Genomic DNA, 71,192 nt, shown 5'->3' with positions numbered 1-71,192 from the left:
CGTAATTAACAGCCTGCAAATCAGTTGCGTTCAAAAGGCCGGGGCTAACGGTCGGTGGCTACCTGCTTCTAGTATTCGACTCCAGATAATCCTTCATTCCTGTTAATTTCTCTTTAGTACTACTCGGTTGTAAATCTTCCTAAGTGAGATTAAATGAGTTAAAGCATTTATCTGGAGCCTGCTGTTAAAGTTGTAAAGGTAATGCAGGAGCAGACTAGCACCGCACGTCAGGTTGATTATGATTACATCACCAACCAGCAACTGAGGCTGAGATGCTAAATGGAGATCGATTGAGGCCAGTGAGCTGCTGCTGGTTTAGGGGGTAAAAAATATCTCAGAGGCAGGAAGTCTTACCGTTCCCAGCTGGGACGGGGCAGAAGAACTCGAAGCCGGCCTGCTCCCACTGAGGGGAGAGGGCCCTCTTCCTGCCCTTCCTCCTCTGGAAGCGCCGCGCGAGGAGGAGGAGGGAGACGGCACCGAGGGCGGTGGCGGCCACCAGCTTCTTGGTGCCTGTGCTGACGCTCACCTGCAGGACAGGTGGAGGGAGGAAAGAGACAGACGGGTTAAGAGTTTATGCATTTTACAAAGAAGATTTACAGTACCGTTATGTATAATCAGATCCTTTTTCCCCTAATCTTGAATTTGCACTCACCCAGTATTGAATCTCTAACAAATTCACATAGAGGTTCACTCAGTACGGACTTTTACTGTTAGACAATTTGTTTATATTTAAAGCAGAAGTAAGCGGAATATTTGTGTTAATATAAGTCTTAAATAGTTCTATCTTCCGACAGCAATCACTTACATAGAGTGTTTGGACCGAAACACGGGTCTGTCAGTCACTCTGCTCTGCTCTGAGCCGAGGAGAAAACTTTTCTCGTATCCTACAAGTTTTATCCAATGAGGAGAGAGAACGGCATAAAGGGGCAGTCCTCTCTGTGTGCAGCCAAGGGATGTGCGTGAATGTGGTGACGCAGGGACGAGGACCAATAGATCCATGACGAGGGCGGGGGCTGCTAACTCCATCGGCTGACAAGACGTTATGGTGCGTTCAAGGCAACTCGTAACTCGTGTTTTTCCGACCTGTGAAGTCGTACCAGTTCGATCTGGTACGACTTCACGGGTCGGAAGTTACGAGTGGCCGTTATAGTGACTTTCACAGGTAAAACAGGTCGGAAAAACACGAGTGGGTTGCCTGGAACGCTACAAAGTCGTAAGTTGTGACTTGAAGCTGTAACTTACGGTTTCAAAAGCCTGCCTGGAACGCAGCATTAGCCAAAACGACCGGATCGCTTACTTCTGCTTTAAATGCATTACTCATTATTGTTTTTTTTAATAACTTTACCTGCTAATTATCCTACCTGCTTCTTAGTTTTCTTTTGACTCTGTCAGAAATCTTGTGAGGACCCGGTCGTGGCCAGTTTATGGTGAAATGTTGTTCTTTTTAGTTCAGGATTAACGGCACTAACGGATTCCCTGTGTCGATTTCACTTTATTACACATCACTTAATTTATGGACATTAATTTTTGGATTTCTTGGGGCGGTGTGTGGCGCAGTGGTTAAAGCGGCCGCCCCATGTAGAGGCTACAGTCCTCAACGCAGACGTCCCCGGTCCTATCTATCTCACTATGAGCTATCAAATAAAGGCAAAAAAGCCAAAAAATATATATACTTGAATGTTTGGATTTCTTTGTATGTGTGCATGAGTTGGATTGCTGCCGACATCTGGTGAAAATGTAATGTCAATAGCTCGATTGGAAATATATTTTCTGAGAAAAATGTTGACGCATTCAATACTTTTTTCCCCGCTGTGTGTATGAAAGTGAAACAAGTTCCAATATTATCAGATCCTTTTTCCCCTAATCTTGAATTTGGACTCACTCAGTATTGAATCTCTAACAAATTCACATAGAGGTTCACTCAGTACGGACTTTTAAACACTTTTAGACAATTTGTTTATATTTCAAGTATTAATACAAATAACTCGAACTCAATAGCTAAATAACCCTAATCCAAACCCATCACAGTCAAATGAGCAAAAATCCATCCTGAAACAATTAAACAGAGTTAAAATCTCTGCACTACAGATTACATCTTTCTGGGTCATGTTTTCTTTGGTGCTGTTACTGCTCATACTCCAACAGACATGACTGAAATGAAGTGAAATTAGATCCAGAGACACGACTGTTAGATATACGGCTGATAATGTGATATATAAAGCTGTTAAAATCAGGTTCTGACGTCAGCCAATCAGAATCAAGAAGCTGGAACGTCTCTCTAAAACTGGACTTTTGCAACCCTACAGGGAGAAATCAATCAAACCTCAAAAGGAAGATTTGTTCAGGATTGACAAAAAGATTTAGAGTCGCCCACACTGACGAGTGGTTGACAGACAAGATGTATTGTATGGATGACACATTCAACATACATGTTGTTACTGTTCATCAAAGGCAGACAAGAAACTTTTGTGTATGAAGTTCATATCAGATTGTTTTTTATGGGTTATTCCCTGTATCCAGTAGGTGGCGCTATGAGTGAGACTTCATTCAAACAGCTGCCTTGATGTCAGAAGTCAGTGTGGGACTGTCCGTCACACCACATGTGAAGTTTCAGGCAGATTTGGACCATGTATGTTTGAATTATTAAAACTTCCTGTTCAGCAAAATCTCACAGTGTTCACAACAAATCATCATCAAGGTCTTTAGCGTTTTCTGAGCAAAGAAGAGGACGGTCGTTAGCTGAAATGGATAAAAACAAACTAATAAAAACAGAGAAAGCCTGAGGCACGGTAAGACTGTCGGATCAGTGATACAGTATCCAACATCCTTCAAATTCTGCATAAAGATTATTTAAACTGCAGTGACAGAATGACGACCAAACAGCACAAGAGCTGGAATTATGAAAATAAAATAAAAAATTTAATAAGGAAAACATTAAAAACAGCACTTAAAGAATACACTTCCTGCTTGGTTTGAGTTCAGCTGAGGATACGCAACTGAGAATAATATAGTGAACAGCGATTACATAACAGACAGAGAACCAGCTACCAGGCTGTCATCTGAATTTTAAGGAATCAATTTCAGATAGCGTGCATAGCTGCCGTCCGTCTATAGATAGCAACAGTGAATGGCGCTGAGATTATCCACACACACACACACACAGGCCCCGCTGCTGCACATCCACCAACAAATGAAGATTACATAAACGCTCTGTTTGAAGCAGCCATGACAACAGCCATAATACTGATGCTTTTTTTTTTTTTTTTGTGGAGAAGCTGGAAGAAGGGGGGGATTAAATGCTGCAACCGGCCTGCAGTGATCCTGCTCTGACCAGACTCTGCATGAAACCAGATCCACTACGTGACTCTTCTCATGTACGACTCATAAACACATTAACATGAGGGGTCGCTGAGGGGGGAAATAACCTGTTACAGCCTGTGCAGGATACACAGAGTAATGAGAGAAATGAAAGAACCTGAACCATGAAGGTCTGCTGCAGTAATTCAGGAGATTTTTTTAATTTAATTTTGTGCATAATTTGAGATGTACTGTCTGGTACTTGATGTTTATTTATTGGCTTTCCAAGCTGTGCTGCTGGCTGCCACCTTTCCATCACACACACCACCTTTAACTAAACTACTAAACTGCTCTGGCAGGTAGTGTAGTAGTACTTCACATCCAAACAGATCAGACACAGGTTAATCTGATCGGCTTTGAGGAAACACTATGAATGGAGCTGTGCCAGACTCAATCAGATCAGACCGCGGAGCAACTTGTGCTCCCAAGACACATGTCTGATAGGAAAAACAAAAGAATTAACTAATGAAAAAACAGGTTAAAAATAAAAAAGTGGGTTTTTTTTATGACTAGTAGCACCGGAAAGTTTTGACGAGCAGGTCCAGGTATTTGGTGTTCGTGCTCGACCAGCATGCGCATGAGGACGACCATGAGCTCGGGGGTGAAGGGCTAAAGTTTCCACATCAAACACTCCCCAAGTTAAGAAATAACCAAAGGTCCATTTCAATAAATCAGGCTTTAGTGAAGTCATGTAACTTCTGTTTACACACCCAAAGTGACAGTTTGAGCCTGTGCTCCAGTTCAAAGCTATAAAATACAATTCGCTAATATGGAAGTAAATCTACAAATGTTAACATTTGTATGTAATGGTCTGGAGACAGTGTGGATGTTTTAATGCACATTATTCGCATATTCTTAGAACCTCACAAAATGATCATCCACATGTTAATGATATAAAAAGGTCCATGCAAATATGACAGACTTGCTTCGTCATTATAAAGTTTGTGCAAGGGGAGTTATATTTTTCCTTTTTTCCATTGCTATTGTTTGAATTGTTAACACTATTTTATTGTACTCAAAAACAGTTGTTTTGTTCTTTAAACAGTAAATTCTTACAACCCACACTAGGATACAAAGAAGCCATTTAGATAAAATATTACTAATGATGATTAACAATTCTATCAAGATGAAAAACACCCACATATTTCATTCCTACTATCTGTTTAGGCAGCCAGCATTATGACATTATAATTCGCTAATATGGAAGTAAGTCTACAAATGTTCATATTTGTATGTACAGTAATGGTCTGGAGACAGTGTGGATGTTTAAATGCACATTATTTGCATATTCTTAGAACCTCACAAAATGATCGTCTATATGTTTATGATATAAAAAGGTCCATGCAAATATGACAGACTTGCTTCGTCATTAAAATATATAAATAAAGTTTGTGCAGGGGAGTTATATTTTTCCTTTTTTCCATGGCTATTGTTTGAGTTGTTTTGGTCTTCAAACAGTAAATTCTTACAACCCACACTAGGATACAAAGAAGCCATTTAGATAAAATATTACTAATGATGATTAACAAATCTATCAAGATGAAAAACACCCACATACAGTATTTCATTCCTACTATCTGTTTCGGCGGCCAGCATTATGACAAATCCGATATTGATATCAACAGAGCAGACAGTTGCAAGACAGTCAACAACCTCCCCTGTCAAAGCCCAGGGACGGACGGCAGTGAACTGTTGAGAGAGACACACCTGCCACTTTCAAACATGTCCTCACCTGTGCCAGGGAGCCATAGACGGACAGCGGTAAGTTAACCATGCGCAGGGCGGCGGCCTGAACAGACAGCTGGGAGTTGGCAAGGGTCTCATGTGTCATTGTGGCGGTCTATCCATGACTTGGCAACTTCCTTTATCCTCTTCACCCGTTCTGCTGCTGCTGGAACTGAACAGGAGGGACAGGACAGGACAGGAGTGAGTGAGTGACAGACATGCAAAGGGTTTAACCTTGGAGGCTCAGGAGGGGATAGAATGACGTTATTACATAAAGCCTCTGACATACAGTATCTGCTGCTCGCTGCGAGGCTCGGCCAATCTGTGGAGCTTAGCAACCGCGTAGTTGTTAAAATGTTTTAGGGACAAAAAAACGAAAAATCCTGATTACATAAAATGCTTCAATCCCAATTATTACTTGCATGAGAACTGACAAATATGTGGGTGAGTCACTGAGCTACAGGACAGGCAACACAGTACACACCCTCTAATAATAACACACTTTCAAACCAAACTTAATGTTGCATACCTGCCTGGACAAAGTGGCACTTGGAGGCTTTGTCTTCCTGCAAACACAGCGCTGCCTTCTCTAAACACAACTCCACACAGTGCACAACCACATCATCTACTAGAGTAAGCTGCTGCTGCGGCTGTGTGTGTCCACCTGACACAGGAATGCATGCAACATCCAATTATGTTTGCACAAGAGACGCATGTGGCTCATCACATGGATGATTATCTCCTTCAGAGCTGAGTCCTTCGCCTGATAAAACGTTGTATCTTTAGTCATTTATCATGGCTCATGAGGGAAAAGTTACGTTTTTATGTCTTTTGAAATACCTTTACTGTGACTAAATAATATTGATATGCTACTGAGGAAACAATAACACTGAAGAGGTGGGGAATACATTTGTTCTATTTATCAATGTCTGCATTAAACCACCGGCAATCTGGGCTTAGTAAGAGTAACTAACTCAAACTATGAGAGTGAAAAATATGAGTAAAATGGGAATTAAAGATGCAAAGTATGACTACATTTTAACTTAACCACCATAACTTTTCATTTGAGACTTAAAGAATTATAGTCAGTATCTACTGCATCTTTTTTCTGAGGGAGCACTACTGCAACATTGTTTAATTGATTAGTCCATCGATTATTACAAAATAAAAAATGTCCATAACCAGCGAGTCATTATAGTCCAGTTAATATCAGGAAAAAGAAGTCAAATACACTTCAGTTTCTGTGTTTTTCACTACAACAAAGACAAATAACTGAAATAACTCTTTCAAACCTGCACAACATGTTTCCTACATATACTAGTCAACATAAATATTTGATGTTATCTTTTGTTTCTATAAGTTTAACATTCAATTTAACATATTTGCTTATAATAATTATAATAATATATGAATGTTTTTGGTGTCTGCTAACAGGTCATTATTACTAGGGTTTAACACTTTGCTATTACAGTACGGCTGTTTCTGACTGAGAATCTATAAGTATAAGTTTAACATTTAATTTCACCTATTTGCTTGTATATTATAATAATAATAATAATAATATATCAATGTTTTTGGTGTCTGCTGAGTTACTAGTTTAATACTTGTCATTGAATGATTTAATCTGTTTGGGACTGAGATGACCAAACTTCATTCATACTTTGCACCAGTGATGCACCATCATAATAACAAGCAATTCAGGACCAAAATGGCTGAAATACTCTTCAGTTTCTGTGTTTTTCACGACAACAAAAGCCAAATAACTGAAATAACTCTTTAAAACCTGCATGACATGTTTCCTACAGAGCATAGTCAACACTTAGGCTACACCAAAATATTTCATGTTATCTTTTGTTTCTATAAGTTTAACATTCAATTTAATATATTTGCATTTATAATTAATGTTGTTGGTGTCTGCTAACAGGTCATTATTACTAGTGTTTAACACTTTGCCATTAAAGCTGTTTCTGATTGAGATTCTATAGGTTTAACATTTAATTTCACCTATTTGCTTGCATATAATGATAATAATAATAATAATAATATATCAATGTTTTTGGTGTCTGCTGATAATTACTAGTTTAATACTTTGTCATTAAATCTGTTTGGGACTGAGATGACCAAACTTCATTCATACTTTGCACCAGTGATGCACCATCATAATAACAAGCAATTCAGGACCAAAATGGCTGAAATGAGTAAAAACGAAATGAAAATAAATAAAAAAACAGTTCCCTTTCTCTGAACCAGTGTGTCAGGTTGGTTTTTATTACTGTAGCACATGGTAAGAAACTGTCAGAGCTCTCTCAGCTGTTACTGGCCTGACTGAACTGAGCAGCTAGAGGCTAACTTACCTAAGGAGGCTAATAACGCGGCTAGCAGCGTTAGCCTTGTTTCTTATAATAACATGTCATAACAAATAAACACGTCAGTTTCCGTGGCTGTCTTCTGACCGAATAAGACTAACGTTTCGTATCGGTAATATCTTTATTCTTATCTTATTTACCTCGGCGGCAGCTCCCGGTGGTTCCCCGGCTCCTCCAGCTGACCTCGGCGGCGGCAGAGTGAAGGACTCGGGCCACAGCACAGAGCACAGGCGACCATGTGGTTCGATTTTCAAAATAAAAGCACGCTTCTCGTCTACCTCAGTGGAGTTGCTGCTCCCCCGCGTGGCTTTCTCAATTACTACAAATACACTCACCTTGGATTTTAAATTATTTATTTATTTATTTATTTATTTACATACAAATAAATACTTATTTAAACCCACTTTTACAGACTTGACCCATCAATCAGCCAATCATATCTATTACATCCGGTTTGCCTGTTCACCTGCTGGCTTTAATTAATTAACATCCCTTGTTCTCTTTTAGTTTTTTAGTATGTTTTTTATTTGAACTTGTCTTACGAGTATTTTAAACTATTTATTGCACTCCCTGCACTTTTTCTTTTTCTCTCTTTTCTTTTCTCTCTTTGATATGTGGGCCAGTGTTACGACTGTAATGTATGTAGCCTATGGTGTATGTATGTTTTTTTTTTTTGCAAGTACAAAGCAGCTGTAATATTATGCCCATGACAAATTTCCCTCCAGGGACAAATAAAAGTTTATTTGATTTGATTTGATTTGATGCCATCCTCTTCTTTCATCATCTATTTTATCTCACAGGTTTACTCAGATGCTCTTTGTTTTACTTTACACCTTCTTCTGTTTTAACTCTTTTATCCCATCTTTCCTTATCTTATTGTTTCCCATCTTATCTATTTTTTAAAATCATGTATACCACCTTTTTTATTTATTTATATCTAATCAAATGCATCCTGCATTTTAATTTGAGTCATCCTGGTCTCAATTTGTTGTTGGGTTCTCCTATTGCCCGTGTTGCTGTAAACTATTCACTGCGTTCAAACCCAGAGCTTAATGTGATGATCAATAATAAATTAATTAAACATGTGAAAGAGGTAAAATTATTAGGAATCATCATAGATCGTACATTATCATGGGACATGCATATTAAGAGGATAATAACCAAAATTGGAAACATTCTTTCAATGATTAGGAGATGCTCTAAATATCTAACAACACAAATTACTAAACAAGTCATTCAAGCACTGGTTTTGTCACATATGGATTATTGTACAGTTGTTTGGTCCAATACCTCACTAGCCAACATCAGAAAACTGCAACTTATACAAAATAAAGCAGCACGTGTTGCACTTATTTGTGGAATAAGGTCGAATATTTGTCAAATGCATGATGCCAGTCTTGGTTGGCTGGATGTCAAGCACAGATTGTCATATTTGTTGATGGTTTTTCTTAGAAATATAATAACAACTAAAATGCCATACATTTTGTATAGAAAATTATCTTTTAGTTCAAACATACATAATTATTCAACTCGACATGCTGCTGGAGGTTATTTTATTTTACCCAGGGCACTCTCTCAAGGTACAGTATTATATAGAGCAATGAAGGAGTGGTGATGATTAATCCAGGTGTGTCTGTCACAATGGTCAGACACACCTGGATTAATCAGTTTGTCCAATAATGTAAGACAGGAAATGAAGGACCTGCCTTAAATTCAGGAAGTGCTGGAGCTGTGCATAGAGCCCATTGAACTTGTTGCTGTATTTCTTGGGTGGTCCATCTCTTATTAATAATAATCTTTATTATGGACTCGAAAAAGTGGTCCACTCTCATACACATACACACTTAACATGCAAGACAAAACCAAGTAGACAGACAACCAAACAATTAATATAAAATACAGTAATTTGTCATTGTTAGTTTAAAAGAAACGGTGCAAATTATTGTGCCAGTGCTTGCGAAGCCTGGATGTGAGCCGATATCCCATCATGGGGCAGGTTAAGGCCTTGATAACACAGTTATCAGATAGGTCCAAACGACACATGAAATTGAACATCAGCTTACGCAACAATGCCGGACAAGTTGGTACATTAGAAGATACAAATAACTGGCTGGCACTGTGCCACCTAGGAACACGTAGCAACAACCTCATGGCGTCATTATAAGCCACCTTTAGCCTCTGCATACTTTTCACTCTGTAGGAAGACCAGAGATGAGCTGTATACAGGGGGGTGACATAGGCCCTGAACAGAGCACATTTGACATCAACAGAACACACAGAAAATTTTCTTAACAGCATATTGGCCTGTGCATATATTTTACAGCACTGACGACGGATGTCACTGTCATCTCTGAGATCATCAGAAAAGACATGGCCAAGATATTTTAGTTCCTTCGTCATTTCTAAGGTACCATCAGAGAGATAAAAAGTAGGAAAGGACGATTTCCTGTCCTCCCTAGATCTCACTACCATGGCCTTACTTTTTTTAACATTATAGTTAATGTCAAATTCTCTGCCATATTGTGTACATATTCTTAGCATTTGTTGTAATCCTGCAGTATATGGACAGAGTACAACAAGGTCATCAGCATACATGAGATGGTTGACAACTTGGTTTCCCACAATACAGCCTGTTTTACATTCATTCAATTGTTTTGACAAATCATCAATATAAACATTAAAAAGAAAAGGAGATAAAATGCCTCCTTGCCGGACCCCATTACTCACATGAAAAGGAGCAGAGACAGCATCATCCCACTTGACCTGAAATGATTGCTGAGCATACCAGTATATGAGAACTCTAACAATATATTTAGGAACATTTCTCTCAAGCAATTTAACAAATAGTTTGGCATGATTAATCCTATCGAATGCCTTAGAGGCGTCAATAAAACAAAGAAACACAGAGGAGTTTTGACTTTGGTACTTAGCAACTATCTCTTTTAATGCAAAAATGCATAGGTCAGTACTATGTTTTCTCTTGAACCCAAATTGATTGTCAGTAGTTAATACATACATTTCTATCCTATTTAAAATGATCCTTTCCAGCACCTTAGACAGTATACTGGCAAGGGCAATAGGCCTGTAATTGTCCATGCTGTTTAGCCTTCCAGCCTTCTCCTTAAGAACAGGGACCAGTAAGACAGACAGGATGGAATCAGGAAGAACTCCATGCACCAGGAGGCCAGTGAAGCACAGGGCTAACAATGGGGAGAGCCTGTAACTGGCATGCTTGAGATGTTCTGCAGCAATACCATCTGTACCACTTGCTTTGTTGTTATCAAGCATCTTAATGGCATCTGATACCTCACCAGGTCTTACTGTGACATGAGAGTCCAAATCAACAATATTAACAGCAGCAACGTTACTCTTAACACAGTTAAAGAGCTTGGAATAATGCTTGCACCATAACTTTGCAATGTTATCTGAGCCACAGACACCTTCAATGTCATATGGCAAAGAAGTTTTATGATTATTCATCACTTTAATTGCATTCCAAAAGTCTACATGGTTATTATTTTGTAGCTTCCTGGCAAGCAAGTCAGCTCTGATAGTGTTCTCGTTGGTCTTAATATGGCGGAGAGCATATTTATATCTAGCATTAGTTTGTTTCTTATACTCAAACACATCACCCTGTCTGGGCCTTCCTGCATTAGACCAGAGTTTAAAGGCTTCCCTTGCTGTGGCATGATGTTCAGCCACATACTCGTTCCACCCGGGTTTGATGTTAAACGCCTTCTTATGCCCACAGAGAGGCCCAGCAGAGGCGTGTAAAGCCTTGATTATGTTATCATATAAGTCACAGAGGTCAGCAGCATGACTCATTATGGCATTTGTGACTTTTTGTCTCTTGTTTTGTGAAGCACTTTGTAAACTTGTGTTTTTAAAGATGCTAAATTATTATTATTATTATCATTATTATGTATTGGTTTATTTAGCAGGGATAGTGCACATCAATAAACATTGCTGCGCCAGAGTTAGCCAAAAAGGCTTGTCTGTGCAAATTCTCATTCATTCTCATTCTCACTTTTTAAGTTTTCCTCAGATATCCATTCATATCATACAAGACATTCAAAGGACTATCAACCCTCGCGGACCCTGAGGTCCTCCGGCACCGGCCTTTTATCCATACCAAAACCCAGAACCAAAACCCATGGTGAGGCGGCATTTAGCTATTATGGCCCCCACCTGTGGAACAGCCTGCCGGAGAGCCTCAGGGCCGCAGAGACAGTTGATATTTTTAAGGGAAGGTTAAAAACACACCTTTTTAGTCAGGCTTTTAACTAGATTTAAAATTCTTCTTATGGTTCTATCTTATTTTTCTGCTTCTATCTTGCTTTTAAAGATGTTATTAACCTTAAATAATTTTACTTGTTTTACTTATTTTATTTATTATCTTACATATTTTTATCTTTTTAAACTGTTTATTCTATTAACTAATTTTTTCAATGTTTTTATCCTATCTTATGTTTTTAGTTTTAGCTTTAACTCCAGTGTTTCCTCAGGGGGGTCCTCCACGCTGGGAGCTGTGTCTGGGCTGCTGCTGGGGGCGCTGTCCCTGGGTCCCTTCGGCTCCGCTGGCTGTGGTCTGTCGGGGTCTGGGGGCCTGGGCGCTGGTGCCCCCTGTGGCACGGCCTGCCACTCCTCCCAGTGTGGACGGCCCTAAAGATAGCGCTTCCTCAATCCTCAGTGTCATGCCATGTCTCCCTAGTGTCAGTAGTGAGAGAGAGTGTGTGTGTGTGTGTGTGTGTGTGTGTGTGTGTGTGTGTGTGTGTGTGTGTGTGTGTGTGTGTAGGTGTGTGTGTGTGTGTGTGTGTGCAGTATGGGGTGTGGGAGGGAGGGGTTTTTACTTGTAATTTGTTTTTCTGTTTCTATTTTTCTGTGTGTAAAGCACTTTGTGTTGCATTCCCATGTATGAAAGGTGCTCTATAAATAAAGATTGATTGATTGATTGATTGATCTTCCCTATTGTCAGACATTTTTTTTTAGCAGTTTGTTTGCATGAAAAAAGGACAGGAAAAAACCCCACCAAAAACCAAGAATTACATTGAGGTCTTCAAGGTACTTGGCAGGTCGGTTGCTCCAAACATTGTGGACTATGTACTACAATTGTAATGTGGATTTATTCTGTCTCAGAGTCTTCTGGCTCCTCATGAAGCCCCAGACTGACTCCATGATGTTGAGACTATGGTGGAGTCTCCTCATCACAACTCTGACTGGATGTTTGGGATTTGTAGCCCTGCTGCTGCTGCTGCTGCAAAAAAAAATGTAGGATCAATCAGACACATCCCCAATCGTCTGTGTGATTTATAAGAATCGAAACAAAGTAGTTAGCCGTAATGATTACAGAAGTATATCACTTTTTTTTTTAATGCATAACCAAATGATCTCTATGCATACGTGTTCCAAGTTATCCACATGGTTTCTTGGAAGTACTGGACAAATTTCAACCCAAACCAGTGAAAAATAAGATGTTAATTGAATTTAGCCTGAGGGCCAGACTTCAAAATTGATAACCAAAGAAGTGTTTGAAGTGGAGCTGTAGAATTCACAAGCTGTCTCGTGAATTTTAAAAAGCCAAAATCCACGAGGTCCTGGGTGAGTTGTTATGGCATGACCATACTGTTTTTTTTTGTTTATTTCTCTGAAACTTTGATTATTTAAGAGGTCAAGTCAAATTAATCTCTGATATATTCAATAAATATTCTTTATATTTTTTTATGTAACTTGCCATACATCTAGACAATGTATATATGTGATGGTTCATTATACATTTAATCATCACTCTTGTCAAATGGATCACATTTCTGTTTGGGTTCAGTCTGGATTTTTCACTGAGGGTGGGGCCATAGACTGTAAAGGGGCATACATGTAATTTTTAAGATGTTCTAACCTGGAAATTGAACTTTATGTATTTAAACACACTTTTTTTTTTTAATCTAAAGAATATTATATTATACATATAGTCGAAAGACAAATTTAGGCTGTTTTATACTAGTCCTGTTTTATATTGCCCCTTTGATTACGCCTGACTTGTCACGTAGCCTAACAAGACTTTCCTTTCTGTCGCTGACAACGTATAGGCTATGTAAGAAACAAAAACCAAAATAAACCAGATAGTTCGCACCAGCATTCAATTCTATACAGATATATAAATTGTTAAAAGTATAAAAGCTTTTCACAATAAAAATCTGCTGTAATGTTTACAGTCGGACGGGATAGGGGCGTTTAAATGACTTTTTTATTTTTATTTTTTAAACCGGAAGTGGGCGGAGCCAGCTGTAACGTTAGCAACCACGCTGAGCGGCAGGGAGGAGGGTTATCGTTCATGTGAAGGATTGCTCTTTGAATTATGTCTCTAAAAACAGACTAAAACCTACTCTCTCGCACTCAGAGTTCAAGTGGATCCGCTGGGGAAGCGTTTTTTCTTCACCATCGCGCCGGTAAGAGCCGATGATAACATTTATATTTGCTGCTAACTCACTGTGGCATCGACGGGTGATCGGGTAATATCTACAGGAACATTAGCATGCTAACGTTAGCTAGCATGCCTATATGACGAGATGGTTATCATCATTAGCGAACTACACCTGACTCAAATGTTATCTGTTATATGTAGATAAGCCAAAAGCACGATACGCTTGTATGTGTGCTATTGTTATTACCAGTGTTGCAGGTTGCTCGTTGCTCGAGACTAAAAAGATTAACAAGATAACCGCGGGTTGTGAGCTAACAAGCTAATGCTAGTGGAGCTGTGACGCTGCTGTCAGAGCCTCGCCTGGTTTTGACACTGACAGCTCAGTGGACAAGGCCAGAGAGCCTCACACATCTGTAACATGCTCCGTCTTTTGTCCACCACAGACTAAGGTGGTCGCTATTTAGCTGTTAAACCTGTTGGAAGTTATTATTTTTTGCATTTTACAGCGATATTTTAACCTTTTATACGCGTCAAACAAACAAACAAACATCATCTGCAAGGTAACATTTCGTTTCAGTATAATGGCTAATCATGAGCTGTTTGCTAACCTGTGCTAACAGGTCACTTAAATTGACCTTTTTATTGTTACTTCGTTGCTTTAAATTAAACTATAATAACATGGGAATTGGCTGTCAAAGTGGGCTTCATGTGCACTGCCTGCTTTGGGTCAACGCCCCACCCTGACTGTACCTCCTCTTTGTTTAGATTCAAAATCCCCTGCTTTATTATTGCAGCATACATAGGCTATAAGCAATATATATTTATTCATTTGAGTAGACTTTAATATTTTTTTTATTATAATCTTCAACCATTCAAATAATTTCCAACCATTTCATACAAAATCAACCTCTTTCTTACACATTTTCAATCGATTTACACCTATTTCTTCAGCTATGTTAGTGCTGATTTATCAGTTTTCCTTACTGTCAGGTTAAAGCTGCACATTTCAACTCTCTGTTACATTTAAACATGCAGGATTTCTAAATTTTCTTCTACCTTTTAAACATTTCTTCTACTTTACGCCCTTTTAAAGGCATTAATCTCTCAGTTTACAAGTTATATGTTTCAGCTTTAGCGTCACCCTTTTTCAACTTGGCTTCAGCAGTTTCTTCACCTAACTCAGCATTGTTTCAACAATTTCTTCTGCTCATTCAGCATTGCTTCAGCAATGGCGTTCAGCTTTCAACATTCACACGCATTTTCTTCAGGAAAATGCTCTTTCTAGTTTAGATTTAAAACCCCCTGCTTTATTATTGCAGCATTGTATCGGTTGTGCAGACAGGGTAAGGATGAGGATGGTTTGCGATGATGAAACAACTGAGGACAGTTATCTTTTTCTAGCAATAGCTTTGCGTATAGTAAGTCGCTTCAGGCTTGAGAGTGAAACCACCGGTTAATTTGATTATCCTGGTGCGTACTACTGCCTGTTAGGATGGATGAGGAGTGTTAACTCAGGCACACAGAGTTTGTTGACCTTTTGAACGGATACCTCCAAAGTTCAGGGCAATTACAGGAGCCTATAAAACAAATAGAGTTGTAGTTGACCTTGAGTCTTTTATCAGTTTGTTTATGCATGTGCTCACAGATAGCAGTGATTGGATGAGGAAACGGGCATATTGACACTGCAAGGCTCGGCCCTCTTCCTGTCTTCCTATGACCTGTTGTTGGGATACTGAATGTGCAACTGCTTCTTCTTCCTCTTTACATTGTGGAGCTATATCTGGAGCAGAAGAAAAATCCCCACCATAACAATATAAAAGCACAGGGCGATATTTTTAACCTCTGTGTGTTGTCTGACCAACTATTGAAATTCCCTAATATTCACAGCATAATTTAAGAACAGGAACTTTGCATATGAATGTATCGATCATCTATCAGTGCGTTATAACTGCAAACAAGTGTCACCTCTGGCCCTGTGAGTATAAATACATCAGGTGGTGGTGTGATGTCCTGTTTGCCACTGTCATGCATCTGCTATTGTCAGGTTTCGGCTGTCCTGTCCTAGAGATGTTTGTCGGCAGGCCAGAGCTGCGGTTTAGAGAAAGTCGGTGTACGCTGCCGCTGTGACACTCAGTGAAAGTGGTTCTTACCGTGTAGTTGTGGTTTAAATGTGCTGCATCACGTGCGGCGCTGTAGCTTAGAGAGCTGCGAGCCGGGATCTGCTGTCATCATGCCGCTGACACCCGAACACTCCTCAAAAGTCAGCGTGCAACCTTCAACAAGAGGCACACTTAGCATCCTTGCCACGGGCAAAGTGGGCACACATTATTAGATCATCTATTTATTTATTTTTGTGTGTGACAGACACACTGAGGTCTGAGGAGGCCTTGCAGCTACAGGCGGTTGCTCATAATGACAAAATGTGTGTTATTACACACTTTACATCAAGAGTTTATCTTCCTGACTCTTGCAATACATCTCTACTTGTGGGTCAATGCTTTGTACTATTATTTGTGTCATGCAGTAGTAGAGTAAATGCGTGCTTTGTCTCTGTCAGGTGCACCTGCTCCCCTGAGAGGAAGTGTCTTAAAACCATTCGTACAAACCGTGTTATGTAATTTGTAGCCTGAGAGAGAAATGTTTCCCATTCACGCTAAGACAGCTGTTTGTTTTATGATGCAACAGTTCCTCAAATACTGCTCACTTAATAGACAGAGCCCGACCAAGCCCCATGTCCCCTCTGTTACTGTACCAGCAAATCCCCAGCTCCTCCTCAGGGCCGGAGGAGACAGTGTGTGAGCCTTGTTTGTTTAGTTGAGGAGACAGGACGCCGGCCTGCGCTCTCAAGAAATCTGATTATAGGAAGCAGCAGTGGTTTCTTGTAATCCCAATGAATGTACAGAGTTTATACAACTCGCTGCCGAGCTGCCCTTCTTCTTTTTCATACACACTGAAAAATAGAAGCAGAACAGGAGTCCGTTACGTCTGTACAGAATTAGAAAGTATCAGTCTTACAGAACGTAAAGCGATCTGAGGTGATGTTTTTTTCTAAAATGATGATTAAGGGATATTTTGGGAGATATTCTACACTGTCAGTGTGACACACAAAGCTGGCTGAGTGGTAATATTTACCTTGTGATCAGATCCTTTATCTCTTCCTGTGAATAATAATCAATACTTACAGCCTGGTAATGTAGCTTAACTAATTGAGCCTCGCTGTAGAAAGTGGACATATCACTCTTGGACAGCACTGCAGAGACCTGGGTTCAAAGTTCAGGAATGTAATTTTATTTTCTAAGGTAAAGGTAATTGAAGGAGAATAAAAACTGACTTGCAAAAATGTGTTTATGGGCTGTTGTGGATGAAACTGGACAGTGCTGCTCTACTTTTTTTCCCTCCGAAGTATAAATGGGCTACCAACCAAAGCTAATTAGTGCATTAGTAACCCAGTTTTGTATTTTTAATACCACAACATTTCCATCACCCGCCTTCTCTCCTGACTGAGCGACTGTAAGAGGATGAATACAGTTTGTGTTGGACCCTGCAGCGTTTGCTGCTCTGCTGGATTTAACATTGTGAACAGCAGTAATGGGGAAGGAGAGCGGCCATAAAATGTTATGCTCTGTAACATCACTGGTTTGACTTGGTTTTACTTTCGTTTTGTTGTGTTTATTGTCATATGTTTTCATAGTTTCTTGTTCTTCTAACAAAATCAACACAGTAGCTGCGTCTCCATTGCAGAAAATCTCGAAAAAGTACTGTTCCTATTTGCAGGTGTTTCCATTGAAAGGTGTTTTGCGAATGAGCCGTTAAGTCTAGTCTTGCATCTGTAACAGAAGAAGGAACTATTGTTTGGTTATTCACACAGACATGTTATTGTGTGACACCACCTGAGTTATCATACAGAGTTGAATGATTGGACCTCACATGCCAAAGTTTTATTATGGGACGACTCAAAACAGACGGAAGAGAGAGGGAGAGCGAAGGGACACAGAAAACCATTAGCCTACCAACGGGATCATACCTGATCAGACCTGGAGTGACGTGTAAATGCGAAAAAAGTGTTTCCATTACACTTTTGTGGTACACTGTCTTATATCGTCAGTCACGTCTGAAAAACCACCTCATGAAAGCGTAAAAATGTTTTGGCGATATATGAGAGGTTTTTCAAAATGTAGGCGACGTGTTTCTATTACCAGCTTTTAATTGGATATTTAGGTTTTACGCATTTCCAGGGGTAATGGAAACGCACCTAGTGTTTACATGTTTCAGTTTCACTGCTCTGTTGTGAAACCATTGCTTGCATGTTTGTTAAAGGCTTGTACATGTTTCTGATACCAGGATTTGGTGTTTACATTCATAACACACAGCCAGAACAGTAGCAGGAATGTAGAGGCAGATATTTTCCTCCACACAAACAGAGGTGTCTTCTTTTTGTACGCTGCTGCTGCTGCTGTCAGTGATAATTTTATATGTGTGACCCACATTTGAGAGGTCATTTCCATGTAGGCCTTCCTTTTACTACTTGCTGTAAATCAGGACCATGAAGACGGACGGATACAGAGGCACTGGCCGAGTTTTGAGCTTCGTCAGCGAGCAGATTTTTCGTCACATTGGCGTCGTTTGCAGAAGATTTCGTGTAGTTTATGTTTATTGTCATTGCATGAGCATATACAACAAAATTTAATTTAGCAGTCTCTCTCCTGCAGCAGCAAAGAACATTTAGAAAAGTAAAAAAAAACACATAAAGTGCAAGAAGTCAAAAAACAATTAAATTAAATATCAACATATCAAGACATGCACTACATCAGTGGTTCTCAACCTTTTGTATATCAAGGACCCCTAAATTGAGACAAATTAGACCCTGGACCCCCATTGGACCAAATTTAGAAGTAAAGACCAGAAATACACAAATATTTGTTCTGAGACTGAAGAACATTACTTTTTTATACATTTAAATTAGGGCAAATGGTGTGAATTTTTGGAAATATTATGGTCCAAAAAAATGGTCCAATTTCTCCAAAAACATTTAAACATTTCTAGGAAGAAGTGGTAAAAATTCTCGAAAAAAAGAGGTAAAATTTCTCATAAAAAATGTTCAAAATAAAAATAAAAAAGTAAAAATTTCTAGAAAAGAGCGGTAAAATTTCTAAAACAAAAAAGTAAAAAAAAAAACTTCTAGAAAAAAGTGGTAAAGTTTCAAGAAAAAATTGGGGACCCCCTTCAAATCTCTCAAGGACCCCTAGGGGTCCCCGGACCCCACGTTGAGAACCACTGCACTACATAATATACAGTAAAAGATTTGCTCCAACCTGTTCTACGCCTAATGGACTGTGAAGCTAAATATTTCTATTCAAGTCAACACTTAAACCCTGTATGTCCTCGTCGTTCGTTCGTTACTCATACAATTGCTCGTTCCGTGAGTTGTTGACAGCTGTGGCGTGATGTGCTGCTTGGCGTGACAGCGGCTGATGATAATAAGAGGAATCTGTCAGTCGTGTTGCGTGGCGCTGACTCATGTTACTATAGGCTTTACCTGACTGCTACGTACGCTGTCCCTTCGCCTGCTTGTGTGTCAAGTGTCAGACGCGGGGGTTTGATAAGCTTTTAAAAGAGGAAGTCACCTGACACAAAATAAATCTCATCACCTGTTAAAACGTTTTGTCTCCTCCCCTCTCCCCTCTCCCCCCTCCCCCCCATGGCCTTTTCCCTCTCAGACCTGTGGCTGAGCGATGCCGCTGGTGTCCAGCTGTGACTGCCCCCACCTTGACTGTGTGGGGGAAATCACCAAGGAGGAACTCATTCAGAAATCCCATGTGAGTGACCCTAACCCTCCTGATCCTGTCCGTTTGCCCTGCTCATAACTCACTCACTCACTCACTCACCACCCCCTTTATAATCCCATAATACCTCAACTTAACTTGAACGTGACTCTCACCTGAGTATCTTTATGTTTTTCTAGGGCCAGTGCCAAGACTGCAAAGTTGGAGGACCAAATTTGTGGGCGTGTTTGGAGGTGAGTCAGAGCTGTCTGCAACTCCATAAAAATCTAAAAAAGAAACATCTCCTTGACAGTTTGAAATACTACCGCATAACACTTAACACTTCTCACCAGAGGTATGTGATTATTTGGTGTCTGCGTTTTCCCTCCAGAATGGCTGTGCGTACGTAGGATGTGGAGAATCTCACACCGACCACAGCACCGTCCACTCGCAGGTAAGACACCTCGAGGCTGCACCGACGGCCTCTCAGCTGTTAGATGATAATAGACGCATAGAGAGGAAGGAGACAGGGGTGTTATTCAGTATGTTTACATGACTCAAATGATTGCCTTAATCCGACTGTAACTGGACAACTGAAGTGCATGTTAACGCGTTAGTCCGACTAATATCGGAGTTCTCCAAATCTGACTAAAACACCCAGATAATGCGACTGGAAATTGATTTTCTTCTGCATGTAAACGCCTTAATTGGACTGAAACCAGACAATGCATGTGCGCATGCTTCACAACAGTAGAGACGGCACAAAGTGTGGCAGAGAAGCCGGCCAAAAAGAAAAAGAAAAAGAACAAAGAAGCGCCCGTTCTGATGCGTCACCGCCAATTCAGTGCATTTCACGTGCAACCAGCAAGAATATGTGTTTTATTTAATGAAGGAAAAAAAAGAAGTCTAAGGTCCGACATGACCTGAGTCATATACTTTCAGCCTGGACCGGTGCATCCGGTCGGCAACTGTAGTTGAGGACTCTAAGTTATTTATTTTCCAGTTATTTAGTGACAGAAAAGCCAATTGAAAAGTGGTCCCATGTTGAGGAGGAGGACACCGTCAATTATCCGATTTTCCCCGCTGCTTGTAAACTGGGACAAGGACCGAACCGCAACGAGACGCCCAACTCGAGCTATGAGTAAACTGAAAGGTCTAGAAGTGTTGCCTGTGATGCTGAGATGAAAAGATCTACCACAGAGATGAGTGGTGGAGGTGTGAGAGAGGAGAAGCGGAGGAGATGGCAGATGGCAGTCCAGGACAGGAACACCACTCCCTGGTCCCAGGAGCCATGATGCCTTTCAAGCACTTGCCTTATTTTTAACATTTTTTATTTCACCACGATCGAACAAGGCTGCGCCGCACGTGCGCCTTTTTAGCTTTTTGAAGCACATGCATTGTTAAAAACCATCGAGCCAGCTCAGTCTGCCTGCCTACATCTCCACATTCGGTGCGGTTTCAGCAGTGGATCATCCATTATTAATTGCCATTCCTCTGGGAAGTGGGGGAGATTCACTGGTACTGTCAGTTGCATGGTTACAGTATCTGCCCCTCCTGGCTGCTCTAGGCTTCACTCAGCCTCCAGTTGTTCACGGCGTTGACTCAGGCTTTTCCTCCAGCACGCAAAGGGCCAACTAGGGTTAGAAGGAGAGGAGGAACATAAAAGCGAACATGCTATTATTCGCTCTGCTGCTTATTGGTATCGTATTGCTGCTCAATCCATTGTTGAGAAAGTGCAAACCGTTTCACAAGTGGAAATCTCCACCCAGATAAAACACAGATATCGGATACAGTGTGCGCTGGTGAAGAAAGGTAATAATCGCAGACTGATTTAAAGTGATATCAGCAGGGAATGTGATATCTGTTGCTTTCTATCTGGGACATCAGTCTGTGTAGCTTGTTGGCTGCCTTCTTTTTGTGTTTTCCAGCGGCAGCCATCTTTAAATCCTGTAAGAATGAAGGCCATGCTTAATTAGCGCTCCGAAGGCCCCAAGGGGAGGGAAAATGTGAAAAAAAAAAGAAAGAAAAACTGCTGCACAGATGCAGTAATATATGTGAATGAGGACCACTGCTCATCACACACACACACACACACACACACTGGGAACATCAATATTATGAGTAAATATGAATGAATTGTGCAGCACTCCAGCTGGGTCAGCTGATTTTCAAAAGTTGAAGCTCCACTTTTGTGTGTACTCATGGTAATGGAGTAGGACACATAATTAATGTTTGCACATAGATTGTACTTCAAATATCATTATGCACCAAAAATGACTTCTGAGGCAAATTTAATGAAGGGTAAACTTTGGAAATCCATCAGAGAAAGGATATTAAGACTAGTTCCAGTTCCAGTTCCTCTCAGGCTTCTTGTTTTCCTCTTAAAACACCAAATTTGGGGATCAGTTCTGCAATTTTATACGTGCTTGCACAAATACTGCAAATCTGACAGTATCTGATGGAGACTGATTCTGGCTGCTGGTTTTTCCTGGCCTTATTTATTTTGCAAACCAAACCAGTGCCTTATTCATGCTTCTTTATAACACATAAATGTTACAACTGTTTCATACTCTGGTCAAAATACTGTGACCATAATATGAGTTGCTGCTACGATCGGGTATTTCCTTTTTCTCTAGTACTTTTGGACTGTGGTTCACAAGCATCTGTTTTTTTTGTTGTTTTCTTTTACACAGGAAGCACCCGTGACCTTGTTTTCAAAGTGCTTCTCTCGAGTGCTTGTTGTTGCTAGGTTACTGAAATTGTCTTTAGCACTTCCCATCCTTCCAGTGTTATATACTGCAAATAACTGTGTTGTTGTCAGTGACAACCATCAGGGTCAGTTTTTTCCTCCAGCATTTGTTGACAGTGTTGATATTGTAAGCCCCGCCCGCCATCTTGGTTTTGGCTGAGAGAAGTGACATTGACAAGATCAGTGTGTTAAAGGGATAGTAGCATTTTTTTAAAAGTGGGGTTGTATGATCTACAAATAGCCCCCAAGTACTTTAATTGCAGTAGCAGACTCTCTACACTCCTCCCGTTAGCAACGCCAGCCCATAATAGCCCTGCCCAGAGATTTACAACATACATTGTTGTGAATGGACCCAAAGAAACGGCCTAATTTTGCGGCCTAAAAGAGGTTGTACGTGAAAAAAAAATACACAGTTCCATTGTTCGCTATAATATAATTTTTTCCAGCCCTTCAAAGTGCAGGAAAAACACAGTTTTTATTTGGAGCTAACCAACTCACGTATCCCTCCGCCCAGGGTTAGCGCCCGCAGATCAGCAGTTGGTTAGGTCCAAATAAAAACTGTGTTTTTCCTGCACTTTGAGGGGCTGGAAAAAATTATATTATAGCGAACAATAGAACTGTGTATTTTTTTTTCAGGTAAAACCTCTTTTAGGCCACGAAAATAGGCCGTTTCTTTGAGTCTGTTCACAACAATGTATGTTGTAAATCTCTGGGCAGGGCTATTATGGGCTGGCGTTGCTAACGGGAGGAGTGTAGAGAGTCTTCTACTGCAATTAAAGTACTTGGGGGCTATTTGTAGATCATACAACCCCACTTTAAAAAAATGCTACTATCCCTTTAAGTGCAAAAGTCTAACTTGCAGAAAAAAACTCCAGCTGTATGCACTATGCAGAGGGTGGTCCTGTGTTGAGTCGAGTGTTGTCGGTGCTCAACTTCACAGAGCTTGGCAGGATAATGGATTTGCTTTGCATCAGTGTGACTCTCTAAGTTATGAGCTTTTCATCCAACCAGATGAAACGGCATAAAGTCTCGCTGTAAGAGCTTGTAATAACTATGGGTTGGAAAAACATCTTCCAGACTCCATAAATCCAGCTTGTTATTAATGCCCTACCTGCTATCCCTCCCTCCCTCCCTTCATGAATGATTTAAACGGGGTAGTTTGATGGTGGTGCTCAGTCTGGCGTGCTCCCTGCTCTGCCGCCCCCTGCTCTGCCCCACTCTGCCCCACTCTGCCCCACTGTGTGTGTGCAGCAGGCTCATGCAGCCCTGATGAATAATGCAGAGTCGGCCGGTCGGCAGCTGCTCACGTTCGGCCTCCTGTCGACCCGCCAGTCTGCCGGCGTTTCGTCAGAGCAGCAGTGGGTCAGCAGAACTCGGCCATGTTTCCTCAGCAGCGCAGGTCCCGCCCCGCTGCTGCAGCGCCGTCCGCCTCGCCGTCCGCCTCGCCTCCACCTGTAACCTGAGACTCAAACCTGAATCATGTGGATGAACTCATTGTGATGCAGCCAAAATCTGCAAATGCAGGGTTGAACACTGAAGTGCAGCTTTAATTTGTTTACTCATGAATGCTCTCATAAAAATAAAAAAAAAACGGGAGGAGAGTAAGTGCTGGTTTTTGTATTTAAGCTCCTCAAGTATCAATAAAAAAAAAAAATCAATATAACATCAAGATAGCTGCGCCACTGGTTTATAGATTTTGAGTTTGGGGTGTGTTTCGTTTTTCGTTTTTAGAGTTGCAGATTTTAAACTGTGTATCTTCTAGTTTGGACTTTTGTTCAAATAACACAAACAATGAGGAACTTTATATGAAATTTTTTTAAAACATTGTCTGATCATTTTATAGACACCAATCTGCAGATTATTGATAATAGCCTTGGGGAATTGCAGCCTTAACACCTTGTTTATATGATTTACTGCAATAGCTATAAAGAAACAATGACATAAAATGAAACTGCTTTGATAGCGGATGTGGAAGTGTTGTATGTTTTTCTTTTCTTTCTTTTAATCCTTTGCAACTCTTTGCACAATATTCATATTTTGTACAGTTTTCTGAATATATTTCCCCTCTTCTAGTAACATCAATAACACTGACACCGTGTGACATGAGATGGTATTTGGGCTGAAAACGTGTTTATGCTTGAGAGGCAGATTTTGCCATATAAGTGTAGTTTGAGCACCACAGACTCAAAGTCAGACGCCCAGCGAGCAGCGAGCAGCGAGCAGCGGACAGGGCACGCCTAGATTTATTATGTAACAGCCAAACCAACATGTACATTTGCTAACGAGATGCTGATTGGTAGATTGGGTTGAAGATTACAAAGCATCTTGTGTATATATATATATGTAAAATAAAAACACTTCTTGTTTCACTTCTGATGTTTCTGTTCACAAACTGTGTCTCACCCCGAATCGTCTTTGTGTGCAGGAGACACGGCACAACCTGACGGTGAACCTGACCACGCTCCGAGTGTGGTGCTACGCCTGCGGGAAGGAGGTTTTCCTGGAGCGTAAACTGGGCCCCCACTCGCCCCACTCGCCCCACTCGCCCCACGCCGCCGCCACCAACAGCATCAGCAGCAGCGGCAGCATCAACAGCATCAGCAACAGCAGCAACAAGCCCCTCCCGTCCTCGCAGAGCGCCGGTCAGGTAGGAAGGAACCAGGCCGCCGTCTCTTAGTCATCATGTTTTATTATTGCACAACACTTTACTCCCTAACTTTTACGGCTTTTACAGCTGCAGATCTGCTGAGTCATAAAGCAGGTTCGATGATACAGCAAATAAGAAAAAAAGAGAAAAAAAAAGTGATGGAGTTGTGAGTTGGAGATGTGAAATACATCATGAACATTTTCTGTCTGCCAGTCTGTGCTGTTTGAACTGACAGATTTACACGGCGCCTTACAACACTATCGCTTAGTTACATAACCACGCGCACTGATTGATAGATCCCACCGCTCTGCCCTCAGCTACAGTTTGAACTGCAAGTCAGATTGTGTTGTTACTCATTTACTAGATAAGATTTCTTTTTCTTTTTCGATGACGAGGTTGGTTTGTGCTTTGCTGTTGCTCCAGGAAAGCAGCAGCAGCAGCGGCGGTGGCGGAGTCGGCGTCGGCAGCAGCAGCAGCAGCAGCAGCAGCAGGGCCCCTGGGAGCCCAACCTCTCTGAGAGTGCCCCCTAATGGAGGCTGCGAAGACCTGGACATGGAGACAGAGGAAGAGGACGATGTGAGAGCCAGAGGTCAGTGTTCATCTCACCACAACAACATGAATCTCACACATTATTGGATGATTTTTAGAGAGTTAGACAGCTCAGTGAATATATTGTATATTATATATTATAAAAATAAACCTTTACCATTGGTAATGGGCTCTATGCACAGCTCCAGCACTTCCTGAATTTAAGGCAGGTCCTTCATTTCCTTTATTGGACAAACTGATTATTCCAGGTGTGTCTGACCATTGTGACTACTCAGACACACCTGGATTGATCAGTGTGTCCCAGACAGGAAATGAAGGACCTGCCTTAAATTCAGGAAGTGCTGGAGCTGTGCATAGAGCCCATTGCAGCCAAATGAGAGAGATGCAATAGGTTTTCCTCCTAAACCTAAACACCAGCTACAAGGTCAAGGAATTTCTTAAGGTTTAAAAAATATTGAAAATGAAGCAGTCATATAAACTACTAAATTGTCAAATGTACAAAAAGGCTTATTTCTCTTCCTGTATTATCATTTAGATAATGAAAAGCATTTACTTTTGAAGTGACAAAAAAAAACAAAAAACATTTTATTGCTTCTTAATTCAGGTGTGTGTGTGTTTTTTTTTAATCAGCGGTTGGTTCAGTTCAAAGAGAAGTCTGTGACTGAAATGAAGCTGAGCGGTAAACGGGTGCAACAACAACACCAGCGTTTTTAAAAGGCCTGACTCACCGAGCAGACTTCAAAGTAGGAGCATTAGCTGATGTGTCAAGTCTCCTGCTAAAAAGTTACGCTTGAAAACTTCACTAAGACCTTGCCAACATCTGGAAACATCACCGGAGAGACAAGCAGCTCTTTCTGAAATAGAGTTGTCGTCACACTGAGCTGCTGATAACAGCTGACTGAGGCCGATGCTGCCAGACACACCACTAAAACATGGGCAGTAGAAAACCCACACGTGACCTGTAAGCACAGACGACTCCCTGCTCCTCGGTGCCGACTGCTTCGGTCCCACTGGAGCCACCGATGCAAATACTGTTCTCACTCAGTTGAAACTCAGTGACGCACAACCTCTCTCTCACACACGCACACAGTCACTCTACAAAACGACATATGTTATGTTAAACCTCCTACGGCAGAGCTCACGCTTTGGCACAAGCCGCCGCTTTGGTTATTTCTGTCACAAACACAGATCATGTGATCAGGGGGTGGAGTAATTAGGCTTTGTGAGAGTAGCGTCTGCAGGACAGGCCGGGCATCGTGAGGTTTTCACACTGTGAAGCGCACCTGCGTGAGAGAGAGAGAGAGAGAGAGAGAGATGCTGTACGAGGTGAGGGCGACAGGTGCGACACGTTGCAGTGGGGATGTAGTCGCTGTAGTTTACCTGATTTGACTCAGTTACCATCAGCAGCAGCTGTGACACACAACTCACAGAGGCTTTAAGATGTTTCAGTCTGACTGCTGCTTTGTGCAGAGTCATAACTCATAACATAGACACTATACTAGGGATGTCACGATTACTTGTTTTCACAATTAATCGTGGTATTAAACGCCACAATTAATTGATCGTAAAGATTCCTAATACCGTTTCTTTCCCAAAAACATGATGTTGGAACCATATCTGCAGATGTGCACCAAAGTAAAGGAAAATGCACAGATACTGGTCCATTTATCTAAAAGTAACACTGAATTAGTAGGAATTTAAATGTTAGCGTGTCATTTGTATTGTGAAAAAAATGATTAAAATAAACTTCAACATTTGATATAGATGACAATTAATGACTTACTGTAAATATTTCAAACACTTCTCCCAGTGGATTAATAACTGGTCCTATATTAAGAGATTAGTAATGTAATTATATTTTGACTATATTTGATTTTACACATTCATAGTGTTGTGAAATTTATTGATGCATAATAATCGTGATAATTGTAATACCGTGATTATTTCTCTGACAATAATCATACCAAGAAAATCTATAATCGTGACATCCCTACACTATACACACATATTTATACTCAGTGTGATGTTCACTCCTGATGTCTCAAATAAACCTCATAAAGATGCCTAGAAATCAAAACACAAAAGATGCTTTTGAGTACCGGAGGAATCTATTGATAACTGTCAGTGCACCTGCGAATTGCTAATTAGCTTTTATTAGCACTACATGTGCTGAAAAGTCAGAATCAGAATCAGAATACCTTTATTGTCATCATACAAAGGTGCATGACGAAATTGCAGCAACCGCTTAACGGGGCATAAAGAGATCAAAATGAGATGAGGTTGGGAATTTAAAGGATCATAGGGCAGGATTTGTGAGAAAATACCGGAAAATACCCATGCGTTTTACGTTTTTTAAATAATAATGGGTGAGGAAGCGTTCAAAACCAAAAAGAACGAGCCCATCCGCGTATCTCTCTCTCCATTGCCCTGAACGGGGTCTGTGCTGCAAAATGCGCTGCAATTCAGGGGGTGAATTTCGCGCGCTGGCCGGCGGACCTGACGTCAGCGCGTCCACGACTGCCTTCGAATGGATCAATGGAACGGAGACATGAAGAGGGCAACCGCGGCAGAGCCGTTGATACAGTAACAGAGTGGCAACACTCCCTGTTATATCAATCGCTCTGAACCAGGGTGGATCCAAATTAGGCCTACTGTTACTGCCAGCAAACGACCCAGCACAACTGAAAGCCCTGTTAACCCCCCCCCCCCCCCCACCGCCACTCTCTCTCCCCCTCCCTTCACACACGCACACAGCAGCAGCAGGTCACTAACTTACACACCCTCTCCCTCATCACTACTGTCTTATTATTAGCCGTTAGCCGCAGCTAGCGGTTAAAAGCCGACGTTATAACTTTAACAACGTTATCAGGCAGGTGGACAAACGTCCTCTTTTGCCCGGACACGTCCACTTTTCACGTCCTGGCCGGCGTGTCCGCGACGCGTCCGTTTTTTTTTTTTTTTTAATGAAATCATGAATATGTCCGGTGTTGATTGGTTTTCATGGGACCGCGGACCCTGACAGATGTGGTCCGACACCCGGACCCGGCGCGTTAATTCTCAGTACCGGCCTGTAGGAGTAGGAGCCCATACAGATCCATGCAGAGGAGCTCAGATAAGGAACAGACAAGCAGCCTCCTGCTGCAGCACAGTGAAGAGGCAGGTCTGTGTGTGTGTGTGTGTGTGTGTGTGTGTGTGTGTGTGTGTCTGTCTGTCTGTCTGTCTGTCTGTCTGTCTGTCTGTCTGTGTGTGTGTGTGTGTGTGTGTGTGTGTGTGTGAGAGAGAGAGAGAGAGAGAGAGAGAACCTACAGTAAAATACCCCCCTCCCCAGATAGGAAAGACTGTAAAGAGTAAAGTAAACAGCGAAGAGTCTGTGCGCGCTCCCGTGCCGGTGGCTTCGCTGGTTGCTGTAGTTACGCGCAGCGGCCGTCGCGTCACTGGCCGTTCTCATTAATCCTGCCCTATGATCCTTTAAATAACAATAAATAACCAGGAAATACATTCTTCAACACTGGATCTCAGATAAGGCCCCCTCAGTGGTGGGATGGCATAGGACCACAAAAATAAAAACAGCAGCATTACAGTGAGGAGTTCAGGGTTTTAAAGGGATAGTTCACCCAAAATTCAAATTTCACTCATTATCTACTCACCGTCATGTCGACTAAGAGCTGGGAGAAGTTTCAGAGTCCTCCGTGTCTTCTCTGAGTTACAGCGGCGCTCCGTGCAGCACTGCATGTCCATATGACGGTTGCGAACGGACACCACTTTTCTTTGTCCAAAAAGACACACCAAAAAAACATCCAAATACCTCCACACAGCTCGTCTGTAATGTCCGCCTTGTATTGAAGCCCCAACATGAGAAATTGTTCGGAAAAAAATTAAATAAGTCTATATTTCAAGCTTGTTTGTAGCGGAAGCTCCTCTTCCTGGTCCGTCCAAATCTCGCAAATTTCTCCCAGCCCTTAGTCGACATGAGGGTGAGTAGATAATTAGTGAAATTTGAATTTTGGGTGAACTATCCCTTTAACAGCGCATGGATAGAAGCTGTTTTTCAGTCTGTTAGTCCTGCTTTTCAGGGACCTGGCCTGTCTTCCTGACGACAGATAAAAAAAATCAATCAATAAAAATAAATTTATAAATGAAATGAAACAAATAAAGGTGAAAAACTGTGATGAAGTTAGCCAACAGCTATGGAAACACTACACTTATTCAAGCAATATATCACTCCAGTCCGTGGTCTATGCTCATTATACCACGGCTAAGGGGCGTTGTTCCCCCTTAGCCGTGGTATAATGAGCATATACCACGGACTGGAGTGATGTATTGCTTTTATAAAACGGTTACCAATAATGACAATATGAAAGAGGGATACGCAATCAATTTCATGTAGTTTTTATTCAACCAGAAATACATATTATTCAATAAAATAGCCTCACTGTGAAAAAAATAGTCCCACCTCTCCGCTTTTTTCCAGTTGAAAGTCACTGCTCAATCCCCTCTACCATTGTTAACCCTCCCCGGAGGTGAAAGTTCACCTTAAACATGTGAATTCAACTACTTTAGTCCGTTTTTTAACATCGTAAAAACATCAACTGTCTTTGGCTACGGACTGCAACAGTCCGTTGTCATGGATACATGACAACAACTTCCATTCATACCAGTCATACGTGCCTGACGCGGAGTGATAGCTTACGTTGTGATAAGGCTTTAGAATAGTGAAATCCGGTTGTTAACCGTGGTACATTGAGCATATACCACGGTTAACAACCAATCAGATCGCCGGATTTCACCTTTCCGTTTTATAAATGAATATTGAACAGTAGGAGTGAGAAATCCTTTAATATTAACTGTGTTGTATGCTGGGTGGGTGGGTGCTGTCTTGTGTTCGTCTAATGGGTTGAGTTGAGTTGAGGTGAGGGGAGGGAAGGGGAGGGGTGGGGAGTGGGGGGGTCCTACAGAGTCAGACTTTGACAGCCCCTGTATAGTAGAAGTTGATGAATAAGTCATCGCTGCTTTACACACAGAATGACATCTGAGTCCATCACCGGCCAGTAGCGGCCGATTTAAAACACACCAGGTGGAGAGACGTCGGTTCTTCTGCTCCCGTTTATCAAATATTCATTCAGAAATGGAGCGGGTCGTCGTCTTATAACAACGTGGCGACTTCGCTGCCGCTGCTGCTGTCGTCAAACTGAACATGTGTCTGGATGTGTGTGACTCGGTTTAATCCTCCTGCTCTGCTCTGCTCCCTCCCCAGGCCTGACGGGGCTGAAGAACATCGGCAACACCTGCTACATGAACGCCGCCCTCCAGGCCCTGTCCAACTGGTGAGACCTTGCCCTCCGTTTACCTGCCCTCCTACACCTCCATTGCCCCTCCCCACACGCTGCATTCAGGGGCTGCAGTTTTCCCCGGCTCATACAGTACTTCTTTGAACGCGCTTCTTCTCAGCAGCTGCTTACTGTACAGTTGTGCTCCCTGCCTGGCTGCTTCTAGTTGACTGTGAGGAACGGCCATGCCCAGGCTCATTTTAGGGGTGGGGGTGGGGGTTGTGGGGGTGGGACGGCTGAGTGAAAACTGCTGCAGTGCACCATTTGAGATGGCAGAAATGGCCTTTTGTAGATCCCAGTAGGGTCTTCAGTTACAAATGAGCGCCAACTCATTCCCCATCTGCTCTGCCCTTTCTCCTCTTTTCTTCCCCCTTTACCACCCTGTCTTTTTTTTTATGTGTCTCCCTTTCACTGTTTTCTCTCCCAGTCTGCCTCATTTTTTAAAATATTGTTTATTGAGATGCCAATCGTCCTGATTCATTCTTTATGATTGCATCGCTGGTGCGGTCACTTAAATTAGAGCTCCGCAGCCGAGCCCCAGGCTGTGCTTTTCTTTACTTTTTTTTTTTTTTTTAAAGCTTTTACTTCTTCTACCCAGGGGCTGGTAAATTTTTTAAAATTAAACCGATGCCTAGGCTGGATGCAAGTCCAAATGGAAAAAAGGAAAAAAGATGTGGGTCAAAATTTGCAATCTAAATCACATTCCAGAAATAGGAGGAACTGAGTCATGCAGCTGCAGAAGGAGGGAGCGTTTCTGAAACTTTCCTTTTGATGTCTGTTTGTGTGAACGCTGCTTATTTCAGCTCCTGTCGGGGTCATTATTCAGTTTGAAGGACTTTTCTCTTGCCAAGGGAAGGGAACACACTCTGTGCCTTGTTCATCCTGTAGTCTCTACTCTTCCTCGAAGAATTCCCGAGCACTGTGTATCCATCAAATATATATATATATAAAAAAAACTCCTCAGCTGTTTTTTCTCTCTTTCAGCTGCTTCCAATGTCCTTCAGCCCTCAGCTGTGGGTGGAGTTGTCCTGCATGAGCTAGTACCCCTGGGAGTTTGTGATATCACTCAACAAGTGAAATAGGAATTTAATGAAGTAGAATAAATCAGAAATACAGGCGGAAGACAGCATTATGTAGAAATACTGCACTCTCAGTTTCCTCTGTAATGTTCTTCTGCTTCATGAGAACTTCTACTAATACAATCAGCAGATTTGAAGGAATTGAAAATGGATATACAGTAGCACACGCTTCCCCAAATTACATCTACTTCTGTTCGATTCAGTTCAGATTGATGATAAGAATCAAATGAAAAAAGCTTGTTTAGTCTCCACATGTGATGTCGTTCTGTCTCTGTCCACCTGCAGCCCGCCTTTGACACAGTTCTTCCTTGAATGTGGTGGCATGGTGAGGACGGACAAGAAGCCCGCACTCTGCAAAAGCTACCAGAAACTAGTCTCAGACCTGTGGCACAAGAACAGGTCGGTGTCTCTTCACAACACCCCAACATTTTACCCCACAAGCCACAGCTCACTTCAGGGCTTTAGCGACCAGACATAACTAAGTGGTTTTTTGGGAGTAATCCAGGACCATATCATGTTAAACTTCCTTATTAGTTGTTGTGTACGTCACTGCTTGGTTGAATGTGTTGTGTTTTCTCACCTTGCAGACCCTCCTATGTCGTCCCAACCAACTTGTTCCAGGGGATCAAAGCCATTAACCCCATGTTCAGAGGATACTCTCAGCAGGTGAGTCACCGTTTAGATGGTGTAACTAGGGATGTCACGATTACTTGTTTTCACAATTAATCGCAGTATTAAACGCCGCAATTAATTTATCATAAAGATTCCTAAATACCGTCACTTTCCAAAAAAGATCATGTCAGAACCATATCTGCAATAAGGTAAATGCACAGATTCTGGTTCATTTACCTAACATACTGTAACACTGAATTGGTAGGAATTTAAATTAGTGTGTCATTTGTAATAATAATAATTAAAAAAAAAAACCTGATTAAAATAAACTTTAACATTTGCTATAGATGATAATAAATGACTTTAATATTTCAAACATTTCCCCTGGGGGATTCATAATTGGTCCTATATTAATAGATACTTAAAATATTTAGTGTATATAATTAGTAATGTAATTATATTTTGACTATGTTTGATTTTACACATGCATAGTGTTGTTAAAGTAATTAATGCATAATAATCCTGATAATCGTAATACCGTGATTATTTCTCTGACAAAAAATTATAAGCGTGACATCACTAGGTGTAACACGTTTGCATATTCATTATATAAGAACTGGATGAAACATTAACTGCAACTTTTTGCAACTTTTGTTTCTTACTTTTACTAAAAAGTAATTGTTTGTTATGATGTGAGCAGGTGGGTTTATTTACTTCTGCCTCTGCCTTTTTGCAAATTAGTTTAAAAAAAAAAAAAAAAGCGTAATGAGTTTTGTGTCGATTTAACTTTGTACAGTTTGTGGGATGTTCTCATATCCGTAATGATGTCTGGGTGTCTCAGTGAGCTCAGATATGTGTGGGTAATGCTTTGGTTTTTTGTTTGCAGTCATTACACTGTGATGCAGTCGGTGTAGCATGAAACACAAACAGGTGCAGGTCAACAAACTTTATCCTCTTTCTTTTCTTTTTTTTGTTTTTTTACTGAGAAGTTCTTTCAGTTTGACTTTGTGTTGAGGCGAGGTTATTATGGGTCTGATGGCCAGACTATAAAGTTGTCCCAGATATTATTACGTTTCTCTTTTTCTCCTCTTCCACTCCATAACCTTCGGTGTTCATCCTTTTACAGAAATTACTTTAGCTCCAACTCAAATCACTCAGCCAGATAAACTGAATCCTCCTCCTCCTTTTTCTCCTTGCAACTATTAAATCTAAAGCTACAGACTTTTTCATTCACACACAAATACTCACATTAAACCTAAAAACAAGTTGCTCAATTTGATTCCAGGAGGTGCGTGGATGAAAAGATCCACGCATCATAAACATAAAGGATTTTGGAGGATGTATTACTGAAGCACGTCTTGTCTTTGTCCAGTGTCTGTAAATAAGGGATTTATGTGCCTGAATGGTGAGACGATAAAAGGGCCTGTTTCCTCTCAGCTTGCCAGTGTTTATTCAGAGGAGTTAACTGAGGAATATTCATTTGTCACGCCACGCTGGGCTGCGCAGCCTTGAAATTAGCATCGCTGTGAATGAAGTTAACATTCCAGGTCCTGGGAGAGGAGAGTTCATCTGGCCTGAGAGGGAGATTGGATGTCTGAGGTTCATTAAGTTTGATTACACATTCATGAGCGTTTGCTCTCAGGTTTTGTTATGCAGAATTAGGATAAATGAGGTGAAGTGGTGGTTGTTTGTTATTTTTTTGGGGAAAAAAATGAGCTGTGAGAAGAAAGCTGTGCTGCGTCTGTCAGACTCGATTATATTTAGGAAGAATTAGTGATGTATTATGTTTTAATGTTCTATTCAAGGAGAGGAAATTAGCTATTTTTGACTAATTAAACAAAAATAACGGCACAAAACTATAATTTTTCAATCGGTTGGAACTAATGTGCAGCCTCAACTAACATTTGGATAATAATAATACATTAACATTTTATTTGCAAGCGCTTTTCCAGATGCTCAAAGAGACTTTACACTTTACAAATCATAAAATAGAGCAAAGTCAGAATAAAATATAATTCAAAAACAGCAATAAGCAATAATGAAATGCACAAACTTATACATTAAAAGCTCATTTAAAGAGGTGAGTTTTGAGTCTTGAATGTTGGGAGATGTGTGCAGATCCATTTTTTTTGGTGGGGGGGTATGAGATTGAGAATGTTTTTGGGATGATGAATTGTGGAGGCGGTGAAAGTCTTTTTAATGAATTCTGAGTTGAATAAGATATTCAACCTTTTTTGTCATTTTTTTCCCTTTGAAACTAGATGTATATTCCCCATCTGCAAACCCTTCAATAAAAAGAAAAACGGATGGGTTTGGGGAGTGAGTTCCAGAGGGAGGGGGCAGAGATGGACGAGATGAGAAAGTGAATCTTTTGTTTGTTTGTTTCTTGCGATCTCCAGGACTCCCAGGAGTTCTTGCGCTGCTTGATGGATCAGCTTCACGAGGAGCTGAAGGAGCCGATGCCCGAGCCTTACGACCAGTCCAGCGGCGTCACGGTGGAGGACGGCCCCGAGGAGGACAACCACAGCCAGTCGGACAACGACTTCCAGTCCTGCGAGTCCTGCGGCAGCAGCGAGCGCGCCGACAACGAGGTGCAGGGCGGCAACGTGCACATGGACGACACCAACGAGGCCGAGATGCTGATCCCCGAGCAGGACGAGATTCAGGCCAACAGGGAGTGGCAGAAGGAGAAGAACATGATCAACGACCTTTATCGTGCCGGAGTTCACGGCGTCATGGGCGGAAACTCCGGAGGGACGGACATGGACAAAGACGTCGACACCACCACCACCGAGAACACGCCCATCATCAGCAGCCAGGGGGCCATCAAGGTGCAGAGCAGAACGTCAGGTAATCACATTGAAACTACAGTCTGTCATAAAAAATGTTCAAACAACAGGGTATCCGCGGGGTCTTGAAAAGTATTAAAAGGTGATAAATCAATTTTGGGAAAATTAAGACCCTTAAAAAGTATTAAAAAGTCTTTTCGGGACTTTATAAAGTCTTAAATTTTCAAGGTATTTTTTCTGAATTAGCTGTCCAAGAGTTTGAGTCCTAAAAAAAGTGTGTGAATTTATTTATTTTATTAAAAACCAAAGATGAAACGATACATAAAAAAGAAAAGAAGATTGTTGTTTTTATTTTTTGAGAGTGGAGCAATGTTTTTTTGTTTTGTTTTTTGATAAACTTTGCCTTTGATTTATTATCCCAGCCTATTTTGAATTATGTTGTATCATAGTGGTCTAGAGTCTTTATCACAAACTAAAACTGTTAAGTTAAAAGTGCCACTGATGTAAATGGTTACAGCTTGAAGTGGCGGTGAGGTATTGAAAAATATTGAGAAGGTCTTGAAAAAGTCTTAAAAAGGTTTTAAAATTAACTTCAAGATTCCTGTATATACCCTGAACAAGGAGCTCTTCCTTTCTTAATTAGAGGCGCTCTTTTATTTGGAGAGGGATACAGGAGGTGTTAAAACAGAGAAAAGTCCAAGGCACTCTCTTTAAATCATTAAACTGCCTTTATTTATCTGGCATTGTCACAATGACATTTAAAATAGCTCCAATGCGTTTCAACATCAAGCCTTCATCAGGGAGTCAAAAAAAACTCTCTGTCATGTTTAATTCTTCTGTAATTTACTTAATTATCTACTAGGCTTTATTTTTAAAGAGGAATTGTGCAGAATTTTTACCTTAATTAAACAGTTTTGGAGGAATTGTGATTGTTAAATGAGAATGGAGGCTCTCTGCCTTCCACCTAACGTCTCTTGGCCCAACAACCAACCTTGCAAGATCAGCGCTTTGACCCGGTGTCCAAGTTCTCGTCTTTAGAGAAACATGGACTGCTTTACGGCGGCACGACACAAACACGCCCAGTAATCCATAATTTGAGGATATGCACTGTATGCACTCTGAAACTGTAGGGGGAGCGCCGTAGAGAAAAAAGCGACGACTCCTCAAATTCAATGTATTGAAACCCCACTCGCTGTCCTCTAGATTCCTTCCCAGATATCCAAATGTCCAACATCACGAGACCGCAGAGTCCAGTCCCGATGGAGGGACACATTCCCAAGATGTCCAGCAGCCCGCCCAAAGCTGCCTCGGGCTGGCCCAGCCTCAACCCCGCACACAAGAAAGGTACATAAGAGAACCAGAGGCCGTCGCATCCAGACCGACAGCTGATACAGTCTGGGTTTTAATAGTGTACTTATATCCTGTATCTGTCTCTGCAGATGTACAGTAAAGCGCTCTTCTCGTGTTTCTCTCTCTGCCCTCCCACAGCAGTGACCACATTCTCTCCACCAAAGAACAAGCGTCAGAAGAAATACCGCAGCGTCATCTCGGACGTGTTCGACGGGACCATTGTCAGCTCCGTTCAGTGCCTCACCTGCGATCGGGTTAGTAAACAGATAGCAGGATTGCTGAGAGTGTGACGGGGAACAGTGGTAGAGGAGACAGTAGCTGCGTTTCCATTGCAGGTTTTCTCACAAAATAAAAGCGATATATCTGAAATTTTCTGAAAAAGTACAATTGCTATTTGCAGATGTTTCCAGTGTTTTGCGAATGAGCCGTAACTCTCGTAAAGTCTAGTCTCGCAACTGTAACAGAAGGAACTATTCTGAAAAACCACCTCATGAGAGCATAAAAATATTTTGGCGATATTTGTGAGGTTTTTTGAAACATAGGTGTTTCCATTACCTGTTTTTTATTGCGATATTTAGGTTTTGCGCATTTGTAGGGGTAATGGAAATGCAGATGAATATTCTAGACAGTTTACCGTATTTGTTTTGCCTTTTCTTGTGCCACATATTGTGATATTGACATGTGGTTATTTGCCTGTGCTTGTCCTGAGATTAATCGTTCCTGTGTGTGTGTTTGTGTGTGTGCGCTGTGTCTGGCAGGTGTCTGTAACTCTGGAGAACTTCCAGGATATCTCGTTGCCCATCCCAGGGAAGGAAGACCTGGCCAAGCTCCACTCCGCCACCCACCAGACCTCCATGGTAAAAGCGGGCTCCTGTGGGGAGGCGTATGCGCCACAGGGCTGGATCGCCTTTGTCATGGAATACATCAAGAGGTGCGTGTTTGTGTGTAATGTCAGCACCGTATTTATTTACATTTCACACCAGACACGAGTTAATCTTTGCTTTTATTTCCTCCTTTTTGTTCAAAATGTACTCTGTCTGTTTCTGTATTTAGTTGGTTCTGGGGTCCCGTGGTCACGCTACAAGATTGTCTTGCGGCTTTCTTTGCCAGAGATGAACTGAAGGGTAAGCAAGTGGGTGTGAATCTGTCCTACAAACACAAGCACTCACAGGTTGACGGCTCAATAACTGTGTGTTTGTTGTTTTCTAGGAGACAACATGTACAGCTGTGAAAAATGCAAGAAGTGAGTACTTGATGAATATTAAGCCAGACGACTGATTCCTCATCAGAAACAGTTCTTTTTTTTAATGATTGCCCGTCTGCTCTGTCTTTTTTTTTCTCCTTAGATTACGAAACGGAGTCAAGTTTTGTAAAATGCAAAGTTTGCCAGAGGTATACAGACAAGTGTTGTACCTCATGTCATGAATAAACCAAAAAAATTTCATCCCCTGAGCTTCACACCCAGGTTTCTAAAATAATTCAACTTTCTGTTGCTCCAGATTCTCTGCATCCACTTGAAGCGCTTCAGACACGAACTGATGTTCTCCACCAAGATAAGCACTCACGTCTCCTTCCCGCTGGAGGGCCTGGACCTGCAGCCCTTCCTGGCCAAAGACGGCACCGCCCAGACCACCAACTACGACCTGCTGTCAGTCATCTGTCACCACGGCACTGCCAGCAGTGAGTGGGCACATTCCCAACCTTTTTTTTTTTTACATCAGACTGGGGCATCTGCCATCAGTTGGCACTTTAAGAGGGTCCTGCATTCATTAGAACATTTCACATGCACTTGTTAGGTTTATGAATGCTGCTCTAACACATTCCCCACGCTGTCTTGCTTCCAGGTGGCCACTACATCGCCTACTGCAGGAACGATGCGAACAATCTGTGGTATGAATTCGATGACCAGAGTGTGACCGAGGTGTCCGAGTCCCTCGTCCAGAACGCAGAAGCTTATGTGCTCTTCTATAAGTAAGACGTCACACACACACACACTGGACCCGTTGGAACGGTTAACACTCCACTTTAAAACAGTTGTAAACAAAGCATAGTCACCCCTCCCTTGGTAACACTTCCAAGATCTTCTCTGGCTGCTTCCATGTTCATTACTCACATCTCGCCCGTTGATTGGTCTGTTCCCGTCACAGAAAGAGCAACGAGGATGCGGTGAAGGAGCGTAGGAGGGTGTCAGGTTTGTTCAGCATGATGGAGCCCAGCCTGCTGCAGTTCTACATCTCCCGCCAGTGGCTTAACAAGTTCAAGACCTTTGCCGAGCCGGGGCCCATTTCCAATGACGACTTCCTGTGCTCGCATGGAGGTACTACATACATACGATCACAATCTTTTTTTATTTTCTTTTTTTCTTCTTCCTTCTTTTTTTTTTTCCTCTTCCCCCAAAAACCACACAGAGGTCAAAGCGTCTCTGTGCAGGAATCCTTTCACTTTGCCCCGTGTCCAAACAGTTAGCGGAAAAGCTGTGCTCTGCCCTCCCCTTCCACACAAGCCTTTTCTTTCATCTTGGCTGGGGATTTTTTTGACTCTGACAAAGACTGCAGAGTATTCCCCTCGCAACACAGCAGACTTCAAAAGAGGGTTTTACATCTCTTTGTACAGATGATCCGTCTTTCTCCTTTTAGTAGCAAAGAGGGGCGGATTCTTAAAGGGTTTGTGCCAATCAGCTGCTTTTCTTCTCCAACCTCTCTCTATTCATGCTGGAAAACGGCGGTATTGAAAATTGAGTTGGAATCATGTAAATTTATGATAAAGCTGTTACAGGCTACAGCGGCTGTAAAGAAGAATGCGTTCGTGGTGTAAATAAGCACCTACCAGTTATCTCCTCCTCCTCTTTCTCCTCTGCAGCTGTAAAAACAGCCCAGTCATGTACGTAAGCGGAGATAATATCAGCTCAGTGATTGTCAGTTGTTTAGTTTTCCATGCAAATCCAAAGTATCACAGCTTATTTTCACTTTCCTATTCGTAGCCAAGGGGTGTCATCAGAAATGGATAATTGGGTACAGTTCGCAAAGCCTTTTATTAGGGACTCTGTTCCTCCAGGAGAGGTTTTTTTTTTTTTTTTTTTTCCAGAGAAAGAGACATGACGTGGTTGTCAGCCGTAGGTTTTTCGAGGAAACAGGACAAAAAAACAAACTGATCTGATTTGTTTGTTTTTATATGTGCAAATCACAGTCCTCTCTGTGTGACTCTGCACGCACACATCCTGCTGCATTGTGGTGTCTTTTTCATAATTTCAGGATCTCTCGTACTGTAGCAAGCAAAATGAGGATTTCAGCTGCAATTCGGTGAATGTCACATCTGGGGACAACAAATCTTTAATCACTTGATAATTCCAGATAATTGAACTTTTCTAATTCACCCATTCACCCACAAATCAGTTTAAATGCGTAGCTGTTTTTGCCCTAAAACCGAAGGATCCTCTCTATCGACTTTGGTTTTTCATTTGTTAAATGTAATGTGTGAATTGTTTCAGAAATATAATGTTGGAGCAGGATTAGAGTAATCTAGCTTCAAGGATGAGGAAAGGACAAGATTTTAAATCCTCACTGAAACAAAGAATAAAAGCTATCTGTCCTTTCAACCTTTTTGTGAGCCTTGAAAATGAGGCAAAATGTACTTGTGACCCTTTTGTCACAGGTTTATGGCTTCAATGTGAAGACGAGCGATTCTTCCTCCTCAGATTGTTTCACTTCAAGAGTTTCAGACGCCTTAAAAAGAGGGACAGTGACCAAAAAATATCACAAGAAAAAGCAGAACTTTCTTTTTTCTCTTTTCATTTAGATCATAATAACATTTAATAATCCTGTGAGATTCGTCAGATTCTTCTCAGTTTAAGAGCCACTGCTCTAATGATGAGCACTGGAGTTGAGGAAGGGTAACAACGTTTCCAACACTGATCTATATTCTATACAACATCCTGACACATTGGAAATGTTACCTCGTTAATGTCTGACGACCGGGTGTTTCATTGTGTTTCATCAGGTGTGCCACCCAACAAAGCGTCGTTCATCGACGACCTGGTGATAATGCTGCCACAGAACGTGTGGGATCACCTTTACAGCAGGTACACACACTGCACACATACATACGGAGTGGACACTATGCTCATTGTTCTCCTGAGTGTATTATCTTTTTTTTCCCTTTGTGCCGTTGGTTTTTATCTGTGAGAGAGTTAATGTGGACCGCTTCTCCGCAGGTACGGAGGGGGACCGGCTGTCAACCACCTGTACGTTTGCCACACGTGCCAGATCGAGATAGAAAAACTGGAGAAACGGCGCAAGTCAGAGCTGGACATGTTTGTCCGGGTAAGACCTTTTAAATCATACGTTCACCAGGCAAACTGTGAACAGTAAGGGAAAAGGCAGACAAGCTTTTAGTCAGAAACAATGTAAAAAAAGAAAAAAAAGAAACTGGTGTGAGTGATAATGCATCGTGTGTGTGTGTGTGTGTGAGTCTGAGCAGCCAGTAACCGTGGACATGTATAGGCTCTATTTTCCAATCTGTTTAGCCAGTTGATAGGCTGCATGTGTTGGTGCTCCTCACCCAGCAGGAGATGAGAGGTGTGAGTCTGATGAAAGCCTTTATCATTAATGCATTGGGACAGATGCACCTGTTATTAGCTTCAGCAAAGCCAACAAGAAGTGCGGGGATTGTGTCATTTCCAGGAAAGTAGAAAATGGGTGCAGTGTGGTGTTAAGACTGTCTTCTAATTGGAATAACTGCCAGAGAAAATTGATTAGGTTTTTCCATCTCCTCTCCTCTCAATCCTTTCATCCTCACTTAATTTTTCTTTTTTTTTTGTCTCTCTCCCTCTAAAACCCCTCAATGCCCCCCCCCCCTCTCCTCTTCCTCCTCCTCCCATTTCTCCTCCCCATCTGTTTGTGTCCTTTCTCCTCCCTCTTGTCTCTACTGCTCTCTCCTCCCCCATTTCCTCTCTCTCTGGCCTCCCTCTGCTCCCCCTCTGTAGCTGAACAAGGCGTTCCAGGAGGAGGAGTCTCCAGTGGTCATATACTGCATCAGCATGCAGTGGTTTCGTGAGTGGGAGGGCTTTGTCAAAGGAAAAGACAATGGTAATTGGACAGAAGTCGTGCCTTTCCACCCCCAGCCTGGTTTAAATGTCTTATTAAAGGGCTAAATCTACACCACATGACAGCTGTGTCAAATGTTCAGTATCTGGTGATTGGTTATGATTTACTATGAGAAACCTGCTGTGATTTTATTTTCTTATCAGATGTTAATTTATCTTATCAAACAAATGTCACATCTATGCGTTTTATGGACAGGAGAATAAACCAAACAATCAGCTTTTTTTTTTTTTAAATAGGACATCCTCTTGCTACCAAAAGCTGCTCATGTTCAAAAGAAGCTGTGAAGTCCCGTTTCTTGTCTTGATTTATCTTCAAAGAGTTTGCGTTAGTCCCCCGAGTCAAGTTTCCCTCTTGCTACAGCATAAATGAACCGTCGAACTAGTCTTCTTTTTTATTCCACGCGTTCCCTCTCTCTTTTTTTTTCTCTCCACACACTTTGTATTGTCATATCTATTTATAACAACTTACATCTGGCACGTCTGCAAACGTCTGTTTTCCTCTGACTTCTGCACCTCTAATATTTGTTTTCTCTCTGTAGCAAGTGCAGTGCAGAAACTGCTTTTCATATTGTGACAGAAACATTTGACATTTAACCGTCATTGCTCTTTGAAACAATTAGGACTGAGAATATGTGTCTGAAGAACAATAGGCATGTGTGTTGTTGTTGTTTATAATTGTGGCAGCTAATTGTCCTTCTTCATCTTTTAAGATCCACCTGGTCCCATTGATAATTCCAAGATTACAGTCAACAAGAATGGCCATTTAACACTCAAACAAGGTACTAATATTATTATTATTGTGGATGTCATGTTTTATTATTCCTCTGCTGTAGAAAGTTGTAGTTTTTCATCTTGTAAAAAGCATGTTATAAGTAAATTATAGTAAGATATAAATTAACGATCTTGTAAGTCTTTTTTGCAGATTGTTGTCGTACTTGTGATGTGTAAGCGGGTGTGTTTGCATTAATTAACCCTGCAGGAGCTGACTCGGGGCAGATCTCTGAAGAGACGTGGAACTTCCTTCACTCGATCTACGGCGGCGGCCCGCTGGTGACGGTGCGGCCGAACGTCAGCCACCAGGAAGCCGAGTCCTCGCAGTCGGAGGAGAAGATCGAGATGGAGACGCGCTCTCTTTAAGCAAGCACTCTACAGCAAACGACGGGAAAACGTTTCAGAAACTAAAAAGCCTTTTTATTTTGCACTTGACTTTTATTTCAAAAGCATTCAAGCAAAGGACCTCATCTTTACCGCTACATGACAGCCTTTGACAGCTGAGGGAATTAACATGTCTTAAAAGGTTTGTCATTTTGTACAAATCTGTATAAAGAGTTCTTCAATTTCTATTAGCACTGTAGTATTCATGTGTCAGGTTGTTTTCTGAACCAAGCATTTAAAGTATGTGCAGCTAAAAATTCCACTGAATGCCATATTTCTTTTTTTTTTTTTCTTTCTTGACCAAATGAGCACATATTATTTGTCCATGTGTCTTGTGTTGCTGATAATGATGAATCACAATACATCTTGCTGTAGATATCACACATTTTTCCTGTTATAATATTGTCCAATGAATGGTAAGGAGAGCAAAATGTGACACTTAAAGTGATGAAAATCATAAGGGTATGAAGGGACTAATTACTGACTAGTCTCAGGAATGAATATTGTGTTTTGCACTGTTCTTTATACGTACAAATTGGCATGCTCACGCAAATGTCTGGTTTGTATTTGAATGTACCAGTACTGATAGTGACAGTATGTTGGTCAAGATTCAGCACTTGGTTATTTATCACAGAAGGGAGTGATTTAATATGATGTTAATAGATTTTTTTTGTAGAAAATAAGTGGCAGGCAGAGTCTGTTAAGAATGCATGCTTTAACACTCAATCCCAGTTTAACATCACATGTAACTGCATGTAAATGCAAAGCTGCTCATAAAATGTGCACGCAACTCATGATCCGGATCTATCTTCACTAAACTGTACAGCTATAGGAAGCATATAGCAGTATCTAATCAGCATCATCATCAGCAATCTAATTAAAGGCATTATTTTTGTGTATGGGCATGGTGTTGCTTCATGTGTTGGCTGATAGGCAGTAACAGGATGCTGTACTGTAAGGTTTTGCATATGGATGTCACTTGAGTAAGATCTACGCTGATTTTTGGCTGGCTGACACTATTAAAACTTGACGAAAACATACTGAGCAGTGTGCTTCCATTAATTGTGTCACCCTTTTGCTGATTTCTCCAAACTACAGTGGGTGTTGGGTGCAAAACAAGGAGGTAAATTAGACCCCCCCCCAAAAAAAAATAAAAATAAATCTATTGTAGTGTGTATTTACCATTCATTAAAAGTGATAGTAAACTGCCATGAATTAAGAGAGGTTAGTGTGTGACCGACTCACTGCACTTCTGGCAGGGGGGGAAAATGTATAGTGTTGCATTTTGACAAGCGCGGCTGAATCGGCTCACACACACACACACTCACTCACACACACACCCCGACTAGTTGACTGGACTGAAAAAAACATGGCTGCGGCCGAACGTGCAGCAGATTTACGGAAGTGAGGTATGTGTAATTCTTGAGCTACAAAAAGCTATTTTAGAAGTGGACCACCAATTCGGTACTTGTAGCACAGCAACATTTAACAAACCCTGAATTTAGTATCCCAAGAAAAAAAAGAAAAAGAAAACGTCTACGACCTACCTGCACTGTTTTGTTTTTGCAGTACACACAGATATATCGGCAAAGTTATGCGCGGAACAATCAGCTCAGCTAGCTCGGGTTAGCTAATATTAACCTGCTGCTGATGCGGCGGCGGCGGCGGCTGCTAGCACGTAGCTGCTAAGCTAAAACGGTTACTAACTGCCGTTGGCTGCTAACCATGCTATTTGTGCCGCTAACCATGCTACTTGTGCTGCTAACCGTGCTACTTGTGTCTGTACGCAGCAGTTGAAATGTAAACCTCGGCGAAACATAATGTCAGTAGCGGTTCCCTCCCTTTTTTCTGTTGTTGATGCTAGCTACTATGCACCCGATGTTAGTTAGTAACGTTAGTTAGTAAGAGAGAGAGGAGCTACATCTGAAATCGCCTTAACGGTTTCTGCGGTTAACTGGGTATAAAACTAGCCGAGCTAACGTTAGCCAAGTTGGCTAACTAGTCTAGTCGTTCACGAGAATGTAAAAAAAAAAAACATTTCACAATTTAATGGGCTGGTTTAGGATTAGATTAGATAGTAGTGTACTTGTTAGTTGGTTGGCAGCGTGAAAGATAATGTGAATTTTTATTTTTGACGGGTGCAACAGTCTGCCGTGTTTGGGGGGGTCTTAAAGCGTTAATGTTTTATATTAATTAGCCCCTGAGAGCTAACGGTAAGTTTAGTTTGCTGCGGTTAGCTCGCCAAACGGCAAAGCTGTGAGTCAAGTAACGTTTGCTTGGGTTGGAAGTTGTGTTGGTCCATGCTAACGTTTACCTTGCTCCTCGAAACCACCTGTGTTTTTTTTCTTCTTCTAAACGTGGTGGTTCCGGAGTGTTTTTTTTTTAACGGTAAACTTTATAGAGTTCACCTGACGACAAGCGCAAAAACTAGTGTTATGTTAACTTGACTTGACCGACATGTGGAGGTTTGAGCGATTCTCGTCGGCATGTACAACAACACGGCTGCGTGGATTTTTTGTTGCCAGTAGGCCCTGTGGAAGTGTTGAACTACAGGTCAGCAGCAACAGAGACGAACAGACCAACACGACGGTAAAAACAGCTCAAAGCTTATTTGTTTTATCATGAAACAAGATTGAGATTTCTCACTGTGAAACTCAGTTAGCTTAGCTCGTTTGCAAACAACACTAGCCTCTTACACTTCTGCCTGTAAGGAGATTGTTTACTTATGTCAGGGCTCCAGACTGCTCCTAAATGGGGGCATTTTGCCTCTAAAATTTGACACAGTGCAAGTAAATTTTTTCATCTACTTGCACATGTGCAACCAGTAAATTTGCTGTTTTTTTTAACACTGGTAAAATGTGGAAGAGGCGACTCAAAAGATCTGGTATCTGTAATCACAGGTGGCAGGTCAATGTGTGTGCGGATCAATGAATGAAAGGGAAATGTGTATATTTGCTTTGCAAGTCGATGTGTGCCGCTAAATTTTCTGCTTGAGCTCCTACATTTTAAGTTATGGGACACTGTGCTCTAGTAAAAAAAATAAAAAAGTTAGTCTGGAGCCCTGTATGTAAAGCTGTGGCGTTCACCGCCTTAACATCTCAATGAAACCAGTGTTAGGATGGTGTATGAGGGGGCAAAGGAGCAATTTCTAAGCACTGGTTTGTCATGATTGTAGTAATACAAATCAGCACGTGTTAAACATAACTTCACAACCAAACACGCTGTAGAGAAGCACAGGAAGTGGTTTGATTCAGAGGTAAATCACACGTGTTCCGTCTTGATCCTTGTGTGTGAGACCAATATCATATTCTGGCTTTGACACTTTTCACATATGAGGTTTTAACAGTTAGTTGACAGCTAGTGAGTAGAAGTTGTTCTTTTCTTTTACATACATGGCAGTGTTTTGCGGTAAGACTGTAACGAACTTGCTCAATCCCCTCCACTGCCAAATGAAACTAAGTACTTAGATGGTTTATTGGGACATGGTGTGCTGAGATGTTTCCTTGAAAAATAAGCAATTGTGTGATCTTCCATGTACTTTATTCATTATTGGTAGTTACAGTTAAATGTTTATATCTGACACACAAGGGCTGATATGACACCAGATGCCATGTTCAGATAAAAACTCACATTTCTTCTTGGCTCAGTAACTCAGGACCGTTCACTGTCATTTACCCACTGATGCTAGAAAGAGAAAGCACCGAACAAATAATGGTCTGTTGTCTTAAAGCAGCAGTTCCCAACCTTCTTGGCTTATGACCCCATAAAACACAGCAGTGTCTAGTTGTTGCCCCCGATCAGGCGCTTTGACCTTAGTGTTGACATCAGTTACATGCAGTTCAACCAAAAAAAAGCCACTCATCTGTAAGATTGTTTCATTTAGGCACTTTTCAGAGGCATGAAGAATGAAACGCATCAGATTTTTCTCACATAATCTTGTGTAACAGAGTTTTATTCTGGCTTAGGTACATGTATTCAAATTTTCCCCCAGCCTTTATACCTGTGGAGTGATAATACAGTAGTGTGCGAAAGATTTAATGTGAGAGTGCTTCCAGAAATGAATCAATGAGTAGTTTCTATATAATAGTTGAGGTCATACAAAGTGCAGTAAAAGAAAGAAAATGTACCATTTGCTGCCTGCGACCACCCTTTGCTTTTTAAATGCCAACCAGCTCTCCGCGGTATACTTGTCGTTTTTCCCACCCAAGCACTTGGCAAATAGATAGTTACCACAGTTTTTATGTGCATGAAGGTTGTCGCAGTCCCTTCGGTATCTTCATGTAAACCCAGACTGACTCCGTGATGTTGAGATTAGGGCTCTGTGGGGGGGCAGATGATTTGTTTCAGTGCTCCATGTTCTTCTTGTTGCTGATTGCTCCTTATAACCCTGGTTGTGTGTTTTGTTTGGAGTTAGTTACTGCTGTAAAATAAATGTGATGCCTCTCTGATGGTGAGGCTGCACGATGGCTAAGAATCAATACATCTGAATGTGAATGTAAAGCCTCGGCGCAGCGCTGTATGTTTTGATGCTGACTCTCTAGATGCTGCACAGCTAAGGAGGCTTTTACTAATGATTAGCCCTCTATAAAAAAAAAAGTTATTGCATGCCTACTTTGTAACAGTGTGGACTAGGAAAAAAAGCAAGCTACATGCACTCTGTATTTTATCTCCTTCCTTTTAACACTGCAGTGATTACACATCTCTTATGTGTGTGTTATATTAGTCTCTCTGTTCTCCAGCTCTCTGTAGTAACCTATACCGTGCTTTATAGCAGCTGAATTCACAGTATAGTTCTCATGCACATGTTTATTTTGTTTTTGTTGTTAGACAATAGAATGGGAGTTAGATAGAGATTTAATTGCAGCCCGTAAACGCTGCAAGTTAACCAGCAATCATTCTGGATCTGCTGCGCTGCGCTGATAAAATCCTTATTTTATAATTGGAGCATCGTCTGAAAAAAAGTTGAGATAAAAGCAGGTTGGTGACAACAGCTTTTTTGAGCTTTTGGATATATTGGCAGTTAAAATGAATGATCACAGCCAAGACAAGGGCCGACTAAAGACTTTTCTTAACTTTTCTGGCAAGCGGCCCCTGACCCTCGTTGGGCTGGACCGGACTTCATGTGTTTTGATGCTGTTTTTGGAAAAGCTGAGTTGTTGTGAGAGGAAAACAGCGCAGGGAGAAGAGCTGAAACTGAGAGAAAAAGACGTGTTTTCAAATTTAAGTGGCTTAATGTGGATGTAGTCATAGATATGGTATTCATGTTTGGCAAGTAATAACAACTCGACTGTATTGTTACCCCAACACAAATCCAATTCCTACAGGCGCCTGAACGTGACATTAGACCTTTGTGTGTCAATTACTAGTTGAAGCCTCGCCAGCTACGCCAATTATTAGCATAAGAGAGTGTGAGTTAATTTATCATCTAGTGATTTAGCCTAACTGTAACCCTGATCATTTAGGAGTAGTGATTACTTTTCAAGTTTTTGAGAGCAGGTCACATGAGCCAGCTTAATTAGTTTTGTCGTGTTGAGTCTAAGGGTGCAGGGCTCAGTCTGAATAACTTGCCCCCTGCTCCCCCCCATTGTGTTTTTCTTTCTCTCTTCTTATTTTATGCATGGACAAATCACATTAGCTTTCTCAGCTGGAGTCTTTACTGGAGTGTGAATAATACGTGCATGTGGTAATGCTTATTCCAGGTGACTATTATGTTATCTCCCTGAAGGAATATTATCAAAATGCATTTGTAGCCAGGGTAGCCTTTGGCTTTGATGTTGCTGTGTTGGCAGTGTGTAGGGGACGGGACTGATTGTCCTAGGCAACAAGGAGCTTTTAAATTAGTTTGGACAGAGGTCGTCCCACAGATTGATGCACTACGAATTAATGTAAATGAACACCATGTCCGATGCTAATTGATGCAATCATTTCTCTTTTCTACACTGAATGTCTGAGACTATCTCATCCTCTGCAAAAGGGACGCTCGGTGAGATCATCTCCCCCTGAATGTCACTTTAGCGTGACCTTTACCGCATCACATTTTTATTGTCCTCTGTTGTTAGATTTATTAGTTGGAGCCGTGATGTAGAGGATACTTCAATGGCAAGTTTCCTGCGTGTCTTGATTGGGAATGTTCCCAGGAAACGGAGAATAAATGCGTGTATCCTGGTCAGGAAAGTATTTTTAATCCCTCTGCTTTAATCTAAAAATTCCCTTTTATTTTGATTACTGGTATATTTGCATACAAAGAGGTAACTCCATTAGTCATATACCTAAATATATATTGAGATTTTAAGGTATTAACATGGTTTATAAATGCAAATTATCCCACTAAAACTGTAAAGCACTAACATTTCTTGCATTAACACGTTGCTTTACATCTGCTTCCCTCCATGACCTTTATACAGACTCAAACACAGAGAGAAACAAGAATAAGATGACTTCTTATATGTATTTTTGTCCGTGTTGATGACTAACCTCGCAATGTTAATTAGGCTACATTTGCCTCAATGTGAGTTAACCTGCCTCCATGAGGTAGTGAAATTATCACAGATTGTCTGACCTAGATGACCTGTCATGCATGATGCACAAAGACAGTGCACGATCTGTGAAATGGATTAGTAAATATAGAATAAGATGTACTACTTAGTGGCTGCTTGCATTTGGATAGTGGCAATTTTCTGGTACACGCTGTGACTCAGTATTTTTTCTTTTTCCAATGTAATGTACTTCATCAGCACTTTTTTTTAGGCTTTGTTGTAGCTTTAATTGTGTCAGGAAGTTAATCATCGTCTCCTTTAGAAGCTTGTATGGTCGTCCACACTTAAAGCCTGCTGTAGGAGTGTTGTTGTTTGAGCATTAAATCCTTTATTTTCTGATAAATCGTAGAAGGAAGGACCGCAGCCTGTTGGTCCTCAGGCACACCTGTTGTACAGAGATAAACAGACTACAGTGTGTGATGATAAACGCTCACCTGCAGTGTTATCTCCGCTGAATTGGATGTAAGAATTTCAGTGTAGCTCCCGTCAGAAATCAGTCAACCAGTAAAACATATTTATTCTTTTTGTCTGACAGACTAAGCAGTGATCTCTGGCTGCGGGGGGATGAATACAACCTCACTGAAACACACACATCATGTGCGATGACTTGTCTACAGTTAATGGTTCACCGGTTCACCTTTTGTGAAACATACAGGGTTTTTTTTTCTCCACTTAAAATGCTCAGTGCACTGTAAGTTGCCTTTTACCTCTTGAGTAAGCTTCAAAGCTCTGACATTTGTGAATCGTTGAAAGGAACAAGTGTGAGTGGTCATTTAGGTCTAAATGAGAGATCCGACCTCGCCGTTTCCTGTTTTGATCAGCCACCTTTTAAAATATATTTCCTCTGCTCAGCCCTGGGATAAGACGTCTAGTTTAGCCTGTGGCCAGAAGGTGTTGCTTAGCTACAATGACAGCAGAAATCAATACTCCTTTGGTGTGAGCTGAGAAATGACCCAAGCCGTATTTAACAAAGGCCTTTTGGGGAGGTGGGGGGGGGTGCTTTTGTTTGAAGCACTTTGGCCCGGCCAGCGAAGCCTGTAACTACTGCAGTATTAGTGCTACAGCGTAACCCTTGAGCTGTAAATGTTTGGCCGTGTTGTTTATTGTAACGCCTTAATGAGGTGTCTGTTTGTGTGTGTGTGTGTGTGTGTGTGTGTGTTTTTGTAGGTGCCCACATTCTGCTGCAGAGGAGCGAGCACCAGGATGAGGAGACTGTAGGCATCCGCCGTAGTATGGCCGCGTCCCGTTCCTCGCGCGTCACAAGGTCATCAGTGGGGCTCAATGGATTGGATGAGAACTTTTGTGGTCGAACCCTCAGGAACCGCAGCATCGCCCAGCCGGAGGAGACCTCGGTGTCTCCGCTGCCGAGGGCCCGCTCGCCCAAGAAGAAGCAGGAGTCGAAGCACGACCCGAAACAGGAGTCGAAGCAAGACGTTAATAAGCAGGATTCGAAGCAGGACGCTAAACATGACGCCAAGCAGGACGCCAAGCAGGACGCCCAGCACGACGCCCAGCACGACGGCCAACAGCAGGCCCCGTCGCAGGGAAAGGAAACTGACTCAAACGCTCCCCCGGCCGAGGCGGAGCAGTGGACCAGCTCCAGGAAGCGGGGTGTGTCCTGTTTAGAAAAAGACATTAGTCCAGAGAAGCCTGAGAACTGTGATAGAGGGAAAGGGGCGCGGGATGCCTCTCCTCAAATCAAAAGGGCCAAGCGGTGCTCCCGCTCCGGAGAGCCTCAGGGACATGAAGAGCACCCTGAGCCCCCCCCCAAACCCGCAAGTCCGCCGGCGCCGGTCTCTGCCCCGCAGCCCGGCGGCAAGGACAACAGTTGTGAAGAATTTCCTAGTCAAAACTCTGCTAGTATAACTCCTTCCTCGCCTGTCCTGAGTAAAGAGGAGGTGGAGCCGACAGGTGAGAAGGCGGAAGAGGAGGAGGAGGAGGAGGAGGAGGAGGACGGCCATGTTGAGGCCGACGGGGCGCCTCATCAGTCCCCGAACGCTCACAAAGCTTCTAACGGACTCAGAGAGAATAAATCAGAGGACTCGAGCACACTCACTGAAGAGTCCGGTGCAGACGCCGCCGCCACCTCCTCTTCCGCCTCCTCCGCCTCCTCTTCTGCCGCCAACAACAACTGCCCGTCGTCGCTGCTCAACGGCGGCCAGGCGGCGGCGGGGCCCTCGTCCCCCGACCCTGCTGTGCCTTGTAGAAACTCTGTCCCCTCCGGGCAGGTGGAGGTTGAGGTTTCGGTCTCTGGCTCGGGGGAGTCGCCGCCGGCCGCTCCAGAGGAGGACCCGGTCCCTGAGCTGATCGTGGCCAAGGAGGAGGCGGTGGCGGCGACGACGGCGGAGGAGGAGGTGGAGGAGGAGGTGGACGTGGACGTGGTGGGCGAGTCCTTGTGTCTGGCCCACGAGGAGCAGGTGACGGAGAGCGAGGGCGACGCCAACGGCCGGCCGCCGACACCAGTGCAAGAAGAAGCTGCTGCCTCCACCTCCTCTTCCTCCTCTTCCTCCTCCTCCTCTTCCTCCTCCTCCTCCTCCTCCTCCTCCACCTCCACCACCACACCCAACATGAACAGTAGTCCAATCAACAACAACAACAACAACAGCAACAGTAACAACTCAGGAGAAACTACACCCCCACTAGCAACAACCCCCTCCCCCACAGAGCCAGGGTGCAACAACAACAACAACAACCCCTCCCTATCCAGCACGCCCCCCTCTTTCACCGAGCTCTACGAACACAGATACACCCTGCGGACGTCGCCCCGCAGGGCCGCCACCGGGGGCAAGGCCACCTCCTCCTCCTCCTCCTCCTCCAAGCCCAGCTCCCCGCCCAGAGACAATGGCCCCCTGAGGGAGGAGGGGGAGGTGGTGGTCGGGCTGGAGGAGGACTGCCCCACCACGGTGGTGGAGGAAGCCGCCGCCGCTGCCCCCGACCCCTCAGACTCTATCAGCCCCTCCATCGAGGAGCCCATGTCCGTGGACCCCGGGGACAGAGCGGGCGGCGAGGTCGGCGGCGGCGGGTCTGAGGCCGAGAGCAGCAGCAAGGAGCTCGCACAGACCCAGGCCGCCGAGGAGGAGGAGGAGGAAGAGGAGGAGCCAGACGTGTATTACTTTGAGTCTGACCACCTGGCTCTGAAACACAATAAAGAGTACGTGGGAGCTCCTCTCTGGGATTCGCCCCCCCCCCCCCTTCATCCTTTGTTGGTTTAGCTCTCACACATGTTGTTGGTCACTACGTTCTGTGATCATTGCGTTACTTCTGCTCTGTGGGTTTGAATGAACCAGAGATTCACTTCACAGTAAAATGTGAATTTCTATCCACAAGTTTCCGAACGTCATCTATGGTCAAAACCAGCTTGCGGTTTTACCGGTTTGGTGGAATTGTACGTTTACGTTTCCATGGTTTTCAATCGTTGTCATAGTTGCGGTAAACGAATGGATCTATTAACGCTGGCTTTTATCACGGATGTCAATTTGTGTGATATCCACTGTTAAAAGCTGCTGTGATGATCCATGCGTTTTACAGATTTTCATTGAAAAAAAAAATAAATAAATCCATGCATTTACCGCGACTACCGAAACCATGGAAACGTAAACATAAAATTCCACTGGAAGAGCAAAACCGGCAAAACAGGCTACGTTTTTGACGTTCGGAAAAAGGTGGATAAGCTGAGAGTATTTTATATTTTTTAAAGTGCTGAACAACTTTTAATCCTGGGTCAGTGGCAATAACACAAGAGAATCTCATCTTATTGTGTCCAAAATGTTAGTGGTTCTCAAATGTTTTGGCTTTCACTCCTTGCAGACTGAATATGTGAATGAGTTGTGAGCAGACCTCTGAACCTCTTAGTTTCATTTGAATAACTGTAACTGAGGATTTATTTATTTATTTGATTAGGACAATGCACATTAATCAACATATCAGCGAAAAGCATCAATATAAATAGTTAGCACAGTTGCTAAATTTCATCTGTTGTCCTAAGGCAGGCATCATAAAAACATACAGACATTATTACACCATGACAAACAGATAAAACGTATAGAAATCTTACACAAACAATGAGTCCCGCTTCACATCAAGGTTAAAAGTCCATACACAAAATAGAAAAGGTAGAAATTGTGGTGTTTACTCTGGAGGATTTTTTCTTTATGAAGTCCTGTACTAGTGGAGGGGTTTAAAAAGCCAAGGCAACATTTTCTCAGTCAGAAATATAAATCAAAATTTGAGTTACGAATAGCATTTATCTTCTTTGCTGTCCCTGCTTTATTATCTCATGACCCTGAAGGTTTATCTTGCAAATAGAGCTGCAACTAACTAATCTGCCATTTAGTTTCTAAATAGTTTGGTCAGTTAAAATGTAAGAAAAGAGTGAAAAATGCAACCGAAGGTCATATCTTCATGCTTGCTTGTTTTATCCAGTGACAGTCCAGACCTTAAGTACAACACATTTTCTGTCACAACCAAAGAAAAAGCATCAAATCACATTATAGAAGCTGCATCCAGAAACATAATTTGACATTTTTTGTGTGAGAATTGACTGAAACTACTAATCAGCTGCTGATTAATTCTTCGCATATCAGCAAATGAATTGACATAATTGTTGCAGCTTCTCTCTCAGCCCTGTGCCTGTCGATGGGCTTTAAGGACTTTTTTCTGCCCACGACCCAGAGGCTTTTTATGTTTCAATAGTTTGTATTTTATAATAAGTTGAAGGAGTTGGTTTTTGTCGATTAACAGACTGTGGAAACGCTGTTTTGCACCAACAACACATCGACAGAATGTTTAATTATTATCCCGGTTAATTTTAGCGTCTTTTCCTCGGTCGTCGTGGGAATATGGTTGAGAATCTAACTATAGCTCCTGTCTTATTGTTTAGCTTCTTCATGTTTCAGCATTTAATTTTCACCTTCAATCTGCCGCTGCGATTTGTGTGAATCTGTTGCCAATTGTCAGATTTCCAAAGCCTGAGGAGAATGGATGTTAAAATTACTCCTCTGATTGCCTCTCTGCTCTCTCTCTGCTCTCTTCTCTCTCTCTCTACTCGGGGATAAGAGTTTTAGAGGAGAGAGATTTCTCGGTGCAGGGCTTTGTTCCTAGTTTTGTTGTCAGATGTCATGCAAGATTATGTTGATGTTAGCGGACAGGTCTCATGCTGCGCACAGTCGGGCTCTGCTAACTGCACTGTGGCAGGTCAGCTGATTCATGATGCATCTTCATAGGGAGGATGATGGGGGGCGGGGGGACGGAGCGCTTTAGGGGGCTCAGAGTACACCGTCGGCCGAGGTCCCTCCGTCTTTGACACCACTATTGGCGAATGTATCAAATTTGTATAGCGGGGGCCTTAGAATAATATTTCACAGGGCTCGTATTGCAGGGTAATTCGATCAAGTTTCTACCACGCGCCAAGGTTTCGTTACGCAGAGTAAGGAGATTTTTGAAGGCTCGGATCGATGCAGTAAGGAGTCATTTTTAGGGAAGTGTGACTAGGCATTTTAAGTTTGCTGAATATGGAGAATTGACACCGGCGTGATTGATTATCTGTGCATAGAAAATCTTTTGACAAATTACCCCCCTCACCTACATTGTGTAAATATTTAAAAAAAACTCTTAATCTTAATTATCAGGACTTCCAACAAAGCAAAATGATTGTCCTGGCCGCAGCCTTTGGTTTGGCACCGGTGTTTTGCGAGTGGTCCTCGGGCCCAGTAGGTGGCAACGGAGCACCAGGCTTGTCCCCGGACACCTGGAGCGAGTCCAGAGCGCCGAAGATTGAGGAGAGGAGCCAAGTTCTCCCTCATTCCGCTAAAACGGATTAATGCGCAGATCGTCTGTTCATCAGAAGAAGTCAGCATGATGCTCGCTGCTTCCACTTGCAGAGATCTTGCATTTTAATCAGAATCACTCGCTGTCGTACAGGAAGTGTGCAGCAGTGTGTGTGTGTGTGTTTTAGTGCCACTGTTGCAGAGCCGGATTTACAGCTTCAGTTGTAGCACCGTTTAAAAAAAAACCCGAAAGAAACACTGATGCTTCACAAGGTCAACTGTGCCTCACGTCGTCTAAAAGGATGGTGTGTGTGTGTGACTGCTGAAGGAATATGAGGTTAAACACAGTTGACTTGACTCGATGTTTTTTTACATGGAGGATTCTTTTTTAAACACCGGCAGCTATTGAATAAATTGTGTCCTGTGCATTGATTTTCATTCATGTCCTGTTAGGGGGGAGATTGATCCACTCTGCTCCACTGAGCACCTGCATTAGGTTATAGCCGTGTAGGACGCTGTCACGCCACCGTCGATCCCCCTCCCCGCTCTGCTCTGCTCGGCACTGTACGGCCTCTGAGTCAGTACCACACTTAGTCACTGACAGCTCAGTTTGCAGTTCTCCTCTTGCCCCAGAGGGTGTTAGTACAAAGGTCAGACCTCCACAGCACTGACGACTCCTCAAGCACCGCAAAAAACCCTCAGTGTTTGTCTTTGTAAAGATTTTGGTATTTGCTGTGAAATCTGACTGATGTGTATAGTTACAGATCAGACCAGTTTATTTATTTGTTACTTGTACATGGATCCCCGTTAGTTGTCACCTTGGTGAGGACTATTCTCCTCTTCAGTTTTAAATCATAAGACGGTCAAAATAGTCGAATAATTCAGTCAAACTACAAAATTATACACAACAACCGTTTATAATTAGTACAACAAATAGGATAAAGTGGGTAATAAGTTGCTCAAAATATGATTTCTTTACCTTTCTTGAGTTTCCTTTTGAATCTTGATTTATTATCAATACCAATAAGATAAAGAGGGAGTCTGTTCCAATATGATATAGCTGTATTGGATTTTGGCTGAGGTAAAGTGAAATGACCTTTAAGGGCTTGTCTAGTGTTGTTATTATGTCTATCAGTGGTCAGTTGCAGCTGTGAATACTGGCTTTTTGGTCTGTGTGTAAGGTCCAGATGTTCTTTAATATAAAATAAGGTCACATTTTAGCCATGACAGCTTTGACATCGCTCCTCATTGAGCGTTTGTTAGAGGAGCAGTGTTATAGGCTGTTGTGTAAACCTTTATTTATAACCACCTGCAGTTCTTGACGATGTACATTTTATAAGCAAAGCAAGACCGGTAACACTCAAACACCTGTAAACGCGTTTTACACAACAAGAAAATAGATGGTAAAAGTCCTTCCTGTCTTGTGCAACTATTAAGGCTGTGAGCACCACGGGTTAAATTATGTATAGTCTGGGTTGTGAAAGTTTGATGCACTGCAGCATTGCAAGTGTCAGGTTGAATAATGTAAGCAGTCCGTTCACTCCACTCGTGTCTAAACTCGCTTCCCTTCATGTCAGTTATCAGAGGCTGCTGCAGACCATCGGCGTCCTGGAGGCCCAGCGCACACAGGCCATCCTGGACCTGGAGACGTTAGCGCGTCACCAGAGAGAAGCACTCACCGATCCCATCAGCTTTGTGGAGCAGCTGCAGAAACGGGTAAAAAAAAAAGGAAAAGGAGAGAGAATGTGTGATGTTTTAATTTACAAGAAACACCTTAGGTGAATGAGTTGCGCAGAATATTCACAAAACACTGGCAAGCTTGTGTTTTAATAAGTTGTCACTTCCTCTGCATCAGCCCCGCGCTGAGACGTGTAAGATCTTGATTTTGGTTTCTTTTTTGCCTCAGGAATACCTCGCTTGTTGAAACGTTACTGGAATAAAAAAAAAAAAGAAAAGTTTGATAGCTTGTAAAATTCAGGCTGCAGAGTGCCGTTCCTTTACTGCTGTGCCGCTCTGATTTTTATCAACTGGGGCTGGAAAAATCGAGAGTATCTCAAAAGAAATCTGTAAATGAACCAATGTGGACGATTAAATCTGACCGGCAGACACTGTCAGAACACCTGCTGCAGATGTTGAAGCAAATATTTGTGCAAAAAGTGATGAAACCTTTTGTTTCTGCTCGATATGAAGAGATTTGAATATGATCAGATTTAGATATGACGTTTAAAAGTAGAAATATCTGCTTTTCAGTGTCGACACATCTAACATTGCTGCAGTGATCGTTACAGAAGTCATGTGTTGATCTGTTAATGGATCGTGACTGATGGTTCTTGTGTCCTCAGGTGAATCTGGGCCTGCCGTGTCCTCAGCGGGTCGTCCAGCTCCCCGACATCGCGTGGGAACAGTACACCTCGGGCCTCGGCGACTTTGAGCGAGAGTTCTGCGACAAGAAACGCAAAACCAGGCGGCTGAAGCTGATCTTCGACAAAGGCACGTGTAAATTTAGAAACGACCGTGGATTTCATTAAGCAGGGATGAGTTCTTTTTGTCTCTTTATCTTGTATTGTGCACAAAGCCGGGGGATAACCAGATTGAACCTTTTTTTTGTCATCCCACAGCTTTCAAAGATTTTTTTTTAATACTTTATTGCAAAGCTTCTTACCTTCACAAACATAATCAGTCATTTCATTCTCTTTGCGATATTGTACCTTGTATTTTTTTTACAGGTATAATATATTCACTAAATAAAAAACAAACCATAATGAAAATAGACAAACATATATACGAGGCAAACTGGTATTTCCCAAAAGAGCATCTCAAAGAAAGGAAATTAACAAAAAAAATAGAATATAATAATAATATAATAATAATAATATATACAGCTTTCAAAGATAATCATTCTTTTTTTTTTTAATCTCCTCCATTCAGGTTTGCCTCTTCGACCAAAAAGTCCAGTTGAGCCTAAGAAAGAGGGCGAGTCCTCCACCATGTACTCCTCTCTGCCCACCAGTGACGCCCTAGAGAACGGGAGACAAGCGCAGGTACAGCTCTTCCTCCTTACTGCAATAATAATCTATGCACACACACACACACACACACACACACACACACACACACGCTGCTGCTGCTCGGTCGTCGCAGCGGTGCATCATTAGTGCAGCCGCAGCTACATCCATCCATGCGCTGCCCTGCAAATCATCAGGTTATTGCCGTCTCACTCGGACTGGCCTCACCTTCGTTATTCTCACCCGTAAGCACATTTGAGCAGAAAAGATGGTATCTATGGAAACATGAGGGGGACCGCCTCTCTCACACCTCTGATTATGATGTCTTATTCTTGGCCTCTATTATGTGTGTGTGTGTGTGTGTGTGTGTGTCTCTACGGTGTTGTATAAGCAGTAAGGTTTCACTTTTTAATTGATTGTTGGGATTAGACGACACTAAGCATTTAGCAAACAGAGCAAACAACTCCTTGATTATTTCTCTCTCTCCCTGTTTGTGTCGTTGCGTCGAGCACATTTGCATTCCCCAGGACGACGCTGTCTGAATCCTAACAGGATTTTGTTTGTCACTCAAAAGAGTTGCTGTTTTTCTGCCTCTTCCCGACGACACGTCTCAAGTCGCATCTGACAGCCGGGCTTTCTCTGTCAAACTGACACATTCAGTGTGCCAGGCAGTTCATATGCATAGATCTCTCCAAATAGCATTTTGCCCCCTTGGTTTTTTTTGTTTTTTTTTTTGCACTGTGTCAGTTTTTCAACATGCCTGTCACTTGTTTTCTTTTGCAGATGATCAGGGGGAGGATTTGTCATCCAAACAAGTCTGACACATTTAACCAGCTGTGGACTGTGGAAGAACAGGTAGGAAGCACAGTGTGAGACGCTGAGCTACATTTATATCAGATTGACATGATTTATCAGGGGAGTGGGCTGGTGTTTTTGGGGGTTTTATCAATGCATCACAGATACACAAAACAACACAATATGATAAACACAAAAAACAATAACCAAGTGTCTGTGGTATGCTTACGGGTATTTGTATGTATTGTTATTTATATGTCTATTAATCTATTCCACTGGGCTTTTTTTGACTGATGTTTGTCGGTTTATGTAAATACTTGCATCCCATTGCTTAGTGTAATCAAGTCTGCAACAAGGACCTTTGTTCTTTTTTTTTTAACAATATCTTTATTGGATTTCCATTTTTAAAAAGACATACAAGAACAAATAACAACAGAGAAGTGTGTAAATTGGTACAGAAGTGTACAAACATACACTGTCAGATCAAATTTTTCATACACATACAGTACAGGCCAAAAGTTTGGACACACTCAATGCATTTCCTTTATTTGCATGACTATTTACATTGTAGATTCTCACTGAAATTCCACTAATGAACCCTGACAAGGCAACACCTGACACCTGTGAAGTGAAAACCATTTTCAGGTCAGGTTCACCTCTTGAAGCTCATCAACAGAATGCCAAGAGTGTGCAAAGCAGTAATCAGAGCAAAGGGTGGCTACTTTGAAGAAACTAGAATTGGTGGAGGCAGAGATAGAGGAGGAGGAGGAAGAAGAAAGAGAAGACAAAGAAGAAAAGACATGTTTTCAGTTATTTCACACTTTTTTGTTAATTCCACATGTGTTCATTCATAGTTTTGGTGCCTTCAGTGAGAATAAAGGAAACACATTGAATGAGAAGGTGTGTCCAAACTTTTGGCCTGTACTGTACTTCCATACAACTGTAAACAAAACAAGAATATGGCGGTCAGTGGGCCTCCCAATGAAGGCACATAATCATGAGTCCACAGAAGATGCGTTATCATAGAGTCCAGAAAACGGGTGATTGGGTCGTGCAGAGGGTGCATCTATACTGTTCCAGGCCCGTCCAAAGGAGCTTTGTTCTTACACATTTTCACCTTTTTCTAGAAAAAACTGGAGCAGCTTCTTGTGAAGTTCCCTCCTGAGGAAGTGGAGTCCAGAAGGTGGCAGAAGATTGCAGACGAGCTCGGCAATCGAACAGCAAAACAGGTGACAGAGAGTCAGGATTAACATGAGAGAAGTGCATGTTTATGTGATCTACACTTAGTCACTTATCTATAAATGATGATAAACTGACTAATTGTTTGCTTCCAGTTTTCTGTGAACTGTCGAATCGTGCTTTTTTTTTTTCAAGCACGTCATGACATTGAAAAATCTGTGTCTTTTACTATGGCAACAGACTGTAAAATTACAAGTGTACTCTTGACTGCTATCATAACTGGACCCCCTGCAAGCGCCTGAATGATGTGTGTGTGCGTGACCTCAATTACTTGAAGCAGCTGCTCCGCTGTTGGAAATAATTAACGCAGCAAATTCTCCTGTTAAAAACTTTCCAGGTTGCCAGTAGGGTTCAAAAGTACTTCATCAAACTGACAAAAGCTGGTATCCCCGTGCCTGGAAGAACACCCAACCTGTGCATGTACACTAAAAAGGTAACCCTCAACTACTAATTTCATTAAAACAAATGGTTTTCTTAATGAATGTTGAAGTGAGGAGGTTAAATGATGTTTGAGGACAGATTGATTTATTCTAGACATTTGAGAAAAGCCATGATGAGATAAAAATGGCTAACAATGTTGTTCAAACCTTGAGCAGATAAAAATGAATATTAATAGTACTTAAAGTGTCTTTAGGAAAGCACTGGTCCACATCAACAGCTTCAGGACTTGACTAGATGAACACCTTTCATCCAAAAGATATTACCTCATTTGGTGTTTTGATGATGATGATGATGATGATGAAGAGCGCTGTCTATCTAACATGTTGGTCCAAAAACTCCCATAGGTGTTCAACTGGCTTGAGATCTGATGAATGTGGAGGTCGTAGCATGATTCACTCCTATTTCCACACTCATCAGACGCTCAGTGAGGCTTTGAGCCCTGTGGTCGGACGCTCTGTCGTCCTTCCTTTAATCTCTCACCTGTCTGGCTCAAATACTCGCCTCGTTGTAATGAAGTGATGCCAGGCAAATTGTTATGAGCATTTCAGCAATTTTATGTTTGAAAAATATTTACCTACACAACACAGTTTTGTTTTGCTCATCATTATTTGATATGTGTTGCATTTATTTATGTACCGTATATGACCGTTTAGTAGCCCGGGCGTTTAATATGCTGAATCACCTTGGAGCCCGGGCGTTTATAAGAGCCAGGCGCGTATTTGCAACAGGCTACTAAATTATTTGTTTTTGCTATGACCAGCAGCACCAGACCATTATTTGCAAAGAACAAGGAGGTCACCGTAGGACCACTGGAACAAAACTAACACACTGTGTTACACACTGTAACACAACTGTCAACTGTCTTCACTGTTATCAGCTGCCACGTCAGCCCACACACCTGGGATACCAATAAACAGCAATCGGCACACAATCAACACACACGGACACACACACTCTGGCTAGTTCCTTACATTTTGAAAAAGGTAAAAAAAGAAGAAGACCGCACACTAGTTTTGCTCCCGTGACAATTTATTGTCACACACCAAGTGGTAACGTTTCGGGCTCAGCCCTTCATCAGACATGAAGACAGTAATTAACACACCTGCTTAAATAGATGCACAGGTCACCTGACATGTCATGTGATGATTGGGAAAAAACAAGAAGATAGAGAAGCAATAGCATAGCATAGCATATGTCCACTAGAAAAATCACATGGCAAAAGCATCAGGCATCACCGTCATAATGCAATGTAATTTCAAGTAGAAAACAAATGTAAAAATAAGGAGGTGCCTAAACCATCCTGAAAGTGGTGACAAGAAAATAATTCAGGTATCCACAGCAATAAACCAGTAGAAAAAAACAGATGAAAAGAGACAGACATCAAAACTGGAGCAATGGAGCTATGTAATCAGAGCACAAAACAATAACAACCACAGGCTCGAGCAATAATGTCAGCATAGGAGAATCAGAGTACATCATCAAAGTGCATTATAACAACCAGGCATAATGAAGGGTAGTCACAAAAAATGCATCACACAAGTTATAAAGTATATTGGGTACACACAGAGCAACACTACAGAAAAGGTCTTAGGTCAAACTCCTCGTTTAGCCCTTACATTTTGAAGCCCTGAATGCTTCAATATCACAGATGCAAATACCAGTGTGTTTAATTGAACGGGCGTTTCATACGCTGAATGAAGTTGGATCCCCAGCGGCTTTTAGAGCCCAGACACGGGCGACTATTTGGTCATATAACACTTGTGATATCACAGTACTGATTTTACCTATAATCCAAAACAATCATGTGTTGTTGTTCCTGCTGGTCCACCAGGCATCCAGTAAGAGGCAGCACCACCTTAACAAGCACCTCTACCGGCCGTCCACCTTCCTGACCTCCTACGAGCCTCCGGTCTTCATGGACGACGAGGACGAGCGTGCGGCGTATTACAGCGGCGTGCAGGACCCCTCTGCCGACGACTCGGTCAGTGCTCACACAACATCAGTCACTTGGAGGCCCACAAAGCTCTTTTGTCTTAATTTTGAAGTGTACTCGTTTGTTTTTACACTAGCTGGGTTTCCATCCAAATGTATCGAATTTAAGAGCGGATTTTGTGAAAATGCTCAAAAAGCAAATGCGAATTTATGACCGTTTCCATTCATTAGTGTTTTGCGATTAGGAGGAGTGCGCCGTGAGATTACGTCATGATAGAGCATGAATGTATCCAACAGTTGACACTCAGCTGACACTCAACATCATGGACAATTTACTTACTTTCCGGACTATAGATGCACCTGTATAAGCCGCACCAGCTAAATTTGAAAAGAAAATACTGTACATATAGGCCGCACTTGAATATAAGCCGCAGGTCTGTAGGATAAACTGGTGAAGCTGTGTCTGATCTGCCTTTTGGAGCTTATCGTATACCTGACTCGACTTTTTTTTTTTTTTTTTTTAATTAGAACCATTTCAGATGAGACAAAATGCAGTCTTGTCTCTTCTATCTGTATCTTTTGACAGAGCATCCCGCCGTCTTCCTCGCTCCATTTTAACACCTTTGGATGAAATGAGCATTTGGCCCTTGATCATATTCGTCTCCACCCCTCCTCCCCCCTCCTCCTCCCCTCTCCGGTCGGGGCAGGGTGTGCTGTTGAAAAACTGCTAAATCAGAGCAGGGGGCCCGGCACAGCCTCGCCTCTTTTTCCATTTGAACCGCTCGACTCCCGACGCTCGGCGTTATCCAAGCACTGACATTTTCTTCCTTCCCCCCTTTGATGGCAGTAACCTTTAAGTAAAACCAGGTTGCTGTGTCCTGCTGAGAACACAGGCTGCCGGCTCCACCAGCGCGTTAACAAAACCTCTGACACCGCCGGTATGAAGTAAAGTCACAAAGATGTTGCCAGCATGGGCCACGATAATTTCTCACTTCACCAGGTTGTCCTTTTACTTTTCGGCCGCGTTTGCAGGTTGAACAGAAAAAGTCTTCTCAGGGCAAATGTGTCGGCAGCTTAGCAGGACTTTTCACAAAGCAATTTCCTGTCATGACCTGGAAGGACAAGTGATGGGTTTCTGTTGAGAACCAGACTTTGCACTTTGCCGCTTTTTTCCAAACTTGTTGTCTCCTCTCTACCACTTTATTTTCCCATGATCCATTGCGTCACACCACAACGGAAGTCGGTTTTAGTCGCATTCTAGCGAGCAGCTAACTGGTAGCGTTAGCCACCGGTGTAGGTACCAAATGTGGGGGCTCCGGGCTGCCAAAACCGTTTTGACTAAATCTGATGTTTGTTAATTAAGTCTAGAAAACAAATGATTGAACAAACACCACCACTTCTGTGTGCACGTTTTTGTAATTAGTCATGGTTATCGTAGTTGTTAGCTTTACTGCTGCTGACAGCTAAGCTAACAGCAGCAGCTAACTAACATCAGGACGTCAGCTGTTAAAACCCTCCCGTTGTGGGACACGACATGAAACTACTCCAGTTAGCTCAGTCATGTTGTAACTAGGATATCCGCTGGAGAAAATATTTTTTTTATGGGCCGTTTATTGAGTTATTTAAGACTGCTAACGGCTAACAGCTAACGGTTAGCCCAGCTAATCTAAAATGTTTGTTCAACAATTTGTTTTAAAGACTTCATAAACATCAGAGTAGTCGCAACGGTGATATAGTGACGTGAAAATGTGACATAAAGCTAAAACCTTGTCCGTATTGTTCTTGTTAAAATTACGTGAAGATTATAAATAAAGTCATCACGGCCAATGTCTATCAACCAGACTATGCTATCAACAATACAGTAACGGTGGAATGGAGTGTCATGGCGACACCCAGCGTCGTTCTCCGGAAAGTTGTGGATACAGTCTGGACACAGAAGACATCCAGTGTCTTTTATGAAGGACATCGATGCTTTGAGCTGAAAGAGGATCTCTGCTCATGACGGAGACACTACAACAAGTGCTGCTCAGACAGAAAACGAACCGATCGGTTTTGATTTAAAAGATGCGAGTGCATCGGTACACGGACTAATGAATCGGTCTCAGTGTAGCTTGAACTGGCCGGTGGCCCGATTACAAAGTTATAAATCGGTTTATGCATGCTGCATCTCCCTCTGTGACCGCCTCTCTCTCCCTTTTGCAGCGCTCGCTCAAGCTTTTTTAAAATTTTTTAACACACATGCAGACTTCCACTTGCGCCTTCACTCATATTTCACAGCAAAAAGTTACACAGGAGGACTGACAGTATGTGCCAGTTACGGAAGATCAGAGGACAAATACAATACACGGACATAGATGTACTTCACCTGTAACAACGGCACTGCTATAAAAAAAAAGGCACGTTTAAAACAGCAAAAAAAAACACAAGATGATGAAAAAGAGTGCAGCAATGTTCTTCGTTGTTTCTTTGACTTTAATTTGTGCCAACAAACCTAACCACCTTAATATTGTTTATTTTTTCATCCAGAAGGGCTTTAGAGAGCTCTTACATATTGTTGTTGTTATGTGTTACACTAATACACTTGTTCTCTAGTCTTTGATAAATCTTTTTGAAAGAAAGAACTGACATGTTAAATTATATTGTAAAATGATTGTCTACTTTCAACAAGGAACTATCATTGCATCATACCCCCTGGAATTCAGCTGTGCAAAATCGAATTGAATCGTATCAAGATCCTACCGAATTGAATTGTTCCATTTTAAAATGTATTGTTCCTGAATCGTATCTTACCCCATGTATCGGATCGTCTTGTATTGGAGAGATGCACACCCCTACAGAACACCTATACTGTATCTATCCTGGTTAAATGACTGACGCTTCGTACTGATGTCCACAACCATTTATTCTCTGCTGAAGTTACGAACACCCTGAAAACTGTAGTAAAACAAAACACATTTCACATACATTATTTTCACAGTATAGTTTCTTATACATGGGTACACAACTTTCAATATTCTGAATAATTACCGTGTACGCCTTTCGTCTCTTTTCCGTCTCTTTTCGTCTCCTTTCTTCTCTCCCTCTTTCTCTACCTCTCACAGGAAATAACCTTTTTAACAATTTTAACTTAATATTCTAATAATGCCTAATAGCAGAACTATGAATTTAAAGCAGAAGTAAGTGATATATTTGTGTTAATATAAGTCTTAAATAGTTATATCTTCCGACAGCAATCACTTAAGTGTTTGGACCGAAACACGGGTCTGTCAGTCACTCTGCTCTGCTTTGAGCCGAGGAGAAAACATTTATCGTATCCTACAGTTTTTATCCAATGAGGAGAGAGAACGGCATGCAGGGCTGTGTGTGCAGCCAAGGGACGCCGTGAATGTGGTGACGTAGGGACGAGGACTGTTATGGTGCGTTCAAGGAAACTCGTAGACTCGTGTTTTTCCGACCTGTGAAGTTGTACCAGTTCGATCTGGTACGAGTTCATGGGTCAGAAGTTACGAGTGGCCGTTATAGTGACTTTCACAGGTAAAACAGGTCGGAAAAACATGAGTGGGTTGCCTGGAACGCTACAAAGTCGTAAGTCGTGACTTGAAGCTGTAATTTACGATTTCAAAAGCCTGCCTGGAACGCAGCATTAGCCAAAACGACCGGATCGCTTACTTCTGCTTTAACTGCAGAAGGTTTCATTATGAATTTATATAAACATAATAAAGAAAACAACTAAAAAATCTAATTTGACAGTATCACTGTAACTTTCTCTGTGTTGCCACAGTAACCCATAGCTGTATTATGGCGACAGCTACATATACTAATGTTCATGCATAGGAAGTTTCAACTAAAATTAGATGGATCAATATTGTCAGCAAAACTGTTTGTGGCATTTAAAAAAGATGTAGAGAATGTCACCATGGGATTGTATCTCTGGAGTCATGTGGAGATGTTTTGTGTATGTCTGGATGCCTGTCACTCACTCCCTCTATCTCCTTCTGTCTGTGTTTGCATGTTTATGTTTGTCTGTGTGTGTGTGTGTGTGTGTGTGTTTGCCTGCCTGCTTCCTGCACCCCCAGGACGACGAGAGCGTACCTGTGGAGTTGAGGAATTTGCCAGAATACAAAGAGCTTTTGGAGCTGAAGCGACTGAAAAAACAGAAGCTGCAGGAGATCCAGGAGGATAAGGTCGGGGTGCGGCACCTGGGATACAAGGTGAAGACTGAGCACATTTCTGCACAACATAAACACGACACTAAAGCAAAGGCTTCTGCATATACGTACAAGTGTGTGAAGGCCACTGTGAGCAGGTTACCAAGGACAACGATCGTCCTTGTCGTTGCATAATATCCTCCAGCTCCAACAGTGATTGATTATGAAGCATGTACAGACTGTGCATCGTAGAAAGACTTGTTTTTTGACTCTGTAAGGTGGTGGGAAATGTCACTGAATCATTAAATATTTAAGACATTTCTATATTTTCCAATTTGAAATAAGCAACACAGGCCAGAAGTCACTTATCTTTGAGATTAGAAATATCAACATTACTCAACAGTGTAGTATTTTGTGTTTACTTTCCCTGTTATTAAAGATTTACAGAAAGTTTTTACCTGCATGAAATAGATGTGTACTGGTCTGACATTGTCTGTGTTCTTACGATATTGTTTGTGTGTGTTTGTTTTGCGCAGTGTGACGTCTGTGGCATGGAGCCCATCCAGGGAGTGCGGTGGCACTGTCAGGACTGTCCGCCAGACAACTCAGTCGATTTCTGCTCCAACTGCTCCGACTGGTGAGTCTGCTGCTCCTCTGAGGCTGCAGCACAGGGAGACGACATTCATTTGTTCACCTTCAAATTTTCTCTTTCTAGACTATACCATCAATTAAAGGGCAAAAAAGCCCCAAAATATATTAAAAAAAAAACAAATTTCAAACTCCCATAGAGATTATACAGTGTAAAATTGCAGGTGTGTCACCACTGTTGTAGTGATACTGTATTTTTATGAGATTTGCGTCAACAATCCTGTTGAGTTATTCTATCCATAAACTGTTTTTGAACACATTTTCCAGAAATGCAATCATTATCATAAAACATATATTTTGTCTGTAGTCTTGAGTATTTGTTTGAGGCGTTGCCGAAACATACCAGATCATTTTTTAAAGAAGATCTGAGGAACATTGTAAAATACAGGCCCCAGTAAATGAAATGTTACCAGAAACTCCCTCCTAGCTCTTTTTGTTAAGTACTAATGTTTTAATAAAGAAAAAAATGCAATAATATCTTGGATAGATGATATTAAAACTTTAGATTTTGAGTCAGACAGCCCAAAGGGACAGAGAACAAAATAGTTCAAGTACTTTTCCGACACATTTCCCTTCATTTAGTCTTCGCTATGAGTTTATTTGACCATCAAGACATTGACGTTTTTTTAGATAACATATTTTCCGGTATTTCCAATATTTCGAAGCAACTTATATATCAAACGTCTGCGACTTGGCCGGAAATTTCAAGACAATACACGGGCACAGTTAGCTCACTGTAACAACAACAGTCTTCTTCTTACTTGTTTTCACTGTGCGACATGCGACTTATATTATGTTTATTTTCCTCTTCGCTACATATTTTTTGACAGATGCAACTAATACTCCGGTGCGACATATAGTCCGGAAAATACGGTAATTAAAGCAGAAGTAAGCGGAATATTTATGTTAATATAAGTCTTAAATAGTTCTATCTTCCGACAGCAATCACTTATATAGAGTGTTTGGTCTGAAACACGGGTCTGTCAGTCACTCTGCTCTGCTCTGAGCCCAGGAGAAAACTTTCCTTGTATCCTACAACCTTTATCCAATGAGGAGAGAGAACGGCATAAAGGGGCGGTCCTCTCTGTGTGTGCAGCCAAGGGATGCGCCTGAATGTGGTGACGTAGGGACGAGGGCGGGGACTGCTAACACACAGATCACACACAGATCACGCTTCTTCAACAGTTTCTACCCGGCTACAGTCAGACTTTTAGCAAACACAAAATAACCCGGGCACATGGCAACACAACACACACCCCCCTCAGTAGCACTTGGCACTTTACACTTATTTATTCCTATATTTATTTACTTATAGACATAGATCTCTGGCCTCTTTAGAAATTGTATGTCCTTGTCCTTTTTTTAATCCCAGGCTTGAGCCTTTTTAAAGTGTTTTTCTATTGTGTCTTGTATATCTTTGTGTGTTCTCTTTTGTTTCTCCACCTGACCTGGAACAACCGTACAAAAATTCCTATGTGTGTATGCACAAATGGCAAATAAAGATTTTGACTTTGACTTTGACTTTCTTACGGATCCTTAAAAAGTCTTAAAAGGCATTGAATTCATTAATCTAAAAATAAGGCCTTAATTGGCATTAAAATGTCTTAAATCAATTTTTCAAAAGTCTTAAAAATGTTAACACATGACAAGTGGTATTTTATGATTATAATTAGTCTCAAACCTGAAAATAATTGGTAGCATTCTGACACAGAGAAGTTTGTGGCGGCTGTCAAGGCTAAATCTCTCAACGCCACCAGCTCCCGAGTCAGTGTTTTTTCTTTCTTTCCGGACTTTTTATGCATTTATTTTGAAAGGACAGCTGGAAAGAGACACAATCCAATGTTCATGTCGCAGTCACTTTACCTTGGATCACATAGGAAAGTGGGTAAAATTGTCCCTAACGCTATGTAATTGATGTGGTGTTTTTTTTCTTTTTTCTGCATTTGTGTTTATCATGAAGTCGGTCTTAAAGCAGTACTAAAGAACTTTCAGTTTTGGTTGAGTTTGGCGGCGCCTGTGGACCAAAGCGGTAGTGTTTTGCCTGAAGGAAGACTCCATTTCCCATGAACACTAGCGTGAAGCCCTGTAAATATCCTGCATTAAAATTAACAGAAGACATCAAAACTAAGTTTCTGTTTCCAGTGGATCATTTCAAAGTGAAAACACAAACATAATCCATTGCTAAAGTGCCATTTTGCCTGTTCCCTCCTTGTTGTGACTCGCAAAAGTGAAAGTGAAACTTAAGTGAGAGCAGGGTTCCTACCATGCTCCTCAAAGCTGCTTAGTGCCAGAGAAAGAGATACAGACCATAATGATACAGACCCCCTCAGGCCATGACAGAGGTGTCATTCAACTTGTTGTAAGTCGATGTATCATCACAAAAGTTATGAAAATATTTTATGAAGGTTGAAAAGTTACTTAGTGTTGGTAAAAAGTCTTAAAAAGTCTTAAATTTAACTTGGCTTAAGCTGTAGGAACCCTGGACTAACTCCATTGGCTGACAGAAAGTTAGCCAAAACGACCGGATCGCTTACTTCTGCTTTAATGTTTTTTTTTCTTTTCTTTTCTCTCCCCTCTCTCATCTTCCAGCTTGTTCAAGACAGAGACCCACAAGCCGAACCACCACTTGGACCCGGTGTACCAGCCGGACACCTTTCTGGACAGGGACTACTGCCTGCCTCAGAGCACAGGCTACAACTACCTGGACCCGAACTACTTCCCGGCCAACAGATGACAGGGTCCCAGGCGCCCCTAGCTCCAGGCTCTCTCTCCACATATCCCACAGGCCACTCTGTGCATGGCTCCATCCTCCAAGAAGTCCAAGATAACCGCTTAACCCGCCGCCAGGCAGCAGGAAGGAAGGGCCAGCAGGCAGACAGACGTGCAGCCAGGCAGCCGGACGGGTGGGTGGGGGCCTCAGAGCAGACACACACAGTGCTGCTGCTGCTGCTGCTGCTGCTGGGGAGGGGGGTGTGGGGGTAAAACTGGCCTCCCTGACTCGAGCAAAGGGCGGCCGGCTGTGTTGGGCTCCCCAAAACAAAGGGGGGGAGGGGCCCACCGCTCCACCCACCGCACCACCAGCCAGGTTAATCAACGGACCTGTGATTTGAAAACGATACACTATTTTTAAAAACAAACAAACAAACGAAAAAACCACAACGAAGGCACACCGACATTCCCGAGCTCTGTGACTCCAGGAGGGCGGTCCCCAGTCCCCGTTCCCCGTTCCCCGTTTTCCCCGTTTCCCCGTTTTCCCCTCGGCCCGTCAGCCAGCCAGCGCCCTCCAGTTACCTCCCTGTGCTGCTGCTGCTGCTGCTGCTTCGAAACTGGAGTATCGACGATCAGTCTGGTGAATGGAGATGTGAGTGTGTATGTGTGAGTGAATGTGAGCGAGTGTGTGTGTGTGTGTGTGTGTGTGTGTGTGTGTGTGTGTGTGTGTGGTCGACCAGTGTGTGTGTGTGTGTCATAGTGGACCGTGAAGTCATCAACAACACACAGATGGTGGTTCTGTATGTGTGTGTGTGTGTGTGTATGTGATCTCTCCGTGTTATGCAAGAGTGGGGAAAAAATGTTCTAGCTAGGTATCCGTAGATCGAGTATTTATGAGTCGCAGCCCTCCCCCCCGTGCGGTGCGGTGAGAGTCGAGGGGTGTTCGGTTGGTCGGTCGGTTGGGGAGGGGAGGGGGGAGGCGAGTGGG

The 71,192-nt window shown here is 42.2% G+C and overlaps 3 protein-coding genes across 8 annotated transcripts in view; 2 read left to right on the top strand and 1 right to left on the bottom strand.

Moving 5' to 3' along the window:
• miga1 (mitoguardin 1) overlaps positions 1 to 7,671 on the bottom strand; it is a 23,344-nt gene extending 15,673 nt beyond the window's left edge. Inside the window, exons 1-3 of one of the 2 annotated variants that reach the window (XM_085804057.1) lie at positions 7,589 to 7,671; positions 5,090 to 5,248; positions 355 to 526 (exon numbers count right to left, since the gene is read on the bottom strand). In XM_085804057.1, the coding sequence (XP_085660183.1) occupies positions 355 to 526; positions 5,090 to 5,188 (271 nt within the window). In that variant the 5' untranslated portion in view covers positions 5,189 to 5,248; positions 7,589 to 7,671. Of the gene's footprint in view, positions 1 to 354; positions 527 to 5,089; positions 5,255 to 7,588 lie in introns of both variants that reach the window. The other variant, XM_085804056.1, reaches the window with a different exon arrangement.
• Positions 7,672 to 13,729: 6,058 nt separating this feature from the next.
• Positions 13,730 to 44,026, top strand: usp33 (ubiquitin specific peptidase 33). 2 transcript variants are annotated; one of them, XM_085805530.1, is made up of 25 exons: positions 13,730 to 13,891; positions 19,584 to 19,682; positions 19,829 to 19,882; positions 20,020 to 20,082; positions 24,803 to 24,912; positions 24,985 to 25,053; positions 25,510 to 25,613; positions 30,828 to 30,897; positions 32,265 to 32,378; positions 32,567 to 32,645; positions 34,991 to 35,441; positions 36,584 to 36,724; positions 36,869 to 36,984; positions 37,489 to 37,661; positions 37,784 to 37,854; positions 37,940 to 37,973; positions 38,077 to 38,122; positions 38,230 to 38,410; positions 38,575 to 38,701; positions 38,878 to 39,047; positions 40,727 to 40,808; positions 40,941 to 41,049; positions 41,712 to 41,814; positions 42,542 to 42,610; positions 42,811 to 44,026. In XM_085805530.1, the coding sequence occupies exons 2-25, from the start codon at positions 19,599 to 19,601 to the stop codon at positions 42,966 to 42,968; spliced, it is 2,778 nt and encodes a 925-aa protein (XP_085661656.1). In that variant the 5' UTR covers positions 13,730 to 13,891; positions 19,584 to 19,598; the 3' UTR covers positions 42,969 to 44,026. The 2 variants fall into 2 exon arrangements, with proteins under 2 accessions (XP_085661656.1, XP_085661655.1); XM_085805529.1 differs by lacking the exons at positions 13,730 to 13,891; positions 19,584 to 19,682; positions 19,829 to 19,882; ... (1 more) ...; positions 24,803 to 24,912; positions 24,985 to 25,053 and having other exon boundaries at positions 25,397 to 25,613; positions 36,872 to 36,984.
• Positions 44,027 to 44,320: 294 nt separating this feature from the next.
• Positions 44,321 to 70,392, top strand: zzz3 (zinc finger, ZZ-type containing 3). Of its 4 annotated transcripts, XM_085804105.1 has the most exons (13): positions 44,321 to 44,395; positions 50,690 to 52,013; positions 52,077 to 52,673; positions 56,865 to 57,003; positions 57,630 to 57,777; positions 58,216 to 58,328; positions 59,076 to 59,147; positions 60,215 to 60,316; positions 60,664 to 60,759; positions 62,599 to 62,748; positions 66,776 to 66,910; positions 67,384 to 67,484; positions 70,085 to 70,392. In XM_085804105.1, the coding sequence occupies exons 2-13, from the start codon at positions 50,755 to 50,757 to the stop codon at positions 70,227 to 70,229; spliced, it is 3,057 nt and encodes a 1,018-aa protein (XP_085660231.1). In that variant the 5' UTR covers positions 44,321 to 44,395; positions 50,690 to 50,754; the 3' UTR covers positions 70,230 to 70,392. The 4 variants fall into 4 exon arrangements, with proteins under 4 accessions (XP_085660231.1, XP_085660228.1, XP_085660230.1 ...); XM_085804102.1 differs by having other exon boundaries at positions 50,690 to 52,673; XM_085804104.1 differs by lacking the exon at positions 44,321 to 44,395 and adding an exon at positions 44,639 to 44,808 and having other exon boundaries at positions 50,690 to 52,673.
• Positions 70,393 to 71,192: the final 800 nt, after the last annotated feature.

Source organism: Trachurus japonicus, chromosome 17 (assembly GCF_045865225.1).
Source record: "Trachurus japonicus isolate A0001 chromosome 17, Traja_1.0".
NCBI lineage: Eukaryota > Metazoa > Chordata > Actinopteri > Carangiformes > Carangidae > Trachurus > Trachurus japonicus.
Note: the sequence above shows the minus strand (reverse complement) of the source record. Positions and strands in the feature narration are given on the sequence as shown.

What these genes read in the sequence shown, in the direction of transcription:
- usp33 (XM_085805530.1), top strand. Translation starts at nt 19,599, where the DNA reads ATGCCGCTGGTGTCCAGCTGTGACTGCCCCCACCTTGACTGTGTGGGG. An exon ending in GGTGCAGAGCAGAACGTCAG is followed by an intron (nt 35,442 to 36,583) that starts GTAATCACATTG and finishes GCTGTCCTCTAG; the next exon opens with ATTCCTTCCCAGATATCCAA. An exon ending in CAACCCCGCACACAAGAAAG is followed by an intron (nt 36,725 to 36,868) that starts GTACATAAGAGA and finishes GCCCTCCCACAG; the next exon opens with CAGTGACCACATTCTCTCCA.
- zzz3 (XM_085804102.1), top strand. Translation starts at nt 50,755, where the DNA reads ATGGCCGCGTCCCGTTCCTCGCGCGTCACAAGGTCATCAGTGGGGCTC. An exon ending in GCTCTGAAACACAATAAAGA is followed by an intron (nt 52,674 to 56,864) that starts GTACGTGGGAGC and finishes CCTTCATGTCAG; the next exon opens with TTATCAGAGGCTGCTGCAGA. An exon ending in AGAACGGGAGACAAGCGCAG is followed by an intron (nt 58,329 to 59,075) that starts GTACAGCTCTTC and finishes TTTCTTTTGCAG; the next exon opens with ATGATCAGGGGGAGGATTTG.